The 72,089-nt window shown below is 40.5% G+C and overlaps 4 protein-coding genes across 7 annotated transcripts; 2 read left to right on the top strand and 2 right to left on the bottom strand.

The window, feature by feature from the left end:
- Nucleotides 1–15,625: 15,625 nt before the first annotated feature.
- On the top strand, nucleotides 15,626–18,059 carry LOC121999846 (putative transcription factor bHLH041). The gene is made up of 8 exons (XM_042554479.1): nucleotides 15,626–15,796; nucleotides 15,893–16,021; nucleotides 16,111–16,216; nucleotides 16,311–16,325; nucleotides 16,408–16,473; nucleotides 16,540–17,094; nucleotides 17,169–17,543; nucleotides 17,786–18,059. Exons 1-8 carry the CDS (start codon nucleotides 15,690–15,692, stop codon nucleotides 17,849–17,851), a joined length of 1,419 nt encoding a protein of 472 aa, XP_042410413.1. The 5' UTR covers nucleotides 15,626–15,689; the 3' UTR covers nucleotides 17,852–18,059.
- A 2,620-nt stretch (nucleotides 18,060–20,679) lies between these two features.
- LOC122000757 (thioredoxin-like 2, chloroplastic) lies at nucleotides 20,680–24,052 on the bottom strand. 4 transcript variants are annotated; one of them, XM_042555209.1, is made up of 6 exons: nucleotides 23,809–24,052; nucleotides 23,547–23,732; nucleotides 21,834–21,998; nucleotides 21,560–21,609; nucleotides 21,449–21,461; nucleotides 20,680–20,999 (listed from the first exon to the last, which is right to left on the bottom strand). In XM_042555209.1, the coding sequence occupies exons 1-4, from the start codon at nucleotides 23,971–23,973 to the stop codon at nucleotides 21,586–21,588; spliced, it is 540 nt and encodes a 179-aa protein (XP_042411143.1). In that variant the 5' UTR covers nucleotides 23,974–24,052; the 3' UTR covers nucleotides 20,680–20,999; nucleotides 21,449–21,461; nucleotides 21,560–21,585. The 4 variants fall into 4 exon arrangements, with proteins under 4 accessions (XP_042411143.1, XP_042411140.1, XP_042411142.1 ...); XM_042555208.1 differs by having other exon boundaries at nucleotides 20,928–21,461; XM_042555206.1 differs by lacking the exons at nucleotides 21,449–21,461; nucleotides 21,560–21,609.
- An 8,843-nt stretch (nucleotides 24,053–32,895) lies between these two features.
- LOC122000756 (venom phosphodiesterase 2-like) lies at nucleotides 32,896–34,663 on the top strand. Its single transcript, XM_042555205.1, has one exon. It carries the CDS (start codon nucleotides 33,133–33,135, stop codon nucleotides 34,585–34,587), a length of 1,455 nt encoding a protein of 484 aa, XP_042411139.1. The 5' UTR covers nucleotides 32,896–33,132; the 3' UTR covers nucleotides 34,588–34,663.
- A 15,964-nt stretch (nucleotides 34,664–50,627) lies between these two features.
- LOC122000755 (tetraspanin-2-like) lies at nucleotides 50,628–52,424 on the bottom strand. Its single transcript, XM_042555204.1, has 2 exons — nucleotides 51,709–52,424; nucleotides 50,628–51,260 (listed from the first exon to the last, which is right to left on the bottom strand). The coding sequence occupies exons 1-2, from the start codon at nucleotides 52,204–52,206 to the stop codon at nucleotides 50,943–50,945; spliced, it is 816 nt and encodes a 271-aa protein (XP_042411138.1). The 5' UTR covers nucleotides 52,207–52,424; the 3' UTR covers nucleotides 50,628–50,942.
- Nucleotides 52,425–72,089: the final 19,665 nt, after the last annotated feature.

Here is a 72,089-nt window from a genome sequence, read left to right as displayed (position 1 = left end):
CAACAACACACACTATAAGTAATATCATTTCTCAACTTATCGGGCATATTGATTTATCGAGCTAAACCTCACCCTTTGATAAGTTAAAGAAATAAATATTAAATATATGTGCTTGTTATTATATTAGGATTAAGAGCACACACTTCCATAATAACTAAGGTCTAGTTCTTTTACTAAGTCAGTACAAAAAGAACTTACTTAAATGGTCCTACTCAATACACTTAAAGTGTATCAGTGTAATTTATTAGCCAAGATAAACTAATACTTAATTGCACTACGACTATTCTGATGGTTTGTTCCTTTCCATCTTAGTCATGAGCGACTGTTTATAATTTATAGAGAACCGACAACATGATCTTCTGAGTGTGACACCACACTCCTATGTTATCTACTATATAAATTAATTGAACAATTATATTTAACAAATAAATGTAGATATTGACCAATGTGATTCTTTTATTCCAAAAATAAATGTTTACAAAAGCTAGGCTTTTAGTATACACTCCAACAATCTCTCACTTATACTAAAAGTCTAAGCTATCATATCTATTGCCATACATCTGATTCCCATCCCTTCCACATGCCGATCAAAAGTTTTCACCGGAAGGGCCTTTGTGAAAGGATCTGCCAGGTTATCCGCTGATGTAATCTTGGCAACGACAATTTCTCCTCGCTTAACGATATCTCGTATCAGGTGGTACTTGCACTCTATATGTTTACTTGCCTTATGAGCTCGTGGTTCCTTCGAGTTTGCAACTGCACCGCTATTATCACAATAAATTGTGATGATCTTGTGCAAACCAGGAATCACATCTAAGTTCATTAGAAAGTTCCTGAGCCATACAGCTTCTTTGGCTGCCTTAGAGGCTGCCACATACTCAGCTTCCATGGTTGAGTCCGAGACACATTTCTGCTTAACACTCCTCCATGCAATGGCTCCACCTCCTAGAGTAAACACATAGCCTGATGTAGACTTACTATTGTTCCTATCTGATTGGAAGTCTGAATCCGTATAACCCACGGGGAGCACTTCTCAGGTACTTCAATATATGCTTTACAGCAATCCAATGTCCTTGTCCAGGGTTACTCTGATATCTGCTGACCGTGCCCACGGCAAAACAAATATCAGGTCTCGTACACAGCATTGCATACATAAGGCTTCCTACAGCCGAAGCATAAGGGACTGCCTTCATTTCCTCCATCTCCTTTGATGTCTTCGGAGACATCTCTTTAGATAAGGTTACTCCATGCCTAAAAGGTAAGAAACCTTTCTTGGAGTTCTGCATGCTAAAACGAGCAAGGACCGTATCTATATATGAAGCTTGAGAGAGGCACAACATTCTTTTCTTACGATCCCTTATAACTTTGATCCCAAGAATGTGTGCACATTCTCCTAAGTCCTTCATATCAAATTGTTTGAACAATCATACCCTTACGTCTGATAATACCTTGACATTGTTGCCAATTAACAAAATATCATCTACGTATAGTACAAGAAATACCACCACGTTTTCGTTACACTTCTTGTATACACAAGACTCATCCGGACACTAAATAAATCCATATGATTGGATTACTTCATTAAACCGGATGTTTCAAGATCTTAAAGCTTGCTTCAGCCCATAAATGGACCGATTGAGCTTACACACTAGATGCTCTTTGCCTTTTTCAATAAATCCCTCTGGTTGCTTCATATGGATGTTTTCTTCAAGACTTCCGTTAAAGAAAGCTGTCTTGACATCCATTTGCCAAATTTCATAATCCATATGAGCGGCAATGGACAAGAGTATCCGGATAGACTTAAGCATGGCTACCGGCGAAAAAGTCTCCTCATAGTCGATTCCCTCTTTCTGAGTATATCCTTCGCAACAAGCCTTGCTTTGAAGGTTTCTACCTTCCCATCTATATCTCTTTTCCTTTTGTAGATCCACTTGCATCCAACTGCTTTTACACCATCAGGTGGTTCTACAAGCTCCCAGACTTTATTAGAGTACATAGATTCTATTTTAGAATTCATTGCCTTTTGCCATGATACTGCATCTATATCTTGGAGTGCTTCATCATATGTCCGGGGATCAGGTTCATGTTTGCCCGGGATCAAGTCCGAAGACTCTCCCAAAAATATGAATCTCTCAGGCTGCCTTACAACCCTCCCACTACTATGAGGCACCGTCTGTGGTTGTGTATCATGTGTGACACGTGTTGCAGTCTCTTGTGGTACTTCATCTTGTACTGTTGGTACTGAGGTAGACGTGTCCTCTCTAATTTCTTCTAGAACAATTTTGCTACTAGGCTTGTGATCCATTATATAGTCTTCTTCTAAAAACTGGGCATTGGTGCTAACAATGACCTTCTGGTCTTTAGGACTATAAAATAAACCACCTTTCGTTCCTCTGGGATAACCCACAAACACACGAACTTCTGTATGAGATTCTAACTTATCAGCATCTGGTTTCAGCACATGTGTTGGACTACCCCAAATCTGAATATGTCTTAGACTGGGCTTGCATCCATTCCACAATTCTGTGGGAGTAGAAGATACTGATTTAGAAAGTACTAAGTTCAGAATGTGCACTGCCGTTTTCAGAGCGTATCCCCAAAACGAATTTGGTAATTCTGAATAACTCATCATCGATCTAACCATCTCCATAAGAGTCCTATTCCTTCGTTCCGCTACACCATTCTGTTGGGGTGTACCAGGTGCAGACAATTGGGATTGAATCCCGACCTCTGATAAGTAATTCCTAAACTCTCCTAAGAGGTATTTGCCACCACGATCAGACTGTAGTGTCTTGATACTTTTACCTAGACGTTTCTCCACATCAGCCTTGTACTCTTTGAATTTATCAAAGCACTCAGACTTGCGGCGCATCAGGTAAATGTATCCATATCTTGAATAATCGTCTATAAAAGAGACAAAATATTCAGAACCACCTCTAGCCTGGATAGACATAGGACCACACAAATCAGAATGAACCAATTCTAACGCTTCTTTGGCTCTATACCCCTTGGCCTTAAAAGACCTCTTGGTCATTTTACCTTCCAAGCAAGATTCACATGTTGAAAAGTTTTCCAACTCTAATGGACCCAAGAGTCCATCGGCTACAAGCTTTTGAATCCTACTTAAGTTAATATGACCAAGCCTTAGATGCCAAAGATGTGTTTGGTTCATTTCCGAAGGTTCTTTTCTCTTATTAGAGTTAGAAGATGTGTTATTAATTTTCATATTTTGCTTTGTGGGAGAAATTAGATTTAAAGTATATAAATTGTCAACCAATGCACCAGAACAGATAATCACTTTATTTCTCTTTATAACCACATTGTTACTAAAAGAAACTGAATATCCATCCAAATATAGTTTAGAAACTGAAATTAAATTCTTTCTAAAACTGGGTACATAAAGATAATTTCTTAAAACCAAATTTCTATTCCTATCAAAAGATAAGTAGACGTCTCCCACTGCAACAGCCACCACCTTAGTAGCATTGCCCATGTAGACGGTAATCTCTCCTTCAGATAATCGTTGGGTTTCCTGGAACCCCTGCAAGGAATTGCAGACATGATCAGTGGCTCCCGTATCTACACACCAGGTGCTGGTAGATAACACCATTAAATATGTTTCAACAACTAGAGTATGAGATATACCTTTATTGTTCTGATTCCTATGAGGGCAGTCCGCCTTCCAATGCCCTATCTGCTTGCAAATGAAGCACTTGCCTTTCAGATTCTTCATTCCAGCTTTTTGTCCCTGAGGTTTATTCACTCTCTTCACTGAAAAGACCTGTTTCTTCTTCTTCTTGCCTTTCAGTTTAGAAGTAGAACCATTTTCAGCATAATGAATCTGAGAACTTTGACGAAATATACCTTCTGCTGCCTGTTATTCTGTCAGAAGTTCTGCCAACGTATATTCTCTTTTGTTCATGTTATAGTTCAGGCGGAACTGCTCAAAACTTCTGGGTGGCGTTTGGAGAATTATATCGACCTGAGTTTCCCCATCGATTTCTCCTCCAAGAACTTGTATTTCGTTCAGATAGGTCATCATTTTAAGGATATGATCCCTTACGGGTGTCCCCTCAGACATGGTGGCTGTCATAAGCTTTCTCATTTCCTCTTGTCTAACAGTCCGACTCTGGTGCCCAAAGAGTTCTTTGAGATTGTTCATTATATCATAAGCTGTTGGTAAATCTTGATGCTGATGTTGCAATACATTTGACATTAATGCCAAAATATAAAACTGCGTCATCTCATCAGTTTTTACCCATTTCTTATGATACTCAATCTCCTCTGGGGTAGAGTCACCATCAGGTGCATCAGGGTAAGCCTCAGTCAGTACAAACTTATAGCTTTCAGCAGTAAGGATAATGTCCAGGTTTCTTTTCCAATCTATGTAGTTGGGTCCAGTAAGTTTGTTCTCTTTTAGTATAATAGCCAGTGGGTTGAAAGTCATCTTAAGAATCACAAAAATAACTTTAGTCAGGACTCTAAATTTAGAATAATATTGATTCCTCAAACAATACTATTTTAAATTAACCAACACCTTAAAACACCGTGAATTTTGTATGCCACGATAGTGTGGACGTATACAAATTCAACATTTGTAAAAGGAGGGTATAACCCATTAATTTTATTATCTTGTCAACCTAACATTTTGACAAATAAAATTAATAGTTGGTTTCCTTCGGTCACACAAATAATAGCAGTGACTCCGATGGGGAGGATACTATTAGACGTGCATAAGTGTATACCATTACTTGACACTAAGTCCATTAATAAGATTATGCCCCTTCCGATGGGGAAGATCACACGCTCTTAATTAATTTCCTATAGTCATCCAAAATGGAAGTTTGATCTAGTGATCCGCAAACAAACTCATCTGATATGGAGGAAGGCACTCAAAGCTAACGCACAAGTTTGTTTGCATCACTTACAAACCAGTAATGGAGACCGTGGAATTTATTAAAATAAATCCCTTTCCCACTTAGTTATTTAAAGTGAGAAATTTTAAACTATCCTAGCATACATCACATGCATACAAACACATCACAGTAAATAAAAGCAATAAATATGAAAATTATTTTCCAACTATTATGGCATTTTCTGTTACTGTCCTCCATGTGCTCCAACCCTAGCTGCTGCCATCTTTAGCCACCGCTATCGGGTCGAGTCGTCGCATCCATCTTGCCTCTTATTCTGCTGCGCCTCTGGTCCTCCAAAAGTACCACGCCTCACAAGAATCCGATCCGCAACAAAAATAAAATTTTACATATATCGATCTTATATTCCACGAGGGAATGTACATGTATTCTAGATCGAACAAAAATAAAATTCTAAAAATAATACAGCTCCTGCTGTATTTGATACATACAATCATGCACACAAAATAATGCCCTTGACATATCCAAGGGTCTAATCACACACAATATCTAAATAAGCCATAATAGTTGGAGCCTGCAACCAAAGAGTTAGCACATCCTACTATTATCCTACATAAATTATGTATGACATGTGCATAACCTATTTGAATTCTAAACACACAGAGGCAAACCCTAGCTCTGATATCAATTGTTGGTTAATCCTAGGAAAACGTACCTGTTCCACTGTACAAAAAAATTTTGTACAAGTGTCGAACCTTTCTATAAATAACCTATTGTGTTCTTTAGAAGTTAAATTAGGAATCGCAGACTGAATTTAACATCATTGATTACAAATTTAACTTATCTGTTCTTAATGGTATATGATTCCGCGGTAAGGTCGGGGGACCCCCTCTGGAGGGGAGTCAACGCCACGTGGAGGTCAAAAGTCAAGGGTAGTATGAGGTTCAGCCGATCGGATAAAGGTCGGGTCAACCGGCCGAACGGGTCAGAACAGAATCAAAGAACCCGACGGGGAGTCGGGTTTCCGACGCTCAGGGTGAAGGCCGAGCAGGCTACCCACTTGGCCAAGGCATAAAACAGCAATATGGCGGACAGTCTCAGCCGAGCCGAGCACGCGACCGGGAATCCCCCCGGTCGGACCGATAATATGCTTGCCGAGCGGGTGGGCGCTCGGCGCGAGTAAAAGAGGACAAAGACAAAAGGACCAAGGAACATCTTCTGACAATAAGCATGTTCGAAGACCAAACCACGCACGGAATCCTATGACGGAAGCTTCTACTGTCCCATCAGAGAGGTGCTCAGACTGTAGCAGTATGGTGTCAGGCAAGCTCCTCTGGCAAGCCCATACTGAGGTATGGTAAGAGGACACGTGTATGCCTCGGTATATGTGCATAAGCCTCCTCACAGCTCTATATAAGGGTCCTCATACTTCGCCGGAGGTACGCAGTCTTTCATCTTCGAAGCCACTTCCTTAGTTTCCTCTTGCCTGACTTGAGCGTCGGAGGGTCGTCGCCGGGAACCCCTTCCTGGCCCGACTTCTTTGCAGGTTCACCGGAGCTCCATACGGCCGATCAGAGATCCATGTCATCGATTCGGAGAGTGCCACGTGCCCAGCGTCCATCGATTCAACATTCAGACAGGATCAAATTGGTGCCGTCTGTGGGAACGCACCTGCATCCGAGTGGAAGAGATGGACGAAGCTGGACGACCGTACACAGTGATGCTCTCCCAGGAGGAGCTCGATGCTCTAATCGAGGCAAGAGCAGCTAAGCTCGTAGAGCAACAGAAACAGAAGGTGCAAGCCGAGCGGCCGGAGCAACAAGCGACGTCAGCGTCAAGAGGCCGAGCGGAAGCACCGCCTGCCAAAGTTCCATTTCATCGGGCCCCTTCAAAGTCATCGAAAAGCTCCGCTCGGGTGCCTATTATCTGGAAGATGAAGACGGACGGCAACTGGATCGACCATGGAGAGCGAACCACCTCCAGCCTTACCGAGCGGGGTGAAAGGTGCGTCAATGTAATGTATTCTGTATACTTTCCGTTCGGCTGTATACTTGTAATGCAAGAGTAAAAAATCGGAAAATTAGCGCAAGTATAAGGCATCGTCAGTCGAATCGGAAGACCGTCGAGCTCCGACGTTAAATATCGAGAGTCGGACCGGCGACTATAAACCCTCCGGCCGGAAGACCGTCGAGCTCCGACGTTAAATATCGAGAGTCGGACCGGCGACTATAAACCCTCCGGTCGGAAGACCGTCGAGCTCCGACGTTAAATATCGAGAGTCGTACCGGCGACTATAAACCCTCCGGCCGGAAGACCGTCGAGCTCCGACGTTAAAAATCGAGTGTTGCGCCAGCGACTATAAACCCTCCGGCCGGAAGACCGTCGAGCTCCGACGTTAAAAATCGAGAGTCGCGCCGGCGACTATAAACCCTCCGGCCGGAAGACCGTCGAGCTCCGACGTTAAAAATCGAGAGAGGGTCCGGCGACTATAAACCCTCCGGCCGGAAGACCGTCGAGCTCCGACGTTAAAAATCGAGAGTCGCGCCGGCGACTATAAACCCTCCGGCCGGAAGACCGTCGAGCTCCGACGTTAAAAATCGAGAGTCGCACCGGCGACTATAAACCCTCCGGTCGGAAGACCGTCGAGCTCTCACATTAAAAATCGAGAGTTGCACCGGCGACTATAAACCCTCCAGCCGGAAGACCGTCGAGCTCCCACATTAAAAATCGAGAGTCGCGCCGGCGACTATAAACCCTCCGGCCGGAAGACCGTCGAGCTCCGACGTTAAATATCAAGAGTCGTACCGGCGACTATAAACCCTCCGGCCGAAATACCGTCGAGCTCCGACATTAAAAATCGAGAGTCGCGCCGGCAACTATAAACCCTCCGGCCGGAAGACCGTCGAGCTCCGACGTTAAAAATCGAGAGTTGCGCCGGCGACTATAAACCCTCCGTCCGGAAGACCGTCGAGCTCCGACGTTAAAAATCGAGAGTCAGACCGGCAACTATAAACCCTCCGGCTGGAAGACCGTCGAGCTTCGATGTTAAATATCGAGAGTCGAACCGGCGACTATAAACCCTCCGGCCGGATGGAGACAATAAAGAGGTCGACTTGTGCATCGTTTTGCCGATCGGCCAGGTAACCAAAGGTACTTCGTGAATATCTAGCGAAAATCCCATTTGGGAAACAGGATATATTTAGCCGAGCGGACTAGCTATGCAAAATACGAGAAAGCATATTGATTAGCCGAGCAGACATCACGCATATTGATTAGCAAAGGAAAAAAGCAAGCAAAAGGATATCATATCATTAGAGAAATTAAGGCCGAGCGGCCGAATTACAAAAAAGGATAGTTTTTGGCCGAGCGGCTGAATTACACATAAACTTTTATTCTAGATAATCGTAAAGGTCCTTCGGGATGGTGTTGAGCAGCGTCGCTTGATCTTGGGCCGGGATGAGGAAGGAGTCGGGAAGATGACCCTTGGACTTCAAATAAGTTGTGGTGGCCGTTATAGCAAGCTCAAAAGCAGTATACATCCGCTCGCATACTTTTTTGGAGAATTCGACTGAACGGATGTAATTCTGTCTTAAGGCGACGACCCGGCCTGGCTCGGCCTCTTGGTATTCTTTGAGGGTCGCTCGGGAAGCATCGGCGGCTGCCTGATGTTCTTGTAAGGCAGCCTCAAGCTTCGTCACTTCATCCGATCGGGCCGCCTTCTCGCCGACCAGCTGGTCCATCAGCTCTTTTACCTTTTGCTCCAGACCCCGAGCCTCGACATTCTTCTTCTCCAGATCGGAGATAGCTGTTTTCTTCCGCTCGATGGCCAGGCTTATTTTACGATCCAGTGATTTGTTCCGGCGGTCGAGTTCGGCCAGAGTGTGAGCCTGCTCGACCGTTTTCTTCTGCTCAGCCGCCAACAAGTCTTGAGCCTTCTTGAGCTCCTTCTGTAGCTCAGCGTATGATGGACCTTGAGAGCCGAGCGGGCCGCCCGGAGCCTTCAGCCTTTTTAGCTCCTCGTCCACCATCGCCAGACGGTTGGAGACAGCGATCTCCTCCACCTATCTCTGGCATAAACAAGATTGTTAGCGGACGATCAGAAAGAATGCGTAAAAGACTTGAGGAAATACGCTTACCCCAGTGGCCTGTTGCATGTGGTTGTTGGCTAGACTGCGGAGTGGAATCATAGCGACGCGTACCCGAGCGTCGACCCACATTTCGGCTAGAGGCCCCTTCAGGGTGATCGTGTGCTCGGGTGCGGTCGGCCGATCGGACTCGGGCAACAATTCTTCAGTGGGGAGGTGAAGCGAGACCCGGATGGTACGGTGCCGACCGGGAGTCGTCTGAGCGGAGGCCGGGGAAGGATCAGAGGCCGGCGTAGAAAACTGGGACAAGATTGTCGAACGTTGGACTTGACGGGGAGAAGGCGGAGGGGCGCTGACTGGAATGGCCTCGAGGGGGTCCGCAGACGCATCCAGCTGGGATGGGGTCCGATCGGACGAAATCGCCTCGACCGCTGGAGCTTTGCCGCGAGAATCGGCGGTGGTCTGTTCGGTCGGCTGGACCGCAGAAGTGGCCGAGCGGAGTGGTGTCTCTGTTCGGCGTCTCTTTTGTCGAAGAGGGCACTCTTCCTCCTGAGCGAAGCCTTCCTCTTGGACTGTTGGTCCCCCGCTGGGGGTGGCTCCTCTTGCTGCATCCTGGGGAGAGGCTTGAGCGGCCGACTCCTGTTGAGTCCCGCTCTCCCCTTCATGTGAGCCGACCGGCTCAATGCCGAGTGCCTCCATCTCTTTGGCAGCCGCCGCCTTCCTCTTCAAAATTCCGGCCATCACCGACTCCATGACAATGTTCTCTGCAAAGGAAAAAGGAGAAAATCAGTTAGCAATCAAAACAAATGTACAAGTAAGATTCTTCCCGAAGCCGCTCGAGAGGGGGGTCCTGATCGGACTCAGGTCGAATATGTACATCACCCCTTCAGGCAGGAACTTAGTGATGTCAAACTTCAGACCGGCTAGCATGTTGGCGGCGTGAAGATAGTCCGGTCGGGTCTTGAACCTTTTGATCTCTGGGGAGATTGGCGGTCCGACCTGCCACTGGGTTCGGAAAGAGGCCCGCTCGGGAAGACGGATATAGAAGTAGAACTCTTTCCAATGTTTATTGGAAGAGGGCAGTTTATTAAAGAAAACTAAACCGGGCCGAGCCTGGAACATGTAAGTGCCCAGCTCAGACTGTTTAGGGTAGTAGAAATAGTAGAAGACCTCCGGTCGGAGGGAAATGTTGTGGATTTTGAACAAAACTACGACGCCGCATAGAAGGCGGAAAGTGTTAGGGACTAGGCTTCCGAGCGGAATGCCGAAGAAAGTGCAAACTTCAACGATGAAAGGATGAATTGGAAATCGCAGACCGGCAGTGAACTGGTCGCGGAAAACACAAAAAGCTCCGCGCGGCGGTTTGTGTGGCCGAGCGGAAGGTGAGGGTAAGATAATTTCAAGGTCAGAAGGGATGTCAAAATTATCTATCAGAATATCGACGTCGCGTCGATCGAAGCGCGACTCCATGGTGGTATACCATGGGCCAAGGGCTTGGTATTGGGGCTGAGAGGAACTGGCCATTGTCCGAACGGACGAAACCAAGAAAGGCAGACGATAGAAGGAAGAAGATGGCAAATGAAACAGTGCCCAAAGGACCAAAACTCGAGAAAGAAAAGCAAAGAAAACGCAAGAACAAAAGATGGAAAAGAAGAAGAAGCTTACAGAGAAGAATGAGGATCGACGAGGAACACTGAATCGCCGGAGAAAGGAGCCGGAGCACTGAAACGCCGAAGGAAGTTTCTGGGCACGCGAGAGCAGAAATGCGGTGAAGGCGGAGAAGGTGAAGGCTTTATAGGGTTAAGCCCGAGCGGCCTCCACCGTCGGATGCAGGTCACAGGAACCGGAGCACGTATCGGGTCGTCCATTTTAAATCACCTCGGTCTCGTCACCCACAGCGCCACCGTCGTACGATGACGGCAGCAGTGACATGTGGCAGCCAGCCACTGGAGGGCATTTAATGAGCGCGTGTCCGGCCTTAACGTCGAAGATTGGCGCAGATTTCGAAGAGATCCGAGGAATGTTGGCGTTGACTGGCGTTATAGCTACCCCCGTGGGCGCCGAGCGGAGGATAGTTGCATAGAGACGCCGCTCGGGATCCTGTCCGAATCGCTGAACCAACGGGCGCTGGGTACGTGGCGCTCTCCTAGACGACGACGTAGGTCTCCTCCTGGTCGCACGAATCTCCGGCGAACCTGCACAGAAGTCGGGCCGGGGAGATCCCCGACGGCGACCCTCCGACGCTCAAATCAGGCAAGGGGACAGATGAAGAAGGTGGCTGCAGGATGAAGACTCGCGTACCTCCGGTTGAAGAAGTGGAGGCCTTATATAGACCTCTCGAAGGAGCCTGGGCATACCAATCGAAGCAATCACCTGCTTTCGACCATGCCTAGGTGTGGGCCTGTCAAAAGGGCATCCATAAGACCATACTGCTACTGTATCAACCTTTCCGTGACGTGATGGTGGGGCCTTTAATAGTGTCATCTTGCGTACAGTCTAATTATCATGTCTTTGCTGACATACCATATCCCGAGCCGAGCGAATAGGCCGCTCGGCTAACCACTGTTCCCTCGCCACGATTCCGGCCGAGCGGACACCTCCGCTCGGCCACTCGGCTCCGGTTCTCCTGCTTTGGCGTCGGAAACCCAAACCTTTGGCTGGGTAATCTCTGGTTCCGCTCGGATGGGACCCCATCTGTGGGTCCCCCATTCTTACCGCCGGATCAATAGGGTTAAGCCCGAGCGGCTTCCACCGTCGGATGCAGGTCACAGGAACCGGAGCACGCATCGGGCCGTCCATTTTAAATCACCTCGGTCTCGTCACCCACAGCGCCACCGTCGTACGATGACGGCAGCAGTGACATGTGGCAGCCAGCCACTGGAGGGCATTTAATGAGCGCGTGTCCGGCCTTAACGTCGAAGATTGGCGCAGATTTCGAAGAGATCCGAGGAATGTTGGCGTTGACTGGCGTTATAGCTACCCCCGTGGGCGCCGAGCGGAGGATAGTTGCATAGAGACGCCGCTCGGAGTGACTGGCAGTCCAGTTAGTCGGACTAATCGCCTCCTTCGACTAGACTTAAAAGGGAGGCAAGTGATCCGGCGGTAAGGTCGGGGGACCCCCTCTGGAGGGGAGTCAACTCCACGTGGAGATCAAAAGTCAAGGGCAGTATGAGGTTCAGCCGATCGGATAAAGGTTGGGTCAACCGGCCGAACGGGTCAGAACAGAATCAAAGAACCCGACGGGGAGTCGGGTTTCCGACGCTCAGGGTGAAGGCTGAGCGGGCTACCCACTTGGCCAAGGCATAAAACAACAATATGGTGGACAGTCTCAGCCGAGCCGAGCACGCGACCGGGAATCCCCCCGGTCGGACCGATAATATGCTTGCTGAGCGGGTGAGCGCTCGGCGCGAGTAAAAGAGGACAAAGACAAAAGGACCAAGGAACATCTTCTGACAACAAGCATGTTCGAAGACCAAACCACGCACGGAATCCTATGACGGAAGCTTCTACTGTCCCATCAGAGAGGTGCTCAGACTGTAGCAGTATGGTGTCAGGCAAGCTCCTATGGCAAGCCCATACTGAGGTATGGTAAGAGGACACGTGTATGCCTCGGTATGTGTGCATAAGCCTCCTCACAGCTCTATATAAGGGTCCTCATACTTCGCCGGAGGTATGCAGTCTTTCATCTTCGAAGCCACTTCCTTAGTTTCCTCTTGCCTGACTTGAGCGTCGGAGGGTCGTCGCCGGAAACCCCTTCCCGGCCCGACTTCTTTGCAGGTTCACCGGAGCTCCATACGGCCGGTCAGAGATCCACGTCATCGATTCAGAGAGCGCCACGTGCCTAAAGTCCATCGATTCAGCGTTCGGACAGGATCAGTATAGATTTGAATCGCAAGCGGAACTTAACACTATTGATTCAAATCCACCTATGTTATTAATTCCATTAAATATTAATTTCCAAAATTAGCTTCCAGGACTACATGGCAAGGCACATGGCCTTCTTGGATATGGGAGCAACCACCACCGCCTAGTCAAAGTCTTTTAAGGAAAGCTAATATTTAATTTCCTTAAATAACTCTAGGTTAACCAAAAAGAACAATCGAATCACAAATTCGAAAAAGAAGAAAGTGCAAACTCAAAAAATAAATTCGATAAACTAGATCTAATTGCCTCTTTTATTTAGAATTCTTACAAAGAAAATAACTAGTATGATGCGGAAGAAAATTACTAGTTATACCTTCTCTTTGTAAGCTAATAACCTCGAGATCTTCTGTCGTATTCCTCGCCTCGCCTTGGACGTCGTGTGGATGACGATCCTCCAAGATGAACACCACCCAAAAGAGCTTCTCCTCCTTGTAATATTCGGCCACCACCACCACAATAGAAAAGAGAGCAAAGGGAGAAGAGAGGGAGAGAGGGGTCGGCCACCAAGAGAGTCTCCAAGCCAAAGAATAAGAGTTGTATCTCATGAAGCTCTCTCACCCTTCTTTTATATTACTTGCCCAAGGAAAATAAGGAAAAACTTTTTACAAAAATAAAATCATCCAAGAGTTTTTCCTTTTCCCTTTTAATTTTTCCTTTTCTTTCCTCTTGATTGAATCAATCACCAAATCAATGGTTGTGATCAATCCTATTTGATTTAGGATTGAGTTTGGCCGGCCCCTTGCTTGGGCACCAAGCAAGGTGGCCGGCCACCATATTTAGGAAAGAAAAATAATTTTTAATAAAATTTTACAAGAAGAAAAAGCTCTTATAAAATTTTACAAGCTCTCTTTCCTAGAGTTAAAAAAGGAAAGTTTTAAAAAATTAAAACCATGTTTTAAAATTTAAAACTTCTCTTATAACATTTTCTTTTTTAACATGATGATAGAAAATTTTAATTTTAAAACTTATCTTCCTTTTTTTTAAAACCATGAGGATGGTTAAAAAAAAGGAAAGTTTTAAAACTTTTAAAACTCTCTATTAAAACATGTGACCTAATTCAAATAAGGAAAGTTTTAAAAATTAAAATCTCTCTTTTAAAACTTATAGTTTTCTACAAAGAGAAGATTTTAAAAATTTAAAACACCCCTCCTATTTGAATTAATCTTGGCCGGCCCCTACAAGCTTGGTCACCAAGCAATAGGGTCGGCCCCTATAAGAGGATGTGGCCGGCCATTGCTTGGTCACCAAGCAATGGTCCGACCCCCTTCTTGGACACCAAGAAGAGTCTTACATTTGGATGGACTTGAGGCTATAATGAGGCTACGACAGGGACCTAGAGGAGAAATTGATTTTGGACCTAGAGGATTAAGAGCACACACTTCCATAATAACTAAGGTCTAGTTCTTTTACTAAGTCAGTACAAAAAGAACTTATCGGGCATATTGATTTATCGAGCTAAACCTCACCCTTTGATAAGTCAAAGAAATAAATATTAAATATATGTGCTTGTTATTATATTAGGATTAAGAGCACACACTTCCATAATAACTAAGGTCTAGTTCTTTTACTAAGTCATTACCAAAATAACTTACCTAAATGGTCCTACTCAATACATTTAAAGTGTATCAGTGTAATTTATTAGTCAAGATAAACTAATACTTAATTACACTACGACTATTCTGATGGTTTGTTCCTTTCCATCTTAGTCGTGAACAACTGTTTATAATTTATAGAGAACCAACAACATGATCTTCTGAGTGTGACACCACACTCCTATGTTATCTACTATATAAATTAATTGAATAATTATATGTAACAAATAAATGTAGATATTGATCAATGTAATTCTTTTATTTCAAAAATAAATGTTTACAAAAGTTAGGCTTTTAGTATACACTCCAACAATCCCGGCCGAGCGGCCAACCCGCTCGGCCTAGCAATACACTCCCTCTGATATCCAGCGACATCCTTTTGAGAGTTGGTGCCACTGACACCGAACATGAATAACCAGAAGATCGTACGGCGGAAGCTTTCACTGTCACTTCAGAGATATGCTCAGCCCGTTAAGGTACTGTGTTAGAAACACTTTACTGACAAGTCTTTTCAGGGAAACTTTGAGAAGCGTGCTCACCTTAGGAAGCGTGCTCACCTTAGGAAGTGTGCTCACCTTAGGAAGTGTGCACATATGCTACCGGAGCTCTATATAAAGGGGGTCCAAGCATCGACGGAGTTATGCAATCTTCACTGTTTGCGCTACAGTCTTCTTGTTGCTCCTCCTTATACTTCATCGCCAATGATTGACTTGAATATCGGAGGACCAATGCCAAAGATCCTTTCCTTGACCCGTCACTAACGTAATTTATATTCCAGGTCCAAATAAAATCTACAAACAATCAATGAAAGTATCACATCCCGACTTTTCATCTCATCGTTTTTGAGACAAGATCGCAATACAAAGAATAACACAAACTGATTTTTTTTTGTTAAAAAAAAAATTATTTTCAAACTAGCAATCAAATACACCAGCCAATCTGCACTCCGAGTTTGACCTCTTCCTCAGCATATATAAATCCTCTCGCCAATCAATTTGCTACTACCGGCGACTTTGAACGTCAACTTTTCTTCTCATGAGACTTGTCGAACTGCCCACACCACGACTACTTTTCAACTCCCCCTCGCCTCCCTTTATATGTCGACTCAAAACCCAACCCAAAACTGGCGGCTCTCATCCGTCCTAGCTACTTCCTTCTTCCCGGTTGTTTGGCGAATCTCTCAGCTCCAGTTCTATTATATAGATTGAACGCACATGGACTATTTCTTCCTCCTCGGCTCCCATGATCGCCGATGGTTTCTCCAACTCGCCGGCAGTGTGCTTGGATGCGCTTATATCTGCACTTGGTGTCCTGCAGCTAAGTATGTGATCTGCCGGGATGCCTACGAGATGATATTCCTGCTCGCATCAAGTTAAATCTAATGGTCTGAATCAATCTGCATGCCGCTTATTTGCAGCCAACTGATCTCCATGGAGGGATGGCAACGGGAGGAAGACAATAGTATTAATCCAAGCTCTTCATCTGGGATCGTATCCTCGAGGCTCTTCGCTGCCTACCGGCGATCGCTCTGCAGCATTCAGAGAGGGTATGTAAGATTCTTATACTTGCCGAAAACCCAATAATTTATGGCTAGTCAGGATATATATGATCATGTGTTGCTCTTTGTGCTTGCAGTTGTATTCCTGGCCTTGCCTTCGCCTCTGGACTTAATTATCTTGAGATTAAGGATGCAGATATAATGAATTTAGCTGCATTGAATGAACAACGCCAATTCTATCAGGTATATTGAAATTACAAACGCGTTTTTCATACATTAAAACTAGCTAATTAATTGAGAAATGTAATTAATTTTGAACTCCTTTCGATTATTTCAGAAAGCGGGGATAAAGGTTTGTAAGTTAAAAACCTTTCTTTTTTATCCACTTCTGATTCTCTCAAGTAAGTAATTAAACTGTTCTTGCTCGATCACAGACAGTAGTGTTTTTGGGATCGGGAAAAGGAGAAGTCGAAATAGGAATTTCAACTCCACCAAATAATGTACGTAATGAGACAAACAGAGAAACATGTATTATTACTTCGATCTAATTGGTTTGATTTTGGTAGATGAACATGGAAATGAGCATTCAACAAGTGTTCAGCAAAATCTTCATTCAGAAGTCCCTGCTAAAGGAAGAAGACTGTTTAATCCAACTCACACCGAACCATGAAAAGTCTCATCATTCTTCATCCTCCTCCTCGCTTAGATCTCGATCTCTGTCGATCGGAAGCCACGAGAGTCTACTGTTCGAAGCTCCGGCTTCCAGATACTGCGAGGATAATAAGGCAATGACAAGGGCGATGCTTGCTGTTATTTCTTCGGCTCCATCTTCTTCCTCACAGCCGCAACAAGGCTATCCACCAACGGCATTCATGGTTTACCACCGCAATAATCTAGATAAATCAGAGTCGTCGAACAATTTGGGAGGAGGGCAGAGAATGATCAAGGCAGGGATTGAGATTTTGAGAAGAGTGAGCGCGACGAGGATGGAGGCCCAAGCGCAGGAACAGCACCGACCGACGAGCTACCAATTACACCACATGATCTCCGAACGCAAGCGCAGGGAGAAGCTCAATGATAGCTTTCACGCTCTCAGATTGCTGCTTCCGCCAGGATCCAAGGTGTTTATATAATTGCATTTTATTCAATTTATAATTATTTTATTAGATTTAATTAAAGATTTTGGTCGTCGCAGAAGGACAAGGCATCTGTGCTCGCGGACACGAAGAACTACTTGAATTCCCTGCGAGCCCAAATCGAAGAGCTGGAGGAGAGGAACCAAATGCTGGAACTGATGCAATTTGTCGAGGGGGAAATCGGCGAGTCAGATGAGAAAGTAGAGGTTCGAGTAATCCGAGCTTCTGAATCCGCATCACGAGCCTCGCAATTTATCAACCTCGAGGTGGTCGTAATTGTAAGGGAGGAATGCGAGATGATGAACTTGGTGGTTCGCCTACTTGAATGGTTAAAACAGAGAGAAGCTACGCATTTGGTGGCAATGGAGGCAAGAACAGCGCCGCAAAGTACCGGTGCGATTCTCAGAAGAGTCGGCGTTGGACTCCAATTGAAGGTAAGATTCCAGTGAATGAATCGAATTTCTCAAAGGCAAAAGACTAGTGCGACGACTTAAAATTTTCAAAGGAATAAATAAATGCATCAGCAAAGTCTTTGCTAATATTTCTAATTTAATATAATTAACATGCATGAATTAATTTAATATATGAAAAATTGTCTGTGCTTGGAGCTGGAAGTTTCCTTTAGTAAAAGCTATAAAAAATGGAGGCTGATTCGTAAAGTGCTTGGGTGCAACAGGCGAGTGATTGGGACGAGGAGAGGTTCGCGGAAGCTATGAAACGAGCAGTCAATGATGTGATGTGATGTGATGTGATGTGATGTGCGGTTGACGGCGACATACACGGCCACTGCTCCGCTATGACATTGTATCATTTCTGGCCCGTCATTTTTGAGGATGAATTAACAATTTTTTCACAAAATTTTGTATTTCTTTTTTATAATTTTTTATCGATTATTGTAATGATGAAATGTGCTTAAACCTCAAGGTTAAACCGTAGGGTTTAATAATTTTTTTTTATCTAAAATGTATAATTTAAGTAAAAAAGATTATTTTATTAAATTTAGATATTTACTTTTCATTACACCATATATCCAATTCAGATTATTTGATATCTTATCCTTGCTTCTGTTGATAAAATTAGTATGTTAGTGGACATATTTTAATTGAATTAGTCGTGAGAAATAATAGGGTAATGATTATAATGTGGTGTTAATGGGTTAATGAGTTGGTAAGTTGAGTTAGTGGTGGAGGATAATAGTTGTAATTTGGTGTTAGTGGTTAATGTTATGATGTTAGTGGAGTTAATGAGTTTTTTTAATATGTGTGATGTATTAGCCTATAAATAGGATATGTAATGATCAATGAAGGTGTGTGAAAAACTTATTTTTTAATCCTCCTTGTGCCCTCGACTCGTCTATTTTTCTTATTAGATTTCTCCTAGTCCACTACACAATTTCGATGTCTTTCATCGAGTAAATTCATATAAAAAAATTACTATCTAAATTACCTCAATTTCGTCCATAAATTATATTTTTTTTCATTTTTTTACCTAATCAATGTATTTAAAAAATATATAATTTATGCACGGAATTGAAGCAATTTAGATGATAAATTTTTTGGATGAATTCACTCGATGAAAGATCGTGTAGTGTATCAAGAGGGGACTAGAGATAAGGGATTAGGATTTCAAACTGCATATATCAATTTTCTTATTTCTTCTCCCTTTTATAATGTTTAGGGAATATAATTAATTTCCTAAATTTAAAAAAGTACTATTCATAAATGTAAAATTTATGGAATAAATTAGGCAGTTAATACAAAGATTTTGAAACTATCCTATCCAAATTTAATAGTAAAATTTTTAAATAGAGTTTTTTAAATAAAGTAATCAATGTTTATACTCTTAGATATGGACGAGTACGCTCTATATATATATATATATATATATATATATATATATATATATATATATATATATGCCCTACACGCATGTATATTTAGTGTATATTTTTTTAAAATTTAGGGTTTAAGAAATTAAAAAAACAAGAATATACTAAGTTATTTCAAAAATAGGCTTGAAATTTCAGGAAAAAAATAATTAGAATGTAAATCACTCGTAGAAAACATGACTTCGAGATACTTGTGGTGGCATAGTGGCAAAAGGTGAATACGTTCGTCTCCAGCGTCTCCGTCAATCCGTCTCAAGATTAACACGAAGGAGTTAATTCACGGGTGGTACTAGCCTTTTGAATAGTTTATTGATGTAAGGTGGTTAGAAATGAAGTTGAAGAGTTTAAAAACTTATTGAACTTATTTTAATCCATTAGTTTAAAAGCTAATCTATAGTTTTAAAGATTTTATTTTTTCAAAAAAATGTATATTATTTTTTTTTATTTGACACCATGTATACACTTTATGCAAATTAATTCTAGTCTATGAAATTTATCATCGGCCACTAAAATAAATAAAAAATATTTATAACAAACAGTCTATTAGTCCAATATTTTTAATTAACTATCTATTAAAAAAATTCAAAAACAAAATCCAACATATTAATCGATTGTACAAGTAATATTTTTTGTTCAAAAAAATCTTCATTATCTAATTAGTGAAGATGTCGTCAATTGACATTGATTTATATTTGGTGGACTTTAATGGATCAGTTGGTAACTTTTTTTTCATTTGCAAACAGAAGAGTAGTTAGTGGAGATGAAATGAAGATGTTCCTTTAAAACCCACTTTTTTCATTTTATTCTGGATTCCTCGCCAGATTCTTGATTTTATTCTTTGAAAAATTAAATTATTTAATATATTTAGTCCAAACCTAAAATTAACCCGAAACATTTTAAGTTGGTTTGAATCAAACCGAGCTAAGGTAAAACAAGCCCAGTTTAAACCTTTAACTATAGGGCTTGGTTCGATTCAATTGCACCCTAATGTTGCAATTAAAAATTGACCCGTAAATAGAAAATGTTTTATCATTGCACCCCTGTAACAAAATAAATTATGTCTTGTTGTATATATACACACGATTAAATCACTACTACTACTTATTATTATTATTATTATTATTATTATTATTATTATTAATCAATTCTCACTCAGTTCTTCAAATTTTTTTTTTTTTTTATCTTTTTCAATTCAGACTAAGGAGAACAAAAAAAGAAGGAGCTCTTGTTCCACGCTAAGTTTTCATTTGCAGAGGAACTAGCGTTGTGAATGCTACTCTAATGACTTTATGTTCGAGAACAAAATCTATTAATGATATATAAATATTTGTACAAACTGAAATGAAAATTGAAAATTTTAGTTGCCAAAATCTACAACTAAATCTAATTTTTTTTATTACCTAGATCTTATATAACTCTTCGTCAATCAAAACTTAATGTACTCTATGAAAGCAACTTTTTTTTTCAAAAACAAAAGGATCAAAAAACATGCCATCGCAATGTCATTGAAGCAAACCCTTAATTACTACCCACGATTCTTCTCTTGACATGCACAAATTTCTCGATAAACCCTTAAAATTAGTCAGATATAAAGTATAAACCACTAGTTCACATAAAAACCATCTAGTAGAGTACAAATTCCGGAACTCGGTAAACTGTGTATACATGAGTTTCTTCCCAAATAAAAAATTTAACTGCACACATTCCGAGTAATTAGAACATTACAGACATTCAATAGATTCTCGTATAGTCCTGCTTTTATATACTTATTATTTACCAGACTAATTGTGAAGAGTACAAATGCTTGAAGCTTTGGATTAAAAACGATAGAATACAATGGTTGAGCAAGAACAATAAACATAAAATTGAAAGTTGGCTTCTGGGAGGCTTACTTGCCGGTGTTTGAACTATCGAGCAGGTTTATATTTACAATTCCTAAAGGAGGTCCAATGCTACAACGTGGAGTGTTGTGTTCTTCAATGGCATCCTTTATCTTCTGGAACTGCAGTTAGATAAAAAAAAATCTGCTATCACAAAAGCTAGTTTTTCATTTGAATAAACAAACACGAAAGAGAATGGAGGAGTTCCGACTAATAGTTCTCTTCCCATTTTTGCTAGATCTGCTCGAGAAATTTGATGAAGCATCCTCAATAAGGCGACAATATTGACAGTAAAAGTAAATGAACAGGTTAAGAGATTGATTCTAGAGATGAATGAGGATTGAAGGGTGCCAAACTAGTAAAGATTTACTATTTAATTGAGCATAAGCACAAGCACAAGGCAGTCCTAATCTATCGCATGAAAAGAAAAAGGCCGTTTGAGTTTTCTCATAGGAGTTATGCATTAATATACCAATGCAATTACCAATTCCACAGTTTAATCTGCAGCACAAGGTTGGTAAAACAACATTGACCATGATTAAACCTTCTTTGTTGATAAATATCCACCTACCAACACCCGAGACCTAGTTGAATTAAAAGAGTATTAAAAAAGGAAGGTTCCAAAATAAACTGTCACACGTAGAGGATACTAACATTTCTCTTAAAGTGAGAATAAACTGACCTTGCTGCAAACTCAATTATCTTCGATCAAACTATATTGTGCACAACTATCTGTGCAGGCGAATGAAATAATTAAACAACTTAATCATTCAATATTGACTTGATGTCATTTAAATAGGTAATGCATTTAAGAGGAAATGAGCTTAACTTGGCATAACAAATACAGATTACTAATGTAAATTAGTTGGAGTACGAAAAAGAAAGCAGTAAACAAAGAGGCATATAGAAAAAGTATTTACTTAAAAAACAGCATGAACACCAGTACAAATTCTTACCTTAGCCAAGTTACATGAAAAGGACTCCAGAAGGCCATCAGCACCACGGTAAAAATGGAAATATGGAAGTACTCTTACATTCAATCTTTTACACATAGGTTTGTTCTCATCAAAGTTCACCTTCAAAAATAAAATCTCTGGGTGTTCCTTTGCCATCATACATAGCTGAGGGATAATTGAAGGAAAGAAATAGTAAGCGACTACTGTGAAAAATAGTTTCATGTTCACGTAGTACACCTATAGATATCACGCCAATTGAAAACAGAAAAACTAAAGAAGTTACACAACTGAGCTGTCATGCATAGAACATAATAAGAATATAAGTTACAACCCAGGACATGTGAGTTAGCAGAAGAACTAAAGAAAAGCATGCATAAAGAACTATGCACCCATAATCAGTTTTAGTGGTCTTTCAAGGAAAGAATAGTATTAGCTTAATCAAATAATTAGTAACCTTGCATGATGAACAGGTGCATCAAAGCATTACAAGTTTATGCCATGCATTCTGGTAAATTTGGCTTCACAGTACAGTACAAGTTATGACTCCCTTTCAGGCACTGAGATAAATGTTTGTACTGGGAAATGAAATTGAACCTTCAGTCAATAAAGTATACAATTTCGTTGCATGCTGATTGACACAAACGAAACATTTCATTCCACCCACCGACTAGCATGTAGAACAACTTGAGACCACAAGACTGCTGTTAAGCTTTCGCAATGGCGCGATGCAGCCAGGGACTTCCCTTGAGAGACATATGAGGCTTTACCATGAGGTGCAAAGATTCGCCTATGCACATAAATCTTCTGCAATGATAGTGATGCGACACAAAACTTCGGTGGGGCAGTCTAGCAAAGGTTAGGATTCTCTTCTCCATTCTTCTTCTTCTTCTCCCCAATTTCTTCATCCTCATTCGTACCTTCAGCGCCGAGTGTCGGCATTGGTGGCATGACTTGATACAACCTGTTTGGGTTGGGGATGAAAGCTCTGAAAGGGATTTCATTCCTTGGTGAATATATAGTAAAGTTTGACTTCAAAGTGTGGAAAATTTTTTCCTCTTCCTTTTAGGCATGCTTGATTTGTCTTAGATTTAAAGAAATTGTGGAATATCACCAAGTGGTAACATGAATGGTGTCATTAGTTAATCCAATTCTTATGCAAAAAATGTAATCTATTAAACATCCAAGAGAAAACAAAGAAACCAATTCCTTTGACACGACACAATTATCAACAAACACAACACAGAAGCAATCACTTGAAAGAATATTTATGCACAATTCACCAGAAATTTAATAGACAGGACTGATATGCCCCAATATTAAGTTAGAAAGCGTTTTTGTAGAAGAACCAAGTTTAGAGAAGATGCCACACATGTCGTGAGGTTGTAAATGAATCAAATGTTGGTGAACAAACTTAGTGTTTGGCTTGGTAACAAGGCCAACAACTCGTTAAACTATATGAATAAGCTCCAACACATTTTTGCTTGGCTCATTAATATCCGAGGACAGAGATTGTGAATAATATTCATAAATAATATCTGAGAATAAGCAAACCATGTTCATCAACAAATGTAGTAAGGAAAGTGTAGTTGTCAATAGAAAGACTCAAATACAGCTTCAATTAGTGCAACCAAGCCCAAAAATCACGAGCGCGCGCTTAATTAGTCAGTTGCCCAGCGAATCAAACAGCATTACGGTGGTAAAAAAAGGAATCACCTTTGGGAACAGAGCTCGACAAGATCCGCACCAAGTACCATAGAACTCCACAATGACAAGCCTTTCACCTGCTTGACTCAATGCGTCCAGGAACTCCTGCGTAGAGTGGATGTCGATCATATTGGGCCCGGCGTCCTTCTCCCACCACTTGGGCGCGTCCGCGGCCTCTTCCACAACCGCGCGCAACTGATCCCACAAAAAAACAACAACTAAGAAACACAGAATCAGGGGGATAAGGCACAAGCATTTTTGTCGGCGGCACCTTGGAAAGCTGCCATCGATGAGAAGGGCGGGAGACGGCGGGGTCGAATCGAGACCTGTGGGGGAGGGTCAGTGCCGGGGAGTTGAGGGGAAAGAAGATGGGAGGGAGCAGATGGCTGCGGGACTCGAGGAGGAGGCCGTGATGGGGTAGTAAAGCATCGGCCATCAAAGGGAAAGAGGCGAGGGATGAGTGCGGACGGCGGCGGCTACAGAATCGGGCGTTTTATTGGGACATAGTAGAATCCGATACCAAACTATGCGAAGCCTAACTTGCCGATTTAACGTTACCCGTTGGTGGGAAAGTGTCGGTGAAAGAGTTGACTTCTTACCACCCGGTGACTCTGTGAGCGCGGCCCAAGAATAACTTGTCATGGGCTGGAATGGAAGTTAGAAAACCGGTTTAGGAATACATACAAAATATAATTATTTTAGAATTTTTTTTCTTATAAAAAATTTCATCATATTAATTAATTCGGAACAATTTTAATTTTAAAATCTCTTATTCATTTAAACAAATAAATTAAATAAATTAGAATAAAAACAATTAATCAATAAATTTATGAATCTACAAATCCTTATGATACTATCATTGTTGAAAATTTTGATTAATTTACTTTTGGCTCAATTAATTGATATTTTATTAGTTTAATTAATTATTTTTTAAAAAAAATACTATTAGTTAAGAAAAAAAATTAATTTAGTTTGATTCAATTTTATTTTAACTAAGTATTCATCCCTATATCTACATGTTTGATTTGTTGGTAGCAGGAGAAGTTGGCAGTTTACATTGCTCCCTTATAAATAAACGTCCAAGGCGAGAGGAGGGGTTGGCTGCTTTCCTTTTCTTGCAAGAGAAGAGCATCCAAGCATGAGGAATTTGGTTCGTGAAAATTGTGAATGATTGTTCGTCTAGTAATCATTCTTTCGACGACAAGCACGAGGTACAAACTTGACGAGGCATCTATTGTAAATGTTTAAATGTTTTCATGTATTTCATGCATTAGATTCACATGATACCGTGTTATATTAATGAAGATAATTACCGGAAGATCAGTACTGGATGAGTCACAACACTCATCTTGTGTCATTATTTCATGGAGGGTTTACTCATGAGAAAAACAAAATTTTAAATTCCATAGTGGGCTGAGGCCTTGAACTTGATGATGACACTCATAAGAGTCTAATGGAAGTTACGGGCTTGGCTTGGTAGTGCACAGGTCGTGAACCCTAACAGAGGCATGATATGATCGTCATGTAGTTGCTTGCTCTTCTAGTAGAGCTATTGTAGGAAATGTGAATAGAATAAAGAGGTGGAGAAGAAAAAATTCTATTGTGCATGGATTTTTAGTCACATATTAGGAGTCTTTTGATTTTATTATTGGTTAAATTATAGCATATGCATTGATGTTATGGACATATGCATGGGGAGAAGCTCTTTCATGAGTGGGTGCATCGAGGGAGCAAATCTAGGACCCGGATTTGCACTGAATCAAGTTGACTCGTGTGCGAGTATGATCTATCCGCGTCAAATGCTTGCTAGTTGAGACAAGATTTGCCCAAGCATAGTAACCAATATTTTGCTACTTTTTTTATGCTAATATGAAAAAGATGGATTAATTTCAATTAATTCAGTCCAATTGAAAATACCAACAATTAATGACAGTAAATGATTATTAATCCATTCAGTTGAAACTGTTGATAATTAATACCAATAAATTGTCATTAATTTATTCAACTGAAACTGTCGACAATTAATGGTAATAAATGACCATTAATTGATCTAATTAAAATTGTCGTCAATTAATAATAATAAATGACCTTTAATCGGTCATTTATTATGGCCAAATGTTGAGCCCCTATATAAGGAGCTCAGATCTTGAGCAGAAAAGATACAGTAAGAGGAAGAGCAGGAAATGAACCTCTGTCCACCTATGTTCTCCCACAAAAACTCTTAGTCGCGCATTCGTTTGACTAAACTACTCGTGATAGCACTCAGGTGCATTCTCAGTTTGCTATGAACTACCAGTGCTTTATTATGTGTGTTGGTCCCTTAGCGGTCGGTCAAGAGGGGAGTGAATTGCCCTGTAAATACAAAGATATCTTTTTGGACTTTACAGCGTAATTAAAACTAACATTTGCATAAAATGAATTAAGAAACTAACTAAGAAAAAGAGCCACCGAATTTACTTGGTTTGCAATCAGGGGATTGCTAATCCAAAATCTTGAAAAATGCACTAAGATTCTCCTCTGGGTGGAATAGCCTCTTACAACGTTGAAGCACACAATTACAAAGCTAAACAAGAAAGGAATTGATTACAAGTGTTCTGTTTTAGCTTCTAGGAGCAGGACTGTATTCATACTCGATCAAGATTTTTGTGATAAGCTAAAGATAGGGTTGTGCTCGGCTATTCAAGCAAGTGACAATGTGGTAGTCGTCAGTAATTAGCTAGCACTTTGGTGCTGCTCATATGGCAACCTACAGTAAACGCCAGGAGATGCTGGAGTGGTCGTCTGAGCATGCCCTCCCCCTTACCTTAACCACTTGCATTAATGGCTAGTAGTTACCCGTGATTTATCTCCTCCTTATTGGCATAGGGACGGATTGACGGGGGTCCTGGGGGCGAGCGAATCACCTTTTGCCACATGAGATATTGGAGTGCCGCCCCCAATAGGTATTTGAGATACTACAACTTTAAGAACACTGAGGGACGTGTTTGTGCATAGAATTAGAAGGATTTCTTTGCTAGGTCATTTGATGAAGATGGTATCCTTATGTTGACGAGTAACTTATATTTGAGTAAAGATCAATGTGAAGGATGTCACGGATGAAAAGAAAGAAACGGTGGGAAAATTTTGTTATGATTTTTCATAATAAAATTCTATTATGATTTTTCATGTCTCTTTTGGTATGTTGGAGTTTTGACACTATTTATATGGATCATTGTAAACTTATTGATTGTATCATCATTATGATGTGGTTTCTTTTGTGTAGAAAAAAAATTATAATAAGGTTTCAGTCGTTTTATGAAGTAGGTACGTCATCGAACCACGGTAACTCTTTTTCCTTTTCTTCCATCCTTGTGTTTGTTATTTTCTTGTGCATTTTTTGTCTAGTTTCTCCACACAATCTCTTTCTCTCTTCCCTTTGTTTTTGAGTTAGAGGTTGAGAGGTATTGTCCCTTGTGTAACAATTGGTATAAAATCGAGATGTTGGCAGATTTATTCAACATGTTGGGGATGTTTTCTATGAAGTTCGATATGGTCAAATTTGATGAAATCGGAAACTTCAGATTATGGAAGAGAATGGTTAAGGACTTATTGATGTAACAAGACATGGTGAAGGCGCTGGGAGAAAGGAAATAGAAAATAATAAAGAGATCGGGTTGGGAATAACTTCAGGCGAAGACAGTGGCACTAATCAGGGTTTGTCTTATAAATGATGTGATATACCATGTCATAGACTAGGAGTCACCGGTGATAGTGACAAAAGTTGAAAAGTTAATACATGTCAAAGTCGTTAACAAACAAACTATATCTCAAGCAAAAGTTATACGAACTAAACATGACAAAGGGATCCGATTTGAGCCAATATATCAACTTATTCAACCAGATCGTGAGCGATTTGAAGCAAGTTAATGTGAAGATTGAGCACGAAGACAAGACGCTAATGTTACTAAATTCTCTACATTCATATCCTATATACAAGCATTCAATTACTACTTTGATGTGGGGGTAAGGAAACTCTTAAATTGGATGAGATCACATGTGTGTTGCTAGATTTTCATCAAAGGGAGAAAATAAGCAATAAAGTATCTCAAGGAGAATGACTTGTGATAAATAACAACTAAGAATGTAATAGGAGAAAATCTCTACATGGATCGGATAATGACAACAAGGCTCATTCTAAATCAAGAAGGAAAAAGATGATCACTTGCTACAAGTGTGGAGGAAAAAGTTATATGAATAGAGATTGTCCAGACATAAAGAAACATATTGCAAAGAACAAAGATAATTCAGTGAACTTTGCAAACATAATTGAAAAGGAAAATTCAAAGAGCAATGATGGAGATATACTATCAGTTATGTCAAGTTCGGAGCAGCTAACAGATGTATGGATCTTAGACTCTGTATGTTCATATCACATGACTCCAAATAAGAAGTGATTTGATAATTACAGGGCAGTGTATTTTAATTCAGTGTTAATGAAAAATGATGCGTCATGCAGAGTTATCGATATAGGGAATGTTAGAATCAGAATGTTTGATAGTGTGATCAGAACCCTATGTGATGTTAGACATATAACATAGCTAAGGAAGACCTTGATCTCACTAGGCACACTGAATGATATTAATTATAGTTACAAATCAGTAAGTGAGGTGATATAGATATGCAAGAGAGCTCTAATGATAATGAAAGGACAGAAGTTATTAAGAAACATCTACAAGTTAGTAGGGACTACAGTTGTAGGTGGAGTCACCTCGATGGTGTCTGAATCAGACAGTATTATCTTGTGGAATATGCGGTTAGGACATATAAATGAACGTTGGATGCTACAACTTCATAAGAGAGATTGTTGAAGGGTGCCAAGATATGTAAACTTGAATTTTACAAATTATGTGTTCTTGAGAAATAGAGAAAAGTGCAATTCAAGACGACAACATACAAGATGGAAGGGATTCCGGACTATGTATATACGGATCTCTGAGGACTAGCCAATGTAGCATCACGGGAATAACACTTGTATTTTGTGAGTTTTACTGATGATTACTCACGAAAGGTCTGAGTATACTTTATGTATCACAAGTAAAAAACTTTTACAAAGTTTAAACAGTCAAAAATTGAAGTGGAAAATCAGACTAGAAGGAAGATCAAATATATTAGGTCAGACAATTGGACTAAGTACACGAATTCAAAGTTTCAAAAATTTTGTGAGTAACATGGGATTATGACAATATTTCTCAATTCGTAGGACACCATAGTAGAACGATGTGGCGAAAAGGTTAAACAAGATAATCATTGAGAAGACAAGATATCTTAGGTAGAATGAAGGGCTAGCAAAGAATTTTTGGGTGGAAGCGGTTAATATGATATGTTATCTCATTAATAAATCACTAAGGGTAGCACTAGAAGGCAAAGTATCAAAGGAAATATGGACAAGGAATCTAGTCGATTACTCTTATTTTTGAGTTTTTAGATGTACAATCCATATGCACATATCCAGTGAGGAAATATTAAAACTAGATGTGAAGTCAAAGCAATGCATTTTCCTGGGGTATCAGAAAGGAGTAAAAGGCTTCAAGCTTTGAGATTCTAAGGCAAACAAGGTGGTGATTAACAGAGATGTGGTATTTGACAAGAAAGTCATGTTACAAAGTACTCAGGAAGATGAAAATGAAATATCACAAAGCAACAAGTAGAAGGATGTTATGCAGGTGGAGCTAAGGACTCATGACTCTGATAATGATAGCTCAGGTCACATGAAACATCGCACTATAGTTGGAAGCATGATGAGATGGGTTATAAAGTCACCTACAAGATATGGTTTTGAAAACTTGGTGTCTTATGCACTTATCACCAGTGGTGGAAACTCTAGATCTTTTTAAGAAGCAATTTACAACTCTGAGAATGACAAGTAAAGGGATACTATGATGGAAGATATAGAGTCACTACATAAGAACAAAGTAAGTCACTACATAAGAACAAAGTGTGTGATCTAATGAAGCTTTCTGAGGGAAAACAAGCTATAAGGTGCAAGTGGTTGTTCAAGAATAAGAAAGAGGTTAACAATTTAAAGGAGTTACTGAGCAAGGAATTTAACATGAAGGATTTGGATGAGGCTAAGGAGATTCTTAGGATAGAGATTCATAGGGATAGAGTTGCATGGAGATTATAGTTGTCTCAACGTAGCTATGTGGAGAATGTATTCGATAAGTTTAACATGAAAAATGTGAAGTCAGTGAACCGACCTCTAGCGCATTACTTCAAGTTATCCATCACACAGTGTCCAAAGACGAATAAGGAGATTTAAGATATGTTAAAAGTTCCTTATGCTAGTGCAGTTGGTTGTCTGATATATATTATGATTTTTACGAGACTAGATTTGGCACAAACAATTAGCATGGTGAGCAAATTTCTCTCAAATCCTATGAACCATATTAGGATGTACTGAAATGATTTTTCAGATACTTGAGAAATACAATTGATTATGACATCATGTTCAGTAGACAATCGGAAGATCCTTCAGTTGTGAGTACATGGATGTAGACTATGTAAGAGATTCAAATAATGGGTCTACTATAGGATACATGTTCACTGTGGAGGAAAGACCTATCTATTGGAAGTCTATGATACAATCTATTGTTGCATTGTCTACTACGGAGTCGGAGTATATGACAACAGCCGAAGTAGTGAAGGAAACTTTATAACTTACAAGGTTGGTCAGAGAACTGTGTATTCAGCAAGGTAGAGTCAAGTTGTTATGTGATAGTCATAGTGTTATCTATTTGACAAAGAATCTGGTGTATCATGCGAGAACAAGCATATTGATGTGAGGTTTCACAAGATCATAGAGCTGATTGCTTCCGGAAAAATACAACTTGAGAAGGTTCACACTACAGACAATGCTACAGACATGTTGACAAAGCCAATGACTGCAGAGAAATTCAAGGATTGCTTGAACTTGATCTATATCTTTAGATGCTAAAGAAAGGAAACCCAGACCCAGAGATTCAGGTGGAGTTTTACTTAGATACTTGTATTCTTCGAATGGATGTTTATCAAGGTGGAGATGGTTGACGGATGTCTCATATCTGAGTGAAGGTCAATACAAGCAATGCCACGGATGAAAAGAAAGAAACAACAGAAAAATTCTATTATGATTTTTCATAATAGAATTCTATTATGATTTTTCATGTATGTTGGGATTTGGACACTATTTATAGAGATCATTGTGAACCTATTGGTTGTATCATCATTATGGTATGGATTCTTTTGTGTAAAAAAAATTCTAATAAAGTTACAGTAGTTTTGTAAAGTATGCATACTGCCAAATCACGATAACTCCTCCTCCTCTTCTTCTTCTTCTTTATGTCTACTTTTTCTTGTGTGTTTTTTTATCTCATTGCGCCGCATGATATCTTTCTCTCTTCCCTTCTTTTCTGTATTAAAGGTTGAGAGGTGTTACACCTTTGCGCAGCACCTTCCTGTTGGATATAAGTGAATGGAGAAGAGGTGGAAAAGGAAAGAAGCTCCATTGTGAATGGAACTTTAGTCCCACATTAGGAGTTCTAGGACATTTTGGTTGATTTATATTGATTTACATGCTTTGATGATGTAAACAAATACATAGGGAGAGACTCTCTCTCACGCGTGGGTGCGTAGGAGGGTGTAAATCTAGGACCCGGATTGCATTGAACCAAGTTGACTTGTGTGTGAGCACGACCTGTGCACGCCGAATGTTGGATTGATCGAGGCAAAATTTGCCCAAGTGAAACAACCAATATTTTTCCATGTAAACCTTTTTGCTGCTTGTATAACGGATGCATTAAAGAAAGATTAATACAGCCGAATGAAACGTTGGCGTTTTATAACTGGTGAATAATGATCATTAAACGATCATTAATGCTACCCATTGGTTTGGGCTCCTATATAAGAAAGTTGCGACCACAAACAAAAGGTTACACGTTCAAAAAGTTGAAACTCTCCACCTACGTTCTCTTCTCTTCTATCATGCATCTCGTGTCCGGCAGTGTATTCGTGATAGTAGTCAGGTACTTCTCAATTCGCCGTGACCACCAGTGTTTGGTGGGAATCACAGTTAACCGTTATATTCTGGGAAACAAACGACCCGAGTAAACCTCGAAGTACAGTCGGAAGTGGAGAGAATCTGTTTCAAGAAAACAGTGACCCTCGCAAGCCTCGGTCAACTCTCTTGCCCTGTCGCTCGGCCTGTCTGCTCTCCCGACCGGCCTCTCGCTCAGCCTATCTGCTCGCCCGACAGACCACTCACTCAGTCGCTTGGCCTATCTTCTCACTCGACCGATCTTCCTCACTGCTCGGTCGGCTGCTCTGTCCGGTCGAACTTGCTCAGCCTTACTACTCGGTCGGCCTCTCTGCTGTGCGACTCGGACGCGGCGTTGGTCGCTCACCCACTCGGCCTATTGTTCGGCCGATCTCTCTATTGCCTTGCTCACCCAAACATACAACTGCTCTATTCGCTCAGCCACTCTGCAATCCGCACTTGGTAGAAACCAGCTTTCCCTGACAGCCTAAGATTATTAGCTCAAGTCATCTTGACAGATAAATGAATTTAGTTCAGTATAATTTAAATTCAACTAATACTCATAAATCTTCGATAGCAGATTATTTTTACACCACTTCCATGCCGTTTGAGTCTAACTCTTTCATCAACTGCATTGGAAATTGATGGTGGTAAGTGTTCAACAACACCTCGGTTGATCAAGGACCAGACAGTAATGATACAAGGATTTCTGATTCTGATGATCTCACATCTTCTACCCAAAGAGATAATGATCTTAATATGCCAGTTGCAAGCATTCGGAGCATGGCTGATGGATGATTCTGCTGATGCTGAAGTTGCCTTTCAAAGAGACTGGACCTACTACTAATGATACATCCTCGGCCCCTTCAGGTGTAGGGAGCGAAGAAATGGAGCAACCAAAACTTTAACTTGCAACTGTTTTTCTGGTGCCATGTCTTATGTGTAAGATCTTTCAGTCTACTTCTGAGTTATATGCTTTATCTGCTAAAATATTAAGCATGCTTGAGTGGTATTTTCCTTGTAAATTAACTAAATTTTAACAGATGCTTTAGAAACTATTTACACAAGTTGTGGTTATTGGTTTATGAGCATCTTTAATTTTATACCATGTATACAATTTAGGAATGCATTTTAAAAGTGTTTTAATATTCTTGATTCAATCATGTATGAGGATTTCCATGTTTCAATCATGTATAAAGACAATTAAATAAATAAATAAATAAATATTTTAAAACAACGACAATCTAATAATTAATATATAGATGAATAAACATAAATTAATTCGTTTATTAAAGGAATTTATATCAGCAGTTTTAAAAGGTATATATAGTTCCACATGATCTCGTCGTCTATTCTCTTTACCGTTTCAATTAAAACCGCATGCCGACATCCAATCCACCATCTTGTCCTGCTACCTTAAATTCTACATCAATCACAAAATTTTTCGCCATTTGGCAATTATCAATCTGATAATTTGTCGCTCTGTTTTCCTTCATTTGGAGAAGCAAACAAAGAAGATAATAGATCCACCATTGTACTCCGACGATGGCTTCTGTTCCCACTCCTGCACAATCCACCGGAGCTGAATTTGATTCTTCTAACCCGACCATGGCTCTTCTCTCCACCGTCGCCTCAGACGAATCTGCTATGGGCGTCCGAAGATCTCATGCAACGTGCCTCTGCCCCGTCCTCCTCGTCACCTGCGCCTCCCTAGCAGCCGCGGCCGCTTTCGTCTTCCTCTTCTCCTCCTCCGCCCCCGCTGCAGCATCCCGAGATTCGGCCTCTGATCTCTCACACACGGCGAGACCTCTCGCCAAGCTCTCCCGCCCCGTCGTCCTCCTCATCTCCTCCGACGGATTCCGCTACGGATACCAGTTCAAGACCGCCACACCCAACATCCACCGCCTGATCGCTAATGGCACCGAGGCAGAGCCCGGGCTCATATCGGTCTTCCCTACCCTTACCTTCCCCAACCACTACTCTATCGTCACAGGCCTCTATCCTCCCTACCACGGCATCATCAACAACCATTTCGTCGATCCAATCTCTGGCGCCTCCTTCACCATGAAGAACCACGAGCCGGAGTGGTGGCTCGGGGAGCCGCTCTGGGAGACCGTCGTCGACCAGGGATTCCGCGCCGCCACCTTCTTCTGGCCCGGATCCGAAGTCAAGAAGGGAACTTGGGACTGCCCTCCCAGGTTCTGCCGGCATTACGACGTCTCAGTGCCGTTCGAAGATCGCGTGGACACCATCTTGAGCCACTTCGATCTCCCATGCGACGAGATACCCGTGTTCATGACCCTCTACTTCGAGGACCCAGATAAGCAAGGGCACAAGGTCGGTGCAGACGATCCAGAGATCACCGCCGCAGTAGCTCGAATCGACCACATGATCGGGAGATTGGTCGCCGGCCTGGAGAAAAGAGGCATCTTTGAGGACGTGACCATAATCCTGTTAGGCGATCATGGAATGGTGGGAACTTGTGATAAAAAACTGATCTTCCTTGATGCTCTATCTCCGTGGATCAAAATTCCCCGAGAATGGATCGAGTCCACAACTCCTCTGCTCGCAATTCGCCCGCCTGCCGGCGTTGCCCCGTCGGAAGTGGTGGCAAAGATGAACGAGGCATTGAGTTCGGGAAAGGTGGAGCATGGGAATTATTTAAAAGTGTACCTGAAAGAGGATCTGCCGGAGCGGCTTCATTATTCTGCGAGCTACAGAATTCCACCCATCATTGGATTGCTGGAAGAAGGCTACAAGGTGGAGCTGAAGACGTCCAAGAGCTGCGAGTGCGGCGGCTCGCATGGCTACGACAACGCATTCTTCACGATGAGGACCATTTTTATTGCGCACGGACCTCAGTTTGCGAGGGGAAGGAAGATTCCATCTTTCGAAAATGTAGAGATTTACAATGTGATCGCGTCCATTCTGAAGCTGAAGGGTGCACCCAACAACGGATCGGCATCGTTTCCGAGCACAGTTCTTCTCGCAAACGCTTGAGATGTACTCAGAATATGCAGATGAATGAGTTTTCAGAAGCAGCAGCAACATTACCAGCCACTGACCTTGCCAAAATTGGGAAGATTCAAACCTTCTGCTCAATGCATTTCCAAGTTATGTTAGTGTTTCTGGTTTGGGATTTGGGTTGCCTCCCCAATGTCAAAATTTCCAACAGAGACATGAATTACATACTAGAATTCGTGAAAGAATTTGACCAAATGTCTTCAAACTGGAACATAAGGAAACCATTACTTGCATTTGTTTTCTCACCTAGAATCATGGCAAACACTAGTGTCTACTAAGATCAGATGATTGATAATTTGCTTTCTTCGTGAAAATATTGCAGCAATTTCATGTTCCCTCAGTCTTTGGTTATGCATTTGCCATATCAATCTTCCGGTGCTGTTGATATTGGTACCTGCAATAACCTGTCAAAAGAACAACGTCCAGTTAAATAGTGGAACCAGATAAGCATAATCTAGTTTCATAGCCTGAAAAAATACAAAAGAAACAAGCAAGTCTTCCCCACCACATTAAAACAAAATAAATGATTTCTATCCAATATGATTCCTTCTCCAGCTTCTTTTAATATTTTAATAAGATCCGCAGGACATCTTGCAAACTGCAGTTGAAAAGTATATTAGCCCCAGCTCATCCAATTCGGCCAATTTGGTGCCAACATGCTTTAATACAGATCCAGGAAAGTTAAAGTTGAACTTGAAGGCAAGCTTCACGTCCTTTCACCCTTTCGTCTTGCTTTTAATTATTTAACCGTAAATAGACAGCTGACCAGTCATCAGTTCCGAATTGTTATGATTTTGCTCAGCCATTCTTGGTGTCCATTCTTAGTGTTAAACAACTTCCATCCATAAAATTCTCATGCAGTTTGACCAATCCGACAAGCAAATCATTCTTCAGTTTACATAGTTACTTTTATAATATCATAGCAAAACCACCAAATTAAAAGATTCTTCAGTTTACATAGTTACTTTTATAATATCATAGCAAAACCACCAAATTAAAAGAATATCCTACTCATGATATTCTTGTTTCTCAGAAACAACCTCTGCAGGCTGGCATATTGCATGATTAGCTTGGAACTGTATGGGACCAATACTCACCAGACCTTGAAAGCAACTAATTGAGCCACATGTGTATATTGAGAGGTTTGATGATATTGACATTATCAAACATCTATTAATATATTTTATAATTATATAAGAAAAACCAACTAGAGTAATGTAGACGAGATCAAAGAAAATTCTAGATATCTAAACAATACCATGATATTATCTCTCTTAGAGTTCAATGGAGGGATAAGATGTACGTAAAAACTATCACAATTTGTAATTGTCGTACATACATTAAAAGTCTGGAAATCCTATAACAATTTCCACACAAAAATGATTAGAAGTTGTATAATCAACAGATTTCAAGCATACTCACTACACTGGATTTAAGCCACAAGCGAAACTAAATTTGTAAAAGCCAATTTGATGAAAAGCAATCATTAAGAACTTATGTGGATACAAACTTACAAAGTACGCTGCACTAAAAGGCAAGGATAAAAGTATGCCAAAATATAATTGGGGATGACTGCAATTCATAACTAATCAGGGTAGGCGAATAAGAAAGAAAGAACCTGAAAGTGCATGTTCTGAAATTCTCTGATCCGTTTGGGATCGTGATGGCCTTCGCTCGAATCGCTTGGTAATATACCTACGAGAGCCTTCACTAAATCCCACGTCTTTGAAATCTGAAAGAAGAGTACATGAACCCCAGCTCATACAATCCACTTCGGTCAACATTAGGGTTTATGATTACCTTTCGCCGCAGTAGGAAATGAGGTCGGCGGCGGACTGCCGTTGCACCTCATTGTCGGATTTCCCTCCGGCGAGAACTTTCCCCGAAATTGCTGCTTCCCTTCGATTCCATTGGATTCGGAGAGGAGGAAGATTGCTCGCGGCAGGAGAATGGTGCGGGGAGAGTCCAGCGGGTGGAAAAGGGGCGTAAACGAAGCTGCTTTACGAGCTCTACGAGTGGGCATTCGAACTTTATCGAATTTGAGCCCAGAACTGTTTTTTTTTTTTTAACCGAACTCGAGTATAAATTATTTAATTTGATAATTTAGACTGCTCGTGAATTTTAATATTATATTAATATAATATAATTATATATTAAATAAATAAATTTTGAGTACTTATTAGTAATAGTTTGAATAATTTAAGAACATATTCGAATTTTTTAAGCTGAATTTCAACCTGAACTCTGATTTGCACTAAATCTGAACTAAAAATTTTAAACTTTTCACGCTTCGAATTGAGCTCGAAGTCAATATAAGTAATTCGAGTTGAATTTGAGTTTAGTTTTTCTTTATATTCGGGTGGATAGTCTATTTTTTTCCGTTCGTATCAAATTAAAGATTTAATTAAATATTTAAAAATTTAAGGAAACATACATCATCTCATGAATATTGTGAAATAATTATCGCACAGATTTCAAAAGTCCTTATAGATTATACTTTAAAATTATCCCATAAGATTTATTGACCAACGTAGTTGGATATGAAATATTATCATGTTAAATTATAGGATTGAAATTTGATATATCTGAGTATATTTTTTTTATATCTTGGTCATTATCCTAATAGTTAATAGTCATCTGTGATTTACTTGATCCGTGATTTTCCTCATCTGTATTGACCTAGGGACAAATTAACAGGGGCGCTGGAGACGAGCAAATCACCTTTTGCCACATTGAGCAATGTGTACCTACCCTCAGGGCTATGGTACAGTTGTAAAAGCGCTCAGTTGTCTTCTAAGTACTCACAATTCGATTCCCAGTTACAACGTATTTGTAGGGATCTTTCCTAAAAATGGGACTTGCAACTAAGGGATGCTGGGCTTCTAGGCTGCCTGCCATAGGTATTTCCCGATTTACCCTGATGGCCGGTAGAAAATTTATGTGGGATCGAGCCAGTCACTCAAACTCGACGTTACTCAGTCTAGTTAATCATTGAGCAATGTGTACTTATTCATTGCTACCCATTTGCCACCATTGTGCAGTGCGTACCTACATTGATCAACTATAGTTTCTTGATTTACCTCTTCATATAGGGTCATGAGGCCAACCGTGTGGGGTCGTCGAGGTGGCGTATTCCACATTTTGCTATAATTGTACAGTGTGTACCTACCCCTGAGGCAGGATTGAGTTGATTAGTACGAGACAGAATTGTTATCATAGGGTAAAGGTTCGAATCTCGGCAAAGCCAAGGAAAAAAAGCTCTCCCCACACTGGCCCACTACAGCTTCCCGATTTATCTCCTCACAAATGGTCATGAGACCGACCATGTAGGGCCACTGGGATGGTGAATTCCACTTTTTTGCTTTTGCTATCATTGTGTAGTGTGTACATGCCCCAAGGCTATGGTATTATATATCTATTCTAGGGCTATGATATGTAGAAGGATACCAAGTTGTTATTTAAGTGATTCTATCTAGAAACGGTGAGTTGTGGACTACTAATGAGCTAGTTGGGAGTTTGATGAGAAGAAGACTTTGACAGGGGACGTCGGCGGATGCCTACAAACACTAACTGAAGAAGAGAAAAAACTGTTGGTAAACACATCCAGAGAGCCTCTAGCGTAGCTACTCCAATGATCAAGTGAGAATCCTGAAAAAAGAAGAGCAATGACCTAATGAGAGAGAGGCAATATACTTGCGTACCTGTGCCAGCGGAGAACAACTCCTTTTATAATGTTCTTGTAATCTCTGCATTTAATGAGACATCATATCACTACTTGATAATCTATCTAATCACCATGTTTCCACGGTATCCTACAGTCCCATCATCGATATGGGGAAGTATTGTGTATCTATGCAAAAATATAATCATCTGACTTTCTGACAAATTCATGTGTTATATTAATGATGAAACATGCTCATGGGCCAGAATGCCTATTGGGCAGCAATCATGAGATGAGCCACGTACATGGGCAAGATGAGGGGTGAATGGGCTATGAAAGTTTCTAAGTGGGGGTTTGAGCCATGTAGACAACTAGTAGATTGGGGAGCTAGGTTCTTTGGAATAAGTCCGATCGACATTAGCCAATCGGGAGATAAGGGGGAGCAGAGTCTTGTAGGCGTTTGATAAAGTTGGCAAGTTGGGCCCCTGATAGCCCATCCGATCAGCATTTGTCAATCGGGAGATGAGGGGGAACAGCTCCCCATAGGGGTCCAAGAGAGTTACGGAGCTGGCCCTTGAGAATCCATCCAATCAACATTAGCCTACCGGAAGATGAGGGAGAGTAGAGCCTCATAGGCGTTCAAGAAAGCTGAGGAGTTGGGCCCCTGAGAGCTCATCCGATCGGTATTAGTCTATCGGCAAATGAGGGAGAGAAGGGCTTTGTAGGTGTCCAGAGAGTTGGGAAATTAGGTACCTGAGAGCCCATCTGATTGGGAGATGAGGGGCAGCAGAGCTCCATAGGCGTCCAGGAGAGTTAGGAAACTAGACCCCTGAGAGCCCATTAGATCGACATTTAGCCGATCGGGAGATGAGGGAGAGCAGAGTCCCATAGATGTCCAAGAGATTTGGGGATCTGGCCCCTAAGAGCCCATCCGATCGACATTAGCCGATCAGGAGATGAGAGGAAGTAGAGCCTTGTAGGAATCTGAGAGAGTTGGGGAGTTGGGTCCTTGAGAGCTCATCCGATCGGCATTAGCTGATAGGAAGATGGGGGGGAGCAGAGCCCCGTAAGGATCCAGGAGAGTTTCAAAGTTAGGCCCCTAAGAGCACGTCTGATCGATAGTCGATTGAGAGATGAGGGGGAGCAGAGCTTCGTATGCGTCTGGTAGAGTTGGAGAGTTAGGCCCCTGAGAGCCGGCCCGTCCAATCTGCCCAAGCCGACCGGAGTGGAAAGATCTCATTGGGCAAGTTACTTGTCCTATCTTGGACTGTGACTGCCACCTACTCCAGCCCGCTGACCTTTGGACCCCTCTCCTTCAAGTTTAGTCGAAAAAAGCCTAGGACCAACTAACTAGATCCCCTCAGCTTTAGTTTCTTGACCAAATCCTTTATCCTGGTTGACATCATTCTACTATGCATGCTTATCATTGAAGCTTATCCTTCTCGAAAAGGAGTGTGTTAGATGCATGGTGATATGCTGTGATACGCGTGATAGTGTATCATAGTAATGATTCGCTGGTCACATCCATCATAAATATCTTTTTCTATAAGACCACCATGTGGCCTGCTCATGCCCAATTTTTTAATTCTCGAAGAGACATTTGATGTCTGTTGATTAGGTGGCTAGAGGTTTTAACTTTTTGATTGGACGACTGTGATAATTAACTCGCCCTTTTACCCTTGAGATCGAATGGTTGTGCTTCAACCTTCTGGATTTATAAGCTTTACTTATCTAAGGTTTTTGGCCAACGCATTCTTCTTCTTCTCTAGTGCTCATCGTCTACCATCGTGATTCCTTAGGTTTTCGACCTCCTTTATCTGTAAGTTCTTCCTAATTCTCTGTGGCTTTTTTTCAAATCATGGTCCTCAATGTTCCACTGCACATTCCTATCCTATGGTACACTTCCACTCTCTGATTTTAACAGTGAGGAGGTGAACTAGATCCGACTCACCTTCAAGCTTCCTCAGGATTACCAAAACATCATCCACAACCTAAAACTCAAATAAGGAAAGAAATTATAATTAACAGATTTTAATTCCAATCTTGTAAAGAAAGGAAATAGATTTTTACCTAAAAATAAAAGTAATTAACTTAATGATCTTAACTCAAATCAAGATACGAATCCAAACAAATCCTCTCTAAAATATACTAGAAATATGAAAATTACCCTAAATACCAAAAAATTTACCAAAAATAGTAAAAAGACCCTATTTAAAGGGCGAAATTTGGGGCTGAAGATAGTTATGATCCAAAAACAAATATAGGTTTTCGAATTCTGCAAGTGTGACGACAGACATGATTCCGAATCCCAAGTAAAAAGTTATCTCCGTTGGAAGTTTGAAGGCTCATATTGGGTTTCAACACGGGTTGGGCTTGCATAAGCCCGTAAGAGCTCATCTAAATGGCATTAGCCGATTGGGAGATGAGGAAAGCAAAGTCTCGTAGGTGTCCGGGAGTGTTAGGAAGTTGGCCCTTGAGAGCTCGTCATATCGGCATTTAGCTGATCGGGAGATGAGGGGGAGCAGAGCCCCATAGGCATCCGGAAGAGTTGGGAAGCTGAGGCCCTGAGAGCTCCTCCAATCAGTATTTAGCTAATCGGGAGATGAGGGGAAGTAGAGCCCCGTAGGCATCCGGGAGAGTTGGGGAGCTGGGCCTATGAGAGCTCATCTGATCGACATTAGCCGATTAGGAGATGAAGGGGAGCAGAGCCCCATAAGCATCCGAGAGAGTTGGGCCCCCAAGAGCCTGTCTGATCAACATTAGTCAATCGGGAGATGAGGGGGAGCAAATCCCCATAGGCCTCTAGGAGAGTTGGGGAGTTGGGCTCCTGAGAGTTCATTCGATCAACATTAGCCGATCGAGAGATGAGGGAGAGCAGATCCCTATAGGTGTCTGGGAGAGTTGGGGAGTTGGCCCCTAAAAGCCCGTCCGATCAACCCAGGCTGATGGGAGTGGAGAGATCCCACCGGGCAGGTTACTTGTCCTATATTGGACTTTGGCTGTCACGCACGAGGGTATACTTGTCCGCCAAATCAGATGGTACCCCCTAGTAATAGTATTGGAAATAATCAATATCAAATCATTTAAAGCCAACATAACAAGCTAGTAATGAAAATGCGTGTATGTATACATGTACATATGAACATACTTAAAACATGATTCAGAAAGAGAATTGAAAACATAAGCACCGAGAAAAAAACCAAACCCAAGCAACTCAACAGAAATCCAAATCGAGTAGGACCGACAGCCAGGACTTCTGAGTGACACAACACATCCTCTATCTGTTAACCTAAAATACAAAGAAAAAGACAAGGAGTAGTGAGTATAACGACTTAGCGGGTAGTTAGAAAGATAATAGATTATTTACATAATGTAAGGAGATCAAAAGATGCAGTCTAAGGTAAGATACTTACTGCAAAAGTAAGAAAGACAATATAAGGAACTGCTAACCAAAATATAAATGACTATAGAATCCTCCACTGACTTGTTCAACCAAATATAACCAATGAATCGAGAGTACATATGGTACATCCAAATCCTGCACAAATAAATACACAACTAGCATATAGCAAACATCTAACAAGTCCTTGTTAGTGCAGGTTGCACTAATAATTGAATATATGACAAATGGATTAAAGTTAGATATGTTATTTGTCTAACCTTTTTACCAAGTATGCAGGATTGAAAGATAAGGACTTGACACCAGGCTGAAACCCAATTATGTCTGAAGGACCTGATAACTGACACGAAGCCCAAATAGGTCAAGAAGTGACCTAATATTTGGCAGAAAGTTCAGTTGGGTCTGCGGGGCCTGACAACTAGCTGAAGAGATGAGGCATCTGGCAAGAAGACCTGGTGGGTCGAAGAATCAAATAGGTCTGCAATGGTAAGTGAGGTAAGCACTGGAGGAGAGAATTCCAGTGAGGGCGAGTCCCAGTTAGGGGTTATAGGTGTTAGTCCAGCTTAGAGTCATTTTGGAAGTCTAAGCTGAGACAATAACTAGATCCTGGTCTTGAGAAGACATGATCTAATTAATAATTTATTTATTTATTTTTACTATTCTAAACTCTGTGTTGTAGGGTATTTTTACTAATACTTTGATGCAGGGAAAAAGTTAGAAAAATCGAGTTCCAGTTGCCCAAACCTTGTCTAGGTGCCCGGAGTTGCTCCAGGGGCCCGAACAAGCTAGGTGAGGTAGGAGGTGACTAGCTGAGGTGGCGATCGCTGTTTGGCTGGCACACATCACGATCCAGGCGCCCGGAGATGAATAAAGTTTGCAGATAAACTTTTGACGAGGTGCAGTCATGTCACCACACTCCAAAAGCCCGAAGAAGAGCTCTAGGTGCCCAAAACAACCTATACAAGTAGCTTCAACTAGCAGCTTTAAAACACAAATTCCTATTACTTTCATACTCCCACGTTGCTCCGAAAAGATCTCCGAAACTGTTGGTGCAAGTTGCACCAGAATCAAACCTGAGTTTTGATGTTGTCAAAGGTTCCAAGTTAAGTCTTGTTGTGATCTAACAAGTTGATTGAGTGTGCAGGATGTCTACTCAACTGGAAAAGTCCTAGCTGGAGGCTAGGCAGAAAAGTCTTAGCAGATCGTGCAACCTAGGTGCAAGTCCAAGTAGGTCAAGGGGACCCAATGCTTGGCGGTGTGATCGAGAAGTCTGGAGGACTGAAGATCAAAAGAAAAGTCCTGGGGAGCCGATCAAGGCTAAGTGAAAAGTCCAAACTGGATCTGGAGGATCAAAGTTTGGCAGGTAGGTTGAGGTAAGCAAACTGGAGGAGTGACAGTGAGGTCGGGTTCCCAGAGGGAACAACCTTAGGTCGCTGATCCAACTGAAGAAACCGAGAAGGTTTCAAAGTTGAGATCAAGACAGTTCTACTGTCTTTTATATTACTCATGCATTATTATTGTGTTAACCTTTATGTTGCAGGATGTTTTTGTTCTAACACTGTTTTGCAGGTCAGGCTTGATTGGTCGACCGAACCAGAGGATCAGTCGACCGAAACAGAAGTTATCAAAGCAGTGTTTCAGATCAGACCAAAACAGACTGAGGCCGATCAAAGATTGATCGGTCGACCGAACAATAAGATCGGTCGACCGAACCTTGGTGACTCAGCACAGCCAGTGCATCAGACACGATCAGCAAGCAAAGGAAAGAAGGGTTGATCGGTCGACCGAACAAGAGGATCGGTCGACCGATCCAATCAACATTAAACGTGCATTAATTCAAGATTCTGGCAGACTTCGACGAACAAGGTAAAAGCTTGTTCGGTCAACCGATAAAAGGGTTCGGTCGACCAAACCATTGAAGACCAGTTAATGCAGAATTTACGAGCCAGCATCAGACTCCAGCTGTGGGTGATCGGAGCTGGTTCGGTCGACCGAACAGAGGGATCGGTCGACCGAACCTCAGTGCACCTATAAATTAAGGCTCGAGGTCAGAGGCCAGCAACAACTTTACTGATCAAAAAATTGTTGTTCTGCAAGCTGCTTGAAGCAACAAGTCTCCATCAATCTCTGCATTCGCGCTGACCACAAGCTTCGACTTTCAAATTCATTTGTCGGTAAATTTATTATTGTTGCACTTAAATTATATAAGATAATAGAGCTGTTACTATCTTATATCTCTTGTACTTGTACGATCTGCTTCTCTCCGAGGAGTTCGGAGAGAAGAGTTTTAGTGCTTTGCCCATCGGTGCGGTCAAGGACTGCTGGCCTTCAGTAGGAGTCGAGCTAGGCTCCGAACGAAGTAAAATACCTTGTCTCTCTTTATTTTCCGCTGCACGACTTTGGTTTCAAAAGAAAAGAATAGTTTTAAAGCGTGCGATATTCACCCCCCCCCCCTCTATCTCTTCAAACGATCCATCAGAAATACCACAACATTCAAAGCTGGAACGAGATAACGGCACGAAGGCCGGCACATGACGGGACTGAAAGACACTCAAATCAGTGACAACAGTAATAGTGGCCAGGTCAGTGCTAAGGGACCCGCCGAATCCGTATCGAGGAAGCCGCGTTGGGCCACCGACGACCGAGGGAGAGGGAGGTAGCATGGAGGTGACGCCTGGGCCACCAACGTGTGGAGGGGGGTTGTGCGGCCGGCCAACGACCACCGCTGATGAAAGTGGTGGTTGCGCAGGGACCAAGGGTGGCAGCAGCCTCTCCAAATGACGAGAAGGAATGGCGTGTCGGAGGGTTGCCTGCTTGAGGAGAGGAGTAGGCAGAAGTGCTACCGACGAGGGGAAGGAGAGAGAGAGAGAGGGGCGGTTCCGGCGAGAAGTGCTCGGAGGTAGAGAAGCGGCTGTGTTAGCAGCGACATTGCGAGGAGGAAGAGAGGCGGAGTCCGTGGGGAAGAGATGGCTGCGGCGGCATCGCATGAGGAAACGACGAAGGCATTTGAGACCGGCTCGCGTGGGTGAGGAGAAGGAGAGGGGCAGTGGTCGGTCTGTCCGGCGACGGCATGGCGAGGAGGACGAAGGAAGCAGTGTTGTCGTCGCCGACGTCGAGAGGAGAAGTAGGAAGGGGGGAGATCGTCGCCGGTGGCCGTAGCTAGAGGGTGGCAGCGCGAAAGGGAGCAGCTGCGGTGGCACGGTGAGGAGAAGGAGAGGAGAAGAGGTGGAGGCGAACGGTCGGCATTGGCGCCGACTGTGTCTCCCTCGCGTCGTGATGGCAGCGGAAGTAGGGAAAAACCCGAAAGAAAAAAACCTCCCCCTCCATTCTGCATGCTACAGTATTCTCTTAAAACCTTATACAATGCTTTTACCAAATTGCCCTTCCCTTTTCCACTTATTTCTCCCCTGCCATAAACCATATCCACATCACAAGCCTCCCCTTCAAGTCTAGTCGAAGGAGGCGCAAGTCCGACTGACTAGACCAAGCCCCAAAGCAGAATCGCTACCGAACGTGGAATCAGATCACTAGGCTCGTCTTATCACGTCAAACGAGCGACGAGGAATAATGTGAAGCATATGCTGAGCAAGCGATCGATCGGATGTTGAGGGCGACTGAGTGACAACGGGAAGACGCTCAAGCGATACTGAGCATAGTGATAGGGCTATAATAAATCAAGACCGAACGATCGAAAAATATCGACCGAGTAGTAGAGAAAATGTCGATCGAATGAAATAAGAACAAGCGAGCGATGTCCAGCGCGCCATCGAAAAAATACCGACCAGGAAACAAATATAACGTTGATCGGTCGAACTAAGAATGGGCGAGCGAGGTCCAATGCGCGATCGAGAAAGTGGCGACCGAGTGACAATAAATCACGATCGAGTAATCGAATAATGCCGACCTGGTAATCGAAAAATGCTGAGCAAGTCGAACGACGATGGGTGAGCGGTATCAAACGTGTGACCGAGAAAATGTAGACCGAGCGACAGTAAATCACGACCGGGCAATAAAAGAGAATGATGGACTAGCAGGCCATGATCGTGACCGAGCAAGTGTCGACCGAGCAACAGTAAATCCCGACCTGGCAATAAAGAGAATGATGGACTAGCATACCATGATCATGACCGAGCGACTGTAAATCGCGATCGAGCAATAAAGAGAATGATGGGTGCACAAAGTCGTGAGCGCAACCGAGCGAGTGTTGACCAAGCGACCATAAATCACGACCTGGTAATCAAAAAATGTCGATCTGGAGATAGAGAGAATACCTATCAAGCAAAATAAGAACGGGCGAACGATATCGAGTGCGCAATCAAGAAAAACATTTAAGCGATAGGTCGATCGACACAAAGCGAGTAGCCAAGTGGTACCAACGAATGTTCAAGCCAGCGACCAAGCAACAGCAACGAGCGAAATGCGAATGGCGAATGTCGGGCCGAGCGGCGAGTGGAGCGAATATGATGAGTGATGAGCAGAGCGGCAAGTGTGCGGTGAGTGCCGACCGAGCTACATCGGTGAGCAAAACGCGAACGATGAGTGCTAAGCAGAACGGCGAGTGAAGCGAGTATGATGAGTGTCTGGCAGAGCGGCAAGTAAGCGGTGAGTGCCGACCGGGCAACAGCGATAAGCGAAACGCAGATGATAAGTGTCGAGCAAAGCGACGAGTGAAGCGGTGAGCGCCGACTGGGCAACAGCGGTGAGCGAAACAAAGATGATAAGTGCCGAGCAGAGCGACGAGTGGAACGGTGAGTATGATGAGTGCTGGGCAGAGCGGCAAGTGAGCGGTGGGCGTGATAAGTGATGGACAGAGCAGAAAGTGGAGTAGTGCGGGCCGACCGGGAGGTCGTTGGACGTGAGAGCATTGCTCACTTATAACTCGTACTGAGGCGAGAGCCTGGGACAGTCGACCGGTATGGTCGTTGGGCATGAGAGTCGTGCTCACTTATAACTCGCACTGAGGCGAGAGTCTGGGGCAGCCGACCGGGACGGTCGTTGGGCGTGAAAGACATGCTCACTTAGAACTCGCACTGAGGCGAGAGTCTGGGACAGCCGACCGGGAAGGTCGTTGGGCGTGAGAGCCGTGCTCACTTATAACTCGCACTGAGATGAGAGTCTGGGACAGCCGACCGGGAATGTCGTTGGGCGTGAGAGTCGTGCTCACTTATAACTCGCACTGAGGCGAGAGTCTGGGACAGCCGACCGGGACGGTCGTTGGGCGTGAGAGTCGTGCTCACTTATAACTCGCACTGAGGCGAGAGTCTGGGATAGCCGACCGGGACGGTCGTTGGGCGTGAGAGTCGTGCTCACTTATAACTCACACTGAGGTGAGAGTCTGGGACATCCGACCAGGAAGGTCGTTGGGCGTGAGAGTCGTGCTCACTTATAACTCGCACTGAGGCGAGAGTCTGGGACAGCCGACCGGGACAGTCGTTGGGCGTGAGAGTTGTGCTCACTTATAACTCGCACTGAGGCGAGAGTCTGGGACAGCCGACCGGGAAGGTCGTTGGGCGTGAGAGTCGTGCTCACTTATAACTCGCACTGAGGTGAGAGTCTGGGACAGCCGATCGGGACGGTCGTTGGGCGTGAGAGTCGTGCTCACTTATAACTCGCACTGAGGCGAGAGTCTGGGACAGCCGACCGGGAAGGTCGTTGGGCGTGAGAGTCGTGCTCACTTATAACTCACACTGGGGCGAGAGTCTAGAGGCGTGAGAGCATAGCTCACTTATAACTCGCACTGGAGCGAGAGTCTGGGACCCGACCGGGAAAGACGTTGGCCGTGAGAGCCTACTTATAACTCGCACTGGGGCGAGATTCTGGAATCCCGACCGAGAGGTAATCTGGAGACCTGACCAGTACTTGATTTGGAGACCTGATCAGGAATTGATCTGGAGGTCTGACCAGGACTTGATCTGGAGACCTGACTAGGAAACAATCCGATGGCCTGCCTAAGAAACAATCTGGAGGCCTGACCAAGACTTGATCTGGAGACATGACCAGGAATTGATCTGGAGGTCTGACCAGGACTTTGATTTGGAGGTCTGACTAGGAATTGATTTGGAGACCTGGCCAGGAAACAATTTAAAGGCCTGACAAAGAAGCAATCTGGAAGTCTGACCGGGAATTCGTCTAGAAGCTCGACCGAGAATTGGTCTAGAAGCCCGACCGAGAATTGGTCTAGAAGCCCGACCGAGAGATCGTTAACGATACTCTGATCCGAGATCGGTAGTGATACTCTGGTTCGAGACCATTGGCGATAGCTCAACCCCGAACGGGGGAGGATAAGCCTTGAAGCCCATAGAAACGGATCCCATAGCGATATGTGGGAATAAAGCCTTTATCATACCTAATCGCGAAGTGGTGTCAACCGACTGACGATCTGTCTCGGTCCCTCAACTCCCGAATACCCGTGGAGCGAGGGGAGAAGATAAAGGGTGCGAAGCCGACATAAGGGAGCAGAGCCCATAGTCATAGAAGGAAGCAGAGCACCGTGGGTGAAGAGAGCAACACCTCTAGATGTAAGAGGTTGCACTACAAGTGAAGGATGCAGAGCATATAATAATAATAGAGTGAATAGAAGTAAGAAAATGTTGAGCCCCATGGTGAAGGTTGCAGAGCCTGTAGCAATAAGAGGATGCAGAGCCTCATGGCGAAGGGTGCAGAGCCTGTAGCAGTAAGAGGATGCAAACTCTCATGGTGAAGGGTGCAGAGCCTGTAGCAGTAAGAGAATGCAAACCCTCATGGTGAAGGGTGCAGAGCCTGTAGTACACCTGATCGGGGAGCTGGGCCTTTGGTCCCTAATTGGAGAGTAAGGCCCCTAGCTTGTAATCAAAGAGCGAGGCCCCTAGATCTTGATCGGGAAGTGGTACTACGAGTCAATGATCGGGGAGTTGTCCCTAGTGTATGAGCGGGGAGTTGTGTCCCAAGTGTATGTGTGGGGAGTTGGGCCCTTAGTGTCCGATCAAAAATCGAAGGCCCTAGTCTTTGATCAAGGAGTTAGGATCTTACTCTCTTATCAAGGAGCTATATCAGTTCTTATAATCGTAAAAAGGGAGCAGAGCTTGTAGCGTACCTGATCGGGGAGCTGTGTCAACTGGCTAAGGGTTTGTCTCAGTCCCTTAACTCCCGAATACCCGTGGAGTCAGGGAAAAAACAAAATAGAAAAACTAACCTGTCAGCCAGCTGAAACTCCACTCGATCCCTCAACTCCCGAATACCGGTGGAGTGAGGATAGAAGATAATATATGTGTCGAGATCCTCCGGGATTGTGATAATAGCATAGAACCTCCTGACGTCGTCCATCTTCACGTTCCAGAACAGGTGAAGGATGTTCCCACATATGGCGCCAAATTGATCCCGTCCGGAAGCTGAGTCGGATGGACCGTCGGGTGAGGTGGCGAGAGTGTTGACGGAGTCGCAATGTCCCAGAGGAGGGGTGTGCTGAGATGACTTCTGTGTTGACCAAGTCTTCAAAAGTCCTCTGGTCAACGCTACCTACAGCCAGTGATCGGGTCCCCCCGGTCCCAGGTACCCTGAGGCTCGAGGCAGATCCAACGAATATATGAGTAACAGGCTAATAATATGATAGTGAAATAAATGAGAGGTGAGTACGAAAAACGTACCCTGGCCTAGGGGCGCCCTCGGATGGGACGCGGCTCGAGTTGTCGCGACTCGGAAGAGTAGATGACTCTGATCAGGCTGGATCTGACGATGAGGAGTCGAACACAGCACGCCATCGGAAGACGACATGCAGATCGGGATAAGACACCGGCACGCAGACCGGGAGATACTGACGGCACGTAGGCCGGGACACGAACTTAGCACACAGACCGGAAAATGAGATCGGCACGTAGGCCGAGACGCGAAATCGACACGTAGGTCGGGACATGACTTCAACACGCAGGCCGAGATGAAACACCGACACGCAAATCGGAAAAATAACAAGAGCAGAATACGGCTAAATTAGTGGGCGCCAAATAATAACCAAGGCACGAAGACCGAAACACCACAACATTCAAAGCTGGAACGAGATAACGACACGAAGGTCGGCACATGACGGGACCGGGAGACGCTCAAATCAGTGATAACAGTAATAGTGGCCAACTCGGTTCTAAGGGACCCGCCGAATCCGTATCAAGGAGGTCGCGTTGGGCCACCGACGACCGAGGGAGAGGGAGGTAGCATGGACGCGGCGCCTGGGCCACCAGCGTGTGGAGGGGGGTTGTGCGGCCGACCGACGACCACCGCTGGGCGCTGATGAAAGTGGTGGGTGCGCAGGGACCAAGGGCGGCAGCAGCCTCTCCAAACGACAAGAAGGAATGGCGTGTCGGAGGGTTGCCGGCCTGAGGAGAGGGGCAGGCAGAAGTGCTGCCGGCGAGGGGAAGGAGAGTGAGAGAGGGGCGGCTCCGGCGAGAAGTGCTCGGAGGCAAAGAAGCGGCTGTGTTAGCAGCGACATTACGAGGAGGAAGAGAGGCGAAGTCCGCGGGGAAGAGATGGTTGCGGCGACATCGCACGAGGAAACGACGGAGGCATTTGAGACCGGCTCGCGTGGGTGAGGAGAAGGAGAGGGGCAGTGGTCGGTCTGTCCGACGACGGCATGGCGAGGAGGACGAAGGAAGCAGCGCTGTCGTCGCCGGCATCGAGAGGAGAAGTAGGAAGGGGGGAGATCATCGCCGGCGACCGTAGCTAGAGGGTGGCAGCACGAAAGGGAGCAGCGGCGGTGGCGCGGTGAGGAGAAGAGGTGGCGGCAAACGGCCGGCGTTGGCGCCGACTGTGTCTCCCTCGCGTCGTGATGGCGGCGGAAGCAGGGAAAAACCCGAAGGAAAAAACCTCCCCCTTCATTCTGCATGCTACAGTATTCTCTTCAAACCCTATACAACAGTTTTACCAAATTGTCCTTCCCTTTTCCACTTATTTCTCCCCTGCTATAAACCATATCCACATCAACTAGCAATATCTCATCCGATCTTAGTATGAGTCAAATTCCGAACCGGATTAGTGTATATAAAAAAAACTCTTCTCTTCCCTTAACAACTTGACGATCGAGCTAACCCTGATTACCTACTTTCACATGATCTACATCAAACTGTGGGATGACAATTGTCGAGTGTTTACCACATCCGACATTTGCTTCATCAAGCAAATATGAAATAGATCATAACAAACTATTTACAGTGCCAAAGAGATCAAGCATCAAGCATCTACTGACGCCCGTGAAACATCAAGCATCTGCAGCAGAAAGCTGAAGCAAAAACTTGCAAATTGAAGTAATTAGCGTCCTACGTAAGCTTGCTTGTAGCGGCGGAAGAGATCCTCGGTCTGCGCGTTCTTGAAGGCGCAGCAGCCGATGATGTAGATCCAGATGAAGACGACGGCGGCGACGATGAGGGCGACGTTGGCCTTGCGCCACTCGCGGCGTAGGTTCCCCAGCAGCCCCGCCTTGCAGGAGGTGCAGTCGTAGCAGAGCTGACCCTGGTCGTTGCTCCACGCCGCGCAGTCCACGTCCCCCAAGGGGTTGCTCGGGTTGATCCACACCGTCGGGTTCACGTACGCGTACCCGCACATCGTCGGTGGTTTGCAGCATCCCGACTACATAAAACGAAAATCAAACTGATTCGATCAAGTGGATTCCAGCATCGCATCTTGATTGCGATAGCAAAAACAAAAACAGAAGATGGCTTCTGCGGCACTCCCAACTTGTCATTTTCAATGAATTGTGGGAAAAGCCATCAGTTATTAGATGATTTAAGCAGTTTTTGAAAGCAAAAAGAAAAACAGGAAAATCATTATTATTATTATTATTATTATTATTATTGCAATGTAACGAGCAGTATAATAATGATTCTGGAAACAGAGTGGAAGAAAAGGTAGGTAGAGGTGTACTTTTGTTCTGTTTACACTGACAAGGATGAACGCAAAACAGGCTTGCAACACTTGCAAATTAGGGATTTTGGAGGCAGAAATTGGAACTGGCCTAGAGAAGCATAACATCTGGGATTAGAGGATTTTTAGGAAAAAGGCGCAAATTAGAACTGACCTGGAGAGGCGATAGATCGGTCTGGAAATACTGCTCGACAGTGAGAAAGGGCTGCTCGCGGCCGAGCCTCTGGCAGACGTCGGAGGCACTGAGGCAGAGGCGGATCCGTGCCCAGTGGTCGACGACGTAGTGGCGGAGCCAAGCGGAGTAGCCGGCGAGGTGGTACTCGCGGTAGGACCGGCCGGGGATGTGGTAGGAGCCGTCAGGGCGGGTGACGACGAAGGCGAAGACGAGGAGAGCGAGGAGGAGAAGGATGAGAACGACCATGAAGAAGAGGTAGGCGGCGAGGAGGCCCTGTTTGTTCCAGTACGCACCGACGAAGCCAGCGAGGGAGACGAGGAGGAGGAGAACGCCGAGGATAATGACAGGCCAGCGGGCAAGCCGGAGGCACTCGTTGTCCTGCTTGGAGGCGAGCCAGATGCCGGCGCCGATGACGGGAACGGAGCAGAGAAGGCCGACGAAGTTGAGGGAGGCGGTGATGTTGTTGCTCACGCCCATGGCGACGAGTGGGGAAACTTGGCGATCGATCGATTCGTTTACTTAGCTCAGCAAAGACCGCCCTGTGCGCGTTGGTTGAAGAGACGGAGCAGGGCGAGGCGGCGTGGAAGCGCCTAACGCGTTCGCTGCCGCTGCTAGCTTTCCTTTGTTCCTTTTCCACACAGTCGAAGTAGATGATGATGATGCTGCTGCGCTGTCATGGGTCGGTGGCATACAAAAAGGGCTCGTTAGAGGAGATATAATTGTCGATAAATGAAAGAAATATAAATTTGAGAAGTTTTTTCGGCTTGTTTTTTAGGAGCGGACACGTTTTGTTTTTTTTTTTTATTAAAAAAAATAAATTCTAATTTTAAAATTAGTACGAGTGGTATTCCCTTCCCACTACTATATTGTTTTCATGTAATGGGCTTGATGTAGAACTGATATTAGATTCTATTATACTCTCATAATATGAAAAAATATTAAGCACAGTATGAATATGATATCTGATATAAAAAATTACATGTTTAAATTAGGCCTGATATTAAATCATATCAAGTTCATCGTGAATTTGATATATTAGGATTTTTGATGGTCGGCTAGAGGAGAGGTGAATAACCCTTGCATAAATTAAAAAAAAAAACTTTCTCGACATACAACTTAAATAAAATAAATACTTACTTAAAAATGAATAATAAACTGAAAAGAAAGAGACATAACAAATTACTTGGTTACAACTGAGGAGGTTGTTAAACCAAGGTGAAAAAACAAACTAAAAAATCTCCTCTGGGTGGAGAAATCGCTTACAACATTCAAAACTCGCAAAACAAAGCTAAACAAGAACTAGAAAATGTACAAGTATTGTTTCAAACTATTCTATATTATTGTAAAGTTTTGGGAGTAAGGCTGCTTATATAGTCTTGCTCGGGGCGCTTGGAAGGATTTCAGACGTCTGGAGGGGGATAAAATTTTATCCCCTTCGTAACAGATCACGGTCAAACATGATCTGGATAAACTTCGATTCCGGACACTCGGACTAAGAAAGTCAACCAAGTTGACTTTTTTAGTCCGGGCATTCCGCTAAGGTTCTTCTTACTTGAGTGATCTCGGTCATTTGGAATAGGGTTTACCCGAACCCAACTTCCGACCTTCTTGAGTAAGTTTCCGCTCTTAGCTTCTCGTCCCTCAGAAACGTCCCACGCCTCCTTCTCATCCGCCCGCGTATTCTTCTGCTGCACCTCATCCCTCAGACGCACTGAGTCTGTCGGCTCTCTCCCGTACCGTCCTTCTTGCTAGCTGTGTCTTTTGCTCAATATCCTGTACTACTAAATTCCTACACACTTAGACATAGGATTAAACATAATAAGACCTAACCTAACTTGGGTTGATTACATCAAAATAATCCTAGGGTACCAACATGATATGGGATCATATTAGATCTAATGGTGGACCTGATATGAAAATATATCAAGCCCTTTTTAATCCTAGAGAGAGGATATATAAAAAAATAATAAAAAAGAAGGGATTTAAGAGGTTGACGGGAGGGGTTGGAATAATACTATTTTTTATATTCTTTTTTATAGTTTTAAAATTAGGATGTTTTTTTAGATAAATAAAGTAGCGTAACGGCTCCTTTTTATAAAAATCTAAAGTTTTTTAGGTCGAATATCTTAAAAGATTAATCTATTTATTGATAGATTTTATTTATTTACTCGGGTATTTATTTAGGGAAAGTTGTGGTAAAAGATATTTAACTTTTGGGTTCCAATTGAAGACGGATGAAATAAATACCGAATGATTATTAATTATTAATGTAAATAGACCAAGAATGAAAAGAACAGGCTCGAATGTACCGAATTTTAATCTTAAAAATCTACATTATAACACTATATTCTTACTGTTCCAAGAAGATGATCGGCAATATTATCTCGTGTGATAAAAAGATAATTCATTCGCCTCTAGCGTTTTCGTTAATCTGTTCCTAGATTAACATGAGAAAGTAAATAACAAATGACTACTAACAATTAGTGTAAATGATCAAAATATGAACGAGATCATACTCGGATGAATTAAGTTTCAATCCTAATATCTCATATAGTAATATGCTATAGTAATACCATATTATCTCATATGGTAAAAAATAATTCGTTCGTTCTTAATATTCTTTTTAATTTATCCTTAGATAAATATGAAAAAGATAAATTATAAATAACTTACTCATTATTAGGGCACATAATAAAATATAAAAAGAAATATATTTGAATGACCAAGTTTTGATTTAAAATTTTATATGATAATATTTTATATTTTAACTAACGTACCGCTTTTTTTTAGACAAATACCACATTATCTGGGTATTACATGTGGTTGAGAAGCTCCAACATTTTAAAAAAAATACGTGCACTGCGTACATCCATGGTCACGCCAGCATCTCCTTCAAGTTCCGAAATCTCGCGACCTTGTCAGAAAACTGTCACATTATAATAAATAGTTCATGTAATCCTGGAACTGATATTGACTCGGATACAGGAGCTTGGGAGCAGGGAAAATTAATGGCAGCTCCGAAGTTATAGAAGGGAAAATTTGTATGCACTTCGTAATCATAATTTAAATTTTACATGTAATTTTTATTGTTAAAAAAATTTAGTTCCACTTCTTAATTAAACATGATACATATTAATTTATTTAATTATCTCTTATATTAATTCTCTATAAATTAAGCACATTAAAATAGAATTTCATATATTTTCTATTAGATTGAGGATAATTTTTTTTATCTCAATTGGATAAAAAATATATTAATTTTTTTTAAAATAATATTCAATTAGATGAAAAATATATTAAATTTTTTTTAAATGGTACTAAATTTAAGATGAACTATATTAAGTGAGAAAAAAATCATACTCAATTTACTTAATTATAATTTAAAGTGTTAAATTTAAAAAAATTACATTCATTTTTAGACTTTTATATATTAAAAATACAAGAAATAATTAAATAATCATGAAAAAAATTAAAGTATATAAAATTTTACATAAAAAAATTGAAAAAAAAAAGTTTTTTTATATAAGGAGTATATGTATAATTGAAATTGTATTTAAAAATTTTTCTCCAATTTACTCAACGTCGCCATGGAGAGCTTGCTCTCTGCTTCTCAGTAATTACTTTGACTTTTGTAGATGCCATTGCTCACCAGCTCCGCTTGGTCCCTCAGATTGACGAAGATCCTACAACCAGCACCCATTCTCCGTCCTTGAAGAACTCTGGGCCGGGGGCGGGCACAGTGCCGTCCCGGAGGAGCAGGATGATGCCACGCTCCAGCATCAATGTGGCTGCGGAGCCCCAGGATGTTCTCCGGTGATGGTAGATTAAGCTACACTCCCAGTCTACCTCACTGACATTGCTTTATTTATACAAGATTGTGGCCGGTGTGGATGTGCTGCGTAGATCATAAATTGGCCCTATATATGGTAGTTCATCATGCCTCCGAAGAAATTAAGGAATTGATGAATTTTATGTTCAATAAATTAGTTCATCTATTTTTTTATCGATTCAAAATCTTACCAAAAATTTAAATTTAATTTAATTTTTTTTATAAAAAAACAATACTGAACACCAAGTGCATACATTTCACCGTGGCCATAACCTCGCAAGAACAATATCGGCAGCAGCGGTTGAATGGTGACCGTTGCCTTCAAAAAATGATAATCATAATTAACGTTATTGATTATTTTGATTAGTTCAGTCTTATAAAAATTTTCATTGAACAAATCGTCAAGCACATATGATGATAGTCTAGAAGTTTAACATCCTTTAATTAAGCTCTTATTTAGAAGAAATTTTTTTATAAATATATTAAAATTGGGAATCAAATTGTAAATATCTAGATAACAATTTAAATATTCTATCATCATGATACCATAACCCCGACGAAACAGTTGTCTTCAAGCCATATCTGGCATGGATTCTTCTTTTAAAATTTGATTTATTAATCTAAACCAACGGAGAGTGACCGTTCCTCTTCCCAGTTTCCAATGGCCGCCAATACTAAATTAATGTTGATTTTCTTTGGATCTGCTAGCCTACAGTAATTCAGTTCCAGCAGAATGCTTTTCCTGATCAGGGCTAACAGAGGGACATACCTGATAAGAAATTGAGAGCAGTTCTAGAACCATAACACATACTATTTACAAGATCACGATGAAACTTCGTTCAAAAATAACACTATACCAGATAATTATCCTATTAGGCCAAGATACCAAGATATTAATCGTACCTGTCGTAATAACTTTAAAATAGTAGAAAGAGAAAATTAGAAGAACTGAGAACATTTAATTAAAAGGCCGAGAGCTATATGGAGTAAGTGTTGGTTGACAGATAGAGAAATGAGCACATACAGCTTCGAGCATGAATAGCCTCTCATGCAAGAAAGCACCGTATGTGCTCACTCTCTTCTGTCACCCTCCATGCATTCCTCACCCAACCATTTATGCTTGTCTGAACCAAAAGGCCATGAAAAGCAAAAGATTACTCTTCAGCTAATGTGGCAACACAAAGCAAGCATCGAAGAGATCGATCTAATCACTGTTTGTTTGGATGGTGTAACACACAGGGGTTACTGGGTTTATATATAGCAGAGATTTGGTACTGTTACATTGCCTATTTATTGGAACTTTGCAGAAGAATATAACTGCTTATGAAGACATCTCTTTAGAAGTTGAAAAATGTAGACTTGCTTAGTTGCATAAACTTTAAAACTAAAAGGAAATTCTCGTTCATATCATATTGCATGGTATAGAGACTGGACCAAGCTTTGAGGGATGCTGAGCCTTAAATAATTGTGATAATGGCTTTAGTGGATAGGGAATTTGTGAAAAAGGAGGCTCTAAGAATGTCCTGGCTTTGATGGGAGAAACCCTGAGTCAACGGAAAGGGAGATATATGTCTATGGCACCTTTGTGTACATCTTAATTTTCAATAATTATATTCAAACTCAAGTTATCAAATTTGACAAGGTCTACCGGGTCGGTTAACCGATTTACCGGTTCCGGTTAATTTCAGTTTATCATATCTTATATAGAACCGGTTAACCGACCAATATTTTTATCAGTTCTATCGGTTTCGATTGAACCAATTTGAGTCAGTCAATTGGTTCCAACCGAGAACCAATAACAGAATAGGATATGGGTTAGTAGACTTAGTGGAGTGGGTTATTGGATTTTTTTTGACAAACTAATTAACTAAAGGCCGAGTTAAAAAATTCTCCAAAAAAAGGTTAAAAAGTAAACTCTCCCGTCCACCATCTCTCTTGACTCTCTACTTCCAAATTATCAAATTCTAAATTTCTAAATTCATTCACTTCACACACGCCCTAAATTTAGCCAGTTGATTCCTAATTTTTCTGATTTATCAGTGAAACGGATAAAAAAAAAACCTAAACTAGGAACCGACTAATAAAAATCGGTTAACCGTTAAATCAGAACCGATAAACTACTGGTTATGTTCTAGCTTTCAATTTCTCAATTTTTTTACACAGCGCTAACAAGAACTTATAAGTCGGGCAATAATATACGTGAGGGAAAAGTTCTTTGGTCATGAGAACAATAAAATGTAACCACTGACTTTTAACAGAAGTTAGTTGTTGCCTCCTTTCCTAGGGTTTAAGCAATCAATCAGCATCTAGTTGATTGATTTGGCATTGTATATGCAATTTAAGGAGGATTTCATTAGGAAAATAGGAGGATTTCAATTTTAAGGAGGATTTCAATGCATATTTATGTGGAATAAATTCTAATACTATAATAAATACGACAGTGGCCCTATTGAGATATTTGATCATATTCTTATTTTTTATATTTTGAAGCATCAAATTATTCTTAGACAAAAGGTTACATCATCAACTAATTTTGTGCCCTGACTTAGATTTTCTACTAATTGTTTTTCTGAAAACTATGCTGTCTACGCTCCATCATTCCATTAAAAAAACCTTGGAAATGAAAAAGCTAGGGTTTGCATCGTTTCTAAATGTTCTTGAATTAGTTTGTTTTTTTCTTTCATCTTCAGGCTCAAAGCTTGGGTATCCAGTTCAGCTAAGAGCGAGGTGACCTGGGCCTAGCTCGATCCACCATTCTCCTTGGAATATTTCGATTAAAATTTAACGCGAAATTAATTTTTACGAGCAATCGAAATCTCAAAGAAAAGTTTTCTTTGATTTTCCTCGATCCTGAATATTCGCTTTGTTAAAAATATCCAAATTAACAAGGCAATTTTTTTTAATGATTTAAAAAAAATTCTCTTAATTTGTCTAAGTCAGAAGTGAAATGAAATACCTTCGTCCTCAAGGTTTGGGCGGTCGAAGTCATCATTTAATCAAGCAATTACTGCAGCATGAAGTCCAAGTGTGACTGCCCACGCATGAAGTCACGGCTTACGACTTCACAATATAATATGGCTAATTAACTACTCAAATTAGCACTATAAAAATTTATTATTATTTCTTAAATGGCAGAAAATAAATCAGGATGACAACTAACTATTAGTGTAATGACCAGATATAAAGGAAGACATACTTGAACACATTAAATTTAATTTTAACTCTATGTTCTAATATAATAATATCATATATTTTAACCATGGTACCCTTCCAAAAAGACAGCTAACAAACTTCATATATGCACGTTTAAACGATCGATTTATTTTCTCAGCTGATCACTCATTTAAGTCCGGTGGTACGGCAGCCGCCGGTGCCGCCTTGATCGCTCGGTCAAGACGGCCAGGTCGCTCGTCGAAGGTCACTCCGCATGGTCGAATTTTCCAACCAAGGCCGTAGTGTCAATGACCACGCAATGAAAATTTTTATGCAGCTTTCATGACTTAAATGATTTATATATATAAAAAGATGCGTCCTTCCAGGAAAATGCTGCTACAACTACATTCGGTTTGATGAATAGTTTAATGCTCATCTAGTTGCCGCCGTCCAATCTAATCCAAAGGAGTCGCGCTCTTGCCTGTTGCGACGCCAATTTGCTTTTATTAAATGAATATATAAATTCAATTGTTCTCTCTCTCCTTCATTTTAGTGCTGGAACCAGCTCATTCCCATGTTAAAAAACCGTGGGAATTCGATTGGGTAGATGTCTGCAGGACGGTAAATAAATCAAATGTGCATGAAGAAATTTAGTGCCTGATTTAATAAAAAATTATTTATATTTATTTAATAAATTTAGTGTCCGATTTAGTAAGAATTTAGTGTCGTTTTATTTTCTCCGTGTTGATCCTGAGACGGATTGGTGAGAATATTAGAAACGAACGTATTCGTCTTTTGTCACAATGGAACCAACTCATTCTCTTCTTAAACAAACGTGGGAATTCGGTTGCGTAAAGGTTAGTAGGATGATAAATAAATCAAACGTATATGAATAAATTTAATGTTCCATTTGGTAAGAATTTATTTATATTTGTTCAATATACACAAGATTAATTAAATAAATAAGTTTAAACAACTCTTTAAGATAAACAAACAAACTTAAACATATATGTGTTCAACTTTGTTAGTGTTTGTGGACAGCCTTTGTGAATAATATTCGTGAACAATATTTACGAATCATATTTATTAATAAAACTCTTTTCAATATACTAAATAAATAAATAATAAAATAAAATAATAAATTTAAATTATCAAGCTCAATAACTAATCAAATAACTAAAAGTTTCACACAATCAAATAAACTTGAATTAAGAGTTCGATAATATCTAAATGAACCAAATTAGAGTCAAGTTTGCATTGAGAGTTTGATAACATCTAAATAAATAAGTTCAAATTAAATTTCAAACAAATTCAAACTCATAAAAAAATAAATCTAACTCAAACTTTAACTATCATTTCAAAATTTTAATTTATTTATCTTATTAAATAAATTTAAATACCCTAAATCCCAAGTAGACTCGGCTCAACTTGTTCACCGTCCCAGAGGTTTTAATTTGAGCGTTTCTTCACCTTCACGCTTGCTCCAGGGAGCCCACAGTCAAGACCCCTGCAAGCTGACATCATCAAATGATCCATCGGTGACATCCTCACTTGGAAAAGTTTATCAATGTTTTTACCCTGCATTCAGCTCCCTGTCGTATATTCCCAATGGATGGTGGATCAGTCTAATATTCTACATAACCGTCCAATAAAAAAAAAAAAAGTATCCACTAATTTATCCGATTTTTGATCTCTTAAAAAACAAAAAAAAAGATGAATCCATGAGTTTGAACCGATGAAATCTACAACTATAAAGAGACGGCGTAGTGCGATTATTTGATCGATCCGTTAAAAGAAGCCTTCGACTTGTTTCTTCTCCATTAATGAGCATGGCAACTGTTCTTTCCGAGTTCAATCTCCGCCTCAAATCCTGCTTCTCCAATCCCTATCTCAAGCGCCGCTGCAGCTTCGGCGCCGCCGACGGATCCGACCAGGACACCTCGCCGTTGCCGCCGCCGCCGCCGGAACCATTGCCCGAGAGGAGAAGCATAGCGGAGCTGGCGGTTCCCGCGGGGCTCTGCGTCGCGCTGTACGGCAGCATCCCGCCCGCCGTCCAGCAGCACCACGGCGCCCTCTTCCTCTACGGCCCCCTCGTCGCCTTTATTTGCCTCGGCGTCTTTGCCAGCCTCTTCGCCGTCGTGTACGCCCTCGCCAATCCCGCCGGCGGCGCCGCGGTCGAGTCCGCCAAGAACAGGGCCATGGCCCTTTCCGTCGGCTTCCTGTTCGTGGCCTTCGTGCTCCGGATCCTGCTTCTCTTGTCGGTGACCTCGATGGGATTGGTGGGGCTCGTACTCCTCTCCTTGGGGGCGGTGTCGGCCGCGGCGGTACTCTGTATCCGGCGACTGAAGGCGGAGGAACGCATAGCTCCGGCGGCAACAGAGGCGGCGCAGAATCACACTTTCTATGTCGAGAACCAAGTTTGAATCGTAAAATTTCTAGTAAATGTCCATTTACTGCGAAAGGGGACGAAATCTAAGAACAAATATTTTTGGTTTCTTAGATTTCTGATGCCTCGCAAGGTTCATCCTGTGTGTGTCTATTATCACATAAGGGTGAGGAAATCTAAGAACTCTCTCTTTGAAGTTTCCTAGATTTCTATCCCCATTAATTTAATGGTCCATAGATTTTGATTCTTATTTAAGATAGAAGATTATACCTATAGTTAAGTTTTTCTTCGATTATCATGGAGTAGTGGTGATCATATGCAATAGTCTGTAAAAAAGTCGGAGCTAATTGGCAATAAATGCTCTCTTTTAATTCCTTTTCTTAGGGCATCTACAGATGTTAGAGTTCTAGAATTATTTTTTAATGATTTCAATATGCCTATTGAAACAAGTCCAATAGTTAGAGTTCTAAATAATTTTTAAGTGGTCTAATTAATAACATGTAATTATATGACTACATGCATATTATATGCATTTAAAAGAAAAAACAACTTTAAAATTTTACTACTGCTCTTAAAATACAAAGTTCAAATCTTGCATCCACAATAGTTAAAAAAATTTTGTTCAGTTTTTTAATTTTTCAAACCTCATTTAAAACTTTGCATTGGAGATGCCCTTAACTTTGATAGATTTTTTTTTCTCCTTAAATCGGATCATCTAATTGTCAACGTCTTCATTCATTGGATAAATCTAATGAAGAAAAGAGATCTGATGCGATGATTATGAAGAACTCCATCTTACTGCTACAGTAAAGATCAAAGTTAAATGGGTGAATGATTAGAAAAGAGATGTGAACTCTATGACTTGTATGTGCAAATGTAGATTAGGTTCATGGCACGTGACGTCAGTTGGTTAGAAGATGACAGACTTATTACAATAGAATAAGAGACTAATTTTTAGTGAGCACGTGTCCTTGAGAAAAAAAATTCTCCAATATTCTAATCAACTTGAAGGTCTATTATAAACTGATTCTATAATTTATCTTTTGTACAATTTAGAAATGTACTATGAGACATGTTTAAATTAAGTTAGAATCAAGGCTGTTGAGTATCTCCTTGCAGGTGAAGCATGTCGACGTTAATTAAGGTAGAAATTATTAGATTTGATAACATAAAGTCCATTCTGATGCAAGCGATATAAACTGTCATGATTGCAATGCAATTTGATGATTAGTATAATAATTTTTTTTATTAGTGGAATGTTCTAAAGGATAAGAGATATTGTGGGGGGGGTGTGAATGAGTCCAAACTACACTTTTCTTAATAGAGAGTTTTTCTTTGTGAGATAGTGGAAGTGAGTTTTTTTAGATATAAAACAATAATCAATTTTCTAGAGACATGCGAATTTTCAATGTGTGTGTTCGTCTACATAATAGCTCACATAATAGCTCGTGTTGAAAATAATTTTAGAGTAAAAAAATATATATTTTTAAAATATTTAAAAAATTTAGATGGGTATTCTAATAATTACTGAATTAATGATTATTGTTTAATCAAACACGAGCTGCCTTGTTCTAGAAGCCCTACCAGTACCGTACTGTATTGTTTTTTTTTTTACAAAGGCTCATTCTAGTAAAATTTTTTTTAAAAAAAAAATCCCTTATTACATCCATGGATATATTTTTTTTCTCTAAAATACACTTTTTCATTGAAAAAAAACATTTTAAAAAATTGCAGTGGGTCCTGTAGTACGGCCGCCGGTGCCGGACTGGTCGGTCGGTCAGGACGGCCAGATCGCTCCTTCGGGGTCCCCGCATGATCGAATCGTTTAACTAAGGCCGCCGTGTCTAGGGCTGGAAAAAAATATCGAAATACCGAAACACCGAAAAATTATACCGAAAAATACCGTTTATATCGAAATTTTCGGTATACCGAAAAATTCGGTACGATATCATACCGTACCAAAATTTTCGGTAACGATTTAAAATATTTCGATATACCGAAATACCGAGTAATTATAGATTAAATGATTAATTTAGATTCCCCTAAAGCCTAAACCAAACCCTAAACGACCCCAAACCATGTTCTCTCCTTGTGTCATCGGTGCACACATCGCGACTCGCGATTCTTTCCTTCCACAGTCGACCACCGCACGTAGTCGCTGGAGAAGATGCACAACAACTTAGAAACTTCTTCTCCATCCCTAATATTTTTTTTCCCTTCATTGAATCTGAAGAAATCTAATTACCGAGCTTTGTTCTGAGAGTTATGCTTGCGCAAGTTCTTGTCCGATTTTCCGGTGAGTTTTAGCTTTTGTTTCTTTGGTGGATTTATGGTATTTTTAGTTGGGATTGAAGCCTATATGCTTCCCCTATTTTTCCAGCTAGCATTTAGTTATTTCTGGCAAGATTTCGACAAATCTCCGACGAGCCACCACCCTGGGACCACTATCTACTGGTTTAATCTTCAATCTTGCATATTTGGGTTCGAAATCCCAACTCTTGTTCTTATATGATCACTGCCTTCATTACAAGAGAATTATTTTTTATATATTATATGTAATATATATATAACTTCGGCATGACGGTATTTTACCGATACCGTACCGACATTTCGGTATACCGAAATGTCGGTACGGTATCGGTATCATTTCTTAGAATATCGATTTTTTCGATATGGTATACGGTATTTGGCTTTGGGTACTATATACCGTATCGATCCAGGCCTAGCCGTGTCACTGACCACGAAATGAAATTTTTTTACATGAATATTATAGTATAATACATCTTTTAAACCATTTAAAAATACAGATCAAAATATAGTAGAAGGTTTTTTAAAAATAAAGATGCGTCCTTGAGCATCTTTATCCGGTTGCTTTGAGGTTTTAATTAAATCCAAAAAAAAAAAATCGGTGGAAAACTTGAGCGTTCCTTCGCCTACACGCTTTTGACGCGTGGTCCCGAAATCACACAGCCAGGCCGCCGTGCCACCTGATGTCATCGATCGGTGAGGTCATCGTGTGCGTGGGAACGCCTCTGAGTTCATGGGTTGGATTGAAACCGACAAAATCTACTATAAATTAGAGCCGCCGGAGTGCAATTATTTTAGCGATCCGTTAAATGTAGCGATAGCCTTTGTTTGATCTGTCTGTGTCTTCTCCATTAAGTAGTATGGCAACTCTGCTTTCCGAGTTCAAATCCTGCTTCTCCAATCCCTATCTCAAGCGCCCCTGCAGCTTCGGCGCCGCCGACGGATCCGACCAGGACACGTCGCCGTTGCCGCCGCCGCCGGAACCATTGCCCGAGAGGACGTCGCTGTTGCCGGCGCCGGCGGAACCATTGCCGGAGAGGAGAAACATAGCGGAGTTGGCGGTTACCGCGGGGCTCTGCGTCGCGCTGTACGGCAGCATCCCGCCCGGCGTCCATCAAGACCACGGCGACCTCTTCCTCTACGACCCCCTCGTTGCCTTTATTTGCCTCGGCGTCTTTGCCAGCCTCTTCGCCATCGTGTACGCCCTCGCCAATCCCGCCGGCGGCGCCGCGGTCGAGCCCACCAAGAACAGGGCCATGGCCCTTTCCGTCGGCTTCCTGTTCGTGGCCTTCGCGCTCCGGATCCTGCTTCTCTTGTCGGTGACCTCAATGGGATTGGTGGGGCTCGTACTCCTCTCCTTGGGGGCGGTGTCGGCCGCCGCGGTACTCTGTATCCGGCGACTGAAGGCGGAGGAACGCATAGCTCCGGCGGCAACAGAGGCGGCGCAGAATCACACTTTCTATGTCGAGAACCGAGTTTGAATCGTAAAATTTTTAGTTCCATTTACAGCGGAAGGGGACGAAATCTAAGAACAAATTTTTTTTGGTTTCTTAGATTTCTGATGCCTCGCAAGGTTCATCCTGTGTGTGTCTATTATCACATAAGGGTGAGGAAATCTAAAGAACTCTCTCTTTGGAGTTTCCTAGATTTCTATCCCCATTAATTTGGTCCATAGATTTTGATTCTTATTTAAGATAGAAGATTATGTCTATAGTTTTTCTTCGATTATCATGGAGTAGTGGTGATCATATGCAATAGTCTGTAAAAAAGTCGGAGCAAATTGGCAATAAATGCTCTCTTTTAATTCCTTTTCTCAGGGCATCTACAGATGTTAGAGTTCTAATTTTTTTTTTTTTTTATGATTTCAATATGCCAATTAAAACAACTCCAATAGTTAGAGTTCTAAATAATTTTTAAGTGATCTAATTAATAATATGTAATTATATGGTTACATACATATTACATCAATTTCAAAAAAAAAATATATTTGAAATTTCATTACTGCTCTTAAAATACAAAGCTCAAATCTTGCATCTGTCGGAACCCCAAGGTATTTTTGTTGGTGCGGTTAGCACTAACGATTTAACCCAGATTTTGATGAATGACAAATCAGGTTAAGTTAGTTTGTTGTTGTCTGACACTTTGATCGAGTGTGCAGGAGAAGTCCAGACAGGTCGACGGGCTGACCGGATGTCTGGCACGAAGCCCAACTAAGTCGACGGGCTGACCGGATAGCTGGCACGAAGTCCAAGCGGGTCGACGGGCTGACCGAACGCTTAGGCACGAAGTCCAGCTAGGTCGACGGGCTGACCAGATAGCTGGCATGAAGTCCAGACGGGTCGATGGGCTGACCGGACGTCTGGCAGGTAAGTGAGGTAAGTCACTGGAGGGGAGTGACTGCGAGGACGCGTTCCCAGGAAGAGAACATTAGGCGTCGATCTGGCTTAGATCCATTTCGGATATCTAAGTCGAGATCGTGACTAGATTCCGGTCTCAGAAAGACGGAATCTAAGTCATACTCTTTTTGCTGATTCATACTCAATTTGCTTATCTATAAAACTGTGCTAACAATTTGTGTTGCAGGGTATATTTGCCTCGGACTAACCTTTTATTGCAGGAGAAGGACTTTCTGGAGAAGAGGGGTCCAGGCGCCTGAAAGGGATCCGGGCGCCCGGAGGTGAATTTTATCCAAGCCGAGTCGTTGCCACGTGGAGTTCGCTGATTAGACCTGCCACGTCGCACCAGGGCGTTCGGAAGGGATCCAGGCGCCCGGAGCAGCATATAAAAGAAGCCCCAGGGGTGGAGCTTCAAAATAAAAACTCAGAACTCTTAGACTGCTTGCTCTACTGCTCTGTGCTCCAACGACGCTAACGAAGCTCCGACAACTCTTTTTAACGCTGCGCTTAACTCTTTTTAACGACGCTAACGAAGTAAAAATTACTGTGTCTATTGTTTTTAAATTCCGCTGCGCTTAACTCTTTTTAACGCTGTTTTTTGAATCGATATTCACCCCCCCCCTCTATCAACGTTTCACGATCCAACAAGTGGTATCAGAGCTAGTACCGCCTTTCATTTTTTCCCTCCAAAATGGTTTTTGAAAAATACATCGCCATCTTTTCACCATTGTTTAGTATTTAAAAAATATTACATTTTCAAAATTTTGAAATAATATTTTTTTCAAATATTTTATTAATATTTTAATAATATTTTATTAATATTTTAATAATATTTTATTATTTTTTCCGAAAATAGTGAAATATTATTTTTTTCAGCACTGTTAATCCAAGACCAAGTCTTGGGATTTTTTTTTGTTTCTCTGTGTGCAAGAATAATGACTCTTCGAGAATGACGGAACCCCTACGAACCACCACCATACGATCATGAAGACTTCAACTACTGGAAGCGATTAATGGAATGCTTCTTAGGAAGCGTATACATCGATTATATGCTAATTTTGAGGAAACCTTCTCAAAACTCGGAACTGAACAAAAAGGTAAGTAACATTATTTGTAATGTTTTACCTAACAATATTTTATGCAGATTAGAAAAGTACGAGAATGCATATGAGCTGTGGACCCAGTTGATCAACGCCGATGGAGCTAGAAGATCAAATTAAAATCAAATATGGACTCGAGTCAAATCCAATGGAGAAGCCTACTGAATTAGGGGTTGTGCTCAAGGTTAGTAATATTTACCAAAATACCCCTGCTAATAGTAGTTTAAATAATCAGCATGATAATAAGTATGAAATTAGTCCAAGTATGATGCATGATAATCTAGATTTAAATAATTTAAATTCAAAATCATAAAATAATCTAGACTCTAATCAAGTCAATCAAGACTCTGATCAATTTGGCATCAACCTTGACTTGGTCAAATAGAACAATGATTAAATCAATTCAAATAATTTAATTAATTCAGAAAATTTAAAATTAGGTGAGTATTTAGACATAAATAAGTCAAACATTAAAATAAATTTGAATTTAAATGCTAAAAATGAGAAAATGGATAAAATTAATAAATACTTGATAAAATATTTAATAATCAAGATAAAATCAGTCTAGAAAATGCTATCCAAAACCAAGATAATTTAATTAATAAAAAATTAAACTTTAAAGATAAAACTACTCTAATAAATTCAATTAACCATATCAATTTAAAAGGCAAAGAAAATATAAGAATAAAATCAAACACTTTGATAAAATCAAAACGGAATTTAACAAACTTAAAATTAAATGTTAAAGATAACATATAAAACAAAAATAATCTAGAAATTTCAAAATTAACAATTAATAAAAAACTAAAAGATAAACCGTTAAGAAAATATAATTCAAACAGTTTAGTTAATTCAAATTTAAAAATAAATAAAAACTTAAACTTTAAAAATAAGCTATTAAAGAAAGATAATTCAATAAACCCAATAAAATTGAAATTGAAAGAAAATTCAAATATTAAATACACTCTCTTAAATAAAGATAATTTGACCAATTTAATTAATTCAAAATTAAAAACTTAAATTTAAATTACAAATTAAACATTAAAACTTAACTAAAACCAACTCTAATTATACAAAAATCTTAAATTAAAGGCCAATAATTCAGGGGAGGCTCCAGAATAGCTAGCACCTCCAAAATTAATCTACCCGACAAGGGTAAAATAAGAGTAGACTACTTGGTAAGGTAGTTAGGAATAGAATAAATAGGGACAAAAGTTTAACTTGACAAGTAGTACTGGTGAAGTTTTGGATGATAGTACGTTGGGAAAGTTTGGGCATCGCATGTCTAGAAAGATATGGCTTCGATCTGGTGCATTTGGCCAAGTGGAACTGACCGAAGCTATCCCTTACGGATCCTAACTAGGTAGACCAAGGTTTAGTACTAAGCTCCGTGGATAGGACTATTTGGAAAACCTCGAAGGGTTGGTTACTTCTAATGATGTCCAGGTGACTCACCAAGCTTAGAAGTTTATCCGAAGAATGTCTATTTGTTGAGACCAAAGCTAAACCTGAATCTAACACAAGTTAAACCAAACTCTGTAATTAAATCTAATTCATCTCACAAAATTATAGGATTCCCTGATAATCTAGATCGGGTGAGATGAATAAGGATTCAATTAATTAATTTTTAAAATAAATTAAAATTAAATTTCGAATTCCAAATTAAATTTCGAATTAAAATTAAATTTTGAATTTCAAATTAAATTAAAATTAAATTTTGAATTTCAAATTAAAATTAAATTTCGAATAAAAACTAAATTATTTTTTAAAATTAAATTATTTTTTTTAAATATATATATATATATATATTTTAAAATAAAATTAACTTTAAAAATTATTTTAATTAAATGAACTTTAAAAATTATTTTAAAAATTAAATTAACATTAAAATTTTTAATTTATTTAAAAAAATTAAATTAATTTTTTTAAAAAATTAAATTAATTTTTTTAAAAAATTATCTTAAAATTAAATTAACTTTAAAATTTTTTTAAAAATTATTTTTTTAAAAAAAAATATTTTAAAAATTAAATTGACATTAAAAATTATTTTAAAAACTATTTTAAAAATTAAATTAACATTAAAAATTATTTTTTTTTAAAAAAAATTTAAATTAACTTTTAAAAATTTATTTTAAAAATTAAATTAACTTTTAAAACTAAATTAACGTTAAAAATTATTTTAAAATTTAACTTTAAAAATTATTTTAAACTTAAAAATTATTTTAAAAATTTAACTTTAAAAATTTTTAACTTAAAAATTTAACTTTAAAAATTTTATATTTAACTTAAAAATTTAACTTTAAAATTTTTTTTCTAAACTTAAAAATTATTTTAAAATTATTTTCAAAATTCTTTAAAAACTATTTTAAACACTCATTTAAAAATTATTTTAAATTCTTTTAAAAATTATTTTAAAACATTTTAAAAGTTATTTAAATAATTATTTTACAAAATCATTTTTTAAAAAAAATTCTTTTAAAAATTCTTTTAAAAACTTCTAAAACTTAATTTAAAAATTCTTTTAAAAAATTATTTTTTAAAAATACTTTTAAAAATCATTTTAAAAATTATCTAAAAAAAAACTTTTTAAAATCATTTAAAAATTTCTTTTAAAAATTATCTAAAAAAAAACTTTTTAAAATCATTTAATTTTTTTTAAAAAAATTATCTAAAAAAAAAACTTTTTAAAATCATTTAAAAAATTCTTTTAAAAATTATCTAAAAAAAAACTTTTTAAAATCATTTAAAAAATTCTTTTAAATATTATCTAAAAAAAAACTTTTAAATCATTTTCAAAAAAATCTTTTAAAAATTATTTTAAAAACTTTTAAAACTTATTTTAAAAATTCTTGAAAAACTATTTTTTTAAAATTTTTTTTTAAAACTATTTTAAAAATTCTTTAAAAACTATTTTAAAAATTGTTTAAAAATTATTTTAAAAATTCTTTAAAAACTATTTTAAAGATTCTTTTTTTAAAAAAATTTTCATTTAAAAAATTATTTTAAAACTCTTTTTATTTTAAAAATTATTTTAACATAAAAATTATTTTAACTTAATTTTTTTTTTAATTTTAACTTAAAAATTATTTTTAAAATCATTTTAACTTAAAAATTATTTTAACATAAAAATTATTTTAACTTAAAAATTATTTTAACTTAAAATTATTTTAATATAAAAATTATTTTAATTAACTTAAAATTATTTTTAAAATTATTTTAACTTAAAAATTATTTCAAAAATTATTTTAAAAAACTTTTAAAAATCATTTTTAAAAAACCATTTTAAAAATCGTTTTAAAACAATTTTAAAAAATTATGTATCATTTTGAAAAATTCTTCTTATTTTTTCACTATAATAAAATTCTGTTATCTTAAAAAAATAGTAATAATAATAAATTATTTCTATAGATTATTTTCACTTTACAAATTATTATTTTGACTTTAAACTCATTTTTAATCTTAAACATCATTTTAACCTTGAAATTATTTTTTAATTTAACTTAACTGAAAATTAAATCTTAAATTAAAACTTAATATTGAAATTACTATTAATACACTCTAAGTGTACTAGTGTAATTATATAGTTAAGATAAACTAATACCTAATTACATTACGACCTTCCAATGGTTTGTTCCTTTCCATCTTGGTCGTGAGCTACTGTTTATAATTTATAAGGTACTGATAACATGATCCTTTGTATGTGACACCACACACCATGTTATCTACAATATAAATTAATTGAACATCTACATTTGGTATATATAAATGTAGAGACTTGACCAATGTGATTCTTATAAATGTTTATACAAAAGCTAGGCTTTTAGTATACACTCCAACAATCTCCCACTTATACTAAAAACTCTGCTGCCATAAATGCTATCATACATCTGATTCTCATCCATTCAACATGCCCATCAAAAACTCTTGCCTTAAGGACCTTAGTGAAAGGATCTATAGGTCATCATTTGGCAACAATTTCTCCTCGTTTATACGATTTCTCATATTGGGTGGTACTTGCGCTCTATTATGTTTACTTGCCTTATAGACTTGTGGTTTTTTCGAGTTTGCTACTGCACCATTATTATTACAATAAATTGTAATAATCTTTGGACAAACCAGAAATCATATCTAAGTCTATCATGAAGTATCTGAGCCATACAACTTCTATGACTGCCTCAGAGGCTGCCATTTACTCTGCTTTTTATGGTAGAGTCCGAAAAAGCACCTTTACTTATCACTCTTCCATGACTTCACCTCCTAAAGTAAACACAAAACCCCGAGGTCAACTTACTATTGTCCCTATCCGATTGGAAGTCAAAATCCGTGCAACCCACAGGGACCAAATTAACTGCCTTATAAACTAGCAATATATGCTTTATTGCAGTCCAATGTTCTTGTCCAGTGTTACTATGATATCTGCTTAACTATGCACTAGGCAAAGCAGATATCCGATCTCGTGCATAGCATTCATTAGGCTGTCCAACTGCCGAAGCATAAAGAACTGCCTACATGTCTTCAATCTCCTTTGATGTCATCGGAGACATCTCTTTAGATAAAGACACTCCATGTTTAAAAGGTAGAAAAACCTTTCTTGGAGTTTTGCATGCTAAAACGAGCTCGTTATATAAAGCTTGGGATAAGCACAACATTCTTTTCTTGCGAACCTTGTTCCCAAGAATATGTGCTCATTTTCCTAAGTCCTTTATAACGAATTGCTTGGACAACCATACCCTTACTTCCGATAACACCTTGATATTGTTTTTAACTATCAAAAATGTAATCTACGTATAGTACAAGAAATACCACCACGTTTTCATCACACTTCTTGTATACACAAGACTTATCCGGTAACTAAATCCATAAGACTGGATTACAACCGGATGTTCCAAGACCTTAAAGTTTGCTTCAGTCCATAGACTGATTGAGCTTACAAACAAAATGCTCTTTTTTCCCTTTTTGCAATGAATCCCTCTGGTTGCTTTATATGGATGTTTCCTTCAAGACTTCCATTAAGGGAAACTGTCTTGTCATCCATTTGTCAAATCTCATAATCCATATGAGCAGCAATAGATAAAAGAATCCGGATAGACTAAAAACATGGCTATCGGTAAAAGGTTTCCCTTTTCAACAAGCCTTACTTTGGAAGTTCACACCTTCCTGTCTATTCTTCTTTTCCTATTGTAGACCTT

Source organism: Zingiber officinale, chromosome 7A (genome assembly GCF_018446385.1).
Source record: "Zingiber officinale cultivar Zhangliang chromosome 7A, Zo_v1.1, whole genome shotgun sequence".
In the NCBI taxonomy this organism is placed as follows: Eukaryota; Viridiplantae; Streptophyta; class Magnoliopsida; order Zingiberales; family Zingiberaceae; genus Zingiber; species Zingiber officinale.
The sequence above is the reverse complement of the archived record's forward strand: the minus strand, read 5'-3'. Positions and strand labels throughout refer to the sequence as shown.

Coding starts and splice junctions, on each gene's coding strand:
- LOC121999846 (XM_042554479.1), top strand. CDS start 15,690: ATGGACTATTTCTTCCTCCTCGGCTCCCATGATCGCCGATGGTTTCTC. Junction 15,797..15,892: donor ACTTGGTGTCCTGCAGCTAA/GTATGTGATCTG, acceptor GCTTATTTGCAG/CCAACTGATCTCCATGGAGG. Junction 17,095..17,168: donor TGCTTCCGCCAGGATCCAAG/GTGTTTATATAA, acceptor TGGTCGTCGCAG/AAGGACAAGGCATCTGTGCT.
- LOC122000757 (XM_042555206.1), bottom strand. CDS start 23,973: ATGGCCGATGCTTTACTACCCCATCACGGCCTCCTCCTCGAGTCCCGC. Junction 23,733..23,808: donor ATCGATGGCAGCTTTCCAAG/GTGCCGCCGACA, acceptor TTGTGGGATCAG/TTGCGCGCGGTTGTGGAAGA. Junction 21,999..23,546: donor GTCGAGCTCTGTTCCCAAAG/GTGATTCCTTTT, acceptor ATTATCCCTCAG/CTATGTATGATGGCAAAGGA.
- LOC122000756 (XM_042555205.1), top strand. CDS start 33,133: ATGGCTTCTGTTCCCACTCCTGCACAATCCACCGGAGCTGAATTTGAT.
- LOC122000755 (XM_042555204.1), bottom strand. CDS start 52,206: ATGGGCGTGAGCAACAACATCACCGCCTCCCTCAACTTCGTCGGCCTT. Junction 51,261..51,708: donor CCGATCTATCGCCTCTCCAG/GTCAGTTCTAAT, acceptor CGTTTTATGTAG/TCGGGATGCTGCAAACCACC.